Raw genomic sequence first — 71,552 nt, 5'->3', positions numbered from 1 at the left:
CGGTAAGACTCGTCATATCCCGTTAGAGCCGGGGTACGGTGATGAACTCCTCGAGGTTGTCAGGCTGGCGCTTGTGTCAGGCGGCCAGGTCGGCGCCTGTGTCAGTCGGCGGATCGGTGTCTGGGCCAGGTTGTCAGGTCGGCGCCTGTGTCAGTCGACGGGTCGGTGTCCGAGCCAGGTTGCCAGGTCGGCGCCTGTGTCAACCGACGGGTCGGTGTCTGGGCCAGGTTGTCAGGCAGGAGATCTTCCTGCGATACGCCAAACTACTCTTCTGTGCCGAGCTACCCTACAAGTGGCGAGAAGCCCGGGGGAGCTATGCCTAGCTGCCTGGCTCCTTGGTGGTGAGCTCCTTGGAGAGCTGCCTAGCTCCTTGGCGAGCTCTTTGGTGAGCTATCGAGCTCCTTGGCGAACTCCTTGGTGAGCTACCAAGCTCACGGGGTATGCCGTTAATGGTTCTCGGTGGGCGTCTTATATGTTGCCAGGTCGGATCATGTGCCGGCTGATCCGGCCAGGTCACGTAGGCCGCGCTAGGTCACGCGCAGGCCGTGCCAGGTCGCGCACAGGCCGTGCCAGGTCGCGCGCAGGTCGTGCCAGGTCGCGCGCAGGCCGCGCCAAGCCACGTACAGGCCGTTCTTAGGTCGCGTGCAGGTCGCGCCAGGCCAGCCAGACCGGTGCCCGGGTGAGACACCAACTTGGTAAGTTGTTTGCCTGGGTGTTTGCCTAGTTGTCACGAGGTGCCACATGTCGCAATTTCACTAGAGGGCCAAATCAGCCCACATCAATTGCCCCCCACTCCCGAGCTGAGAGTAACTCAGCAAAGGGAGTAGATTTCTTTTGGCCCGTAAGTCGACGAGCTAGTAGGTGCTGATCCAATTCCTTAGGCTTCAGGAGCTGCCTGTGTGTGGCGAGTTGCCACTAAGGCGAGGGGGTCTCCGCCAGTTCAGTAGTGTAGCCCTTAGGCTCTAGGGCAACTTATAGTTCACTTTTGCTGATTTTGCTCCTGCTGAGGAAGCGACTGGATATTTAGCAATAGTGTGGCCCGTAGGCTTTGGGAGTGACTCATAGTCTACTCTTTTTTTACTTTGCCTGCGCCGGAGAGGCGACCGGGTCTTGAGCAATAATGTGGCCCGTAGGCTTTGGGAGTGACTCGTAGTCTACTCGTTTTTGATTTTGCCCGTGTCGGAGAGGCGACCGGGTCTTGAGCATTAATGTGGCTCGTAGGCTTTGAGAGTGACTCGTAGTCTACTCTTTTTTTGACTTTGCCCGTGTCGGAGAGGACGATCGGGTCTTAAGCAGTAATGTGGCCCGTAGGCTTTGGGAGTGACTCGTAGTCTACTCTTTTTTTGACTTTGCCCGTGCCGGAGAGGCGACCAGGTCTTAAGCAGTAATGTGGCCCGTAGGCTTTGGGAGTGACTCGTAGTCTACTCTTTTTTTTACTTTGCCCGTGCCGGAGAGGCGGCTGGGTCCTAAGCAGTAATGTGGCCCGTAGGCTTTGCCTGTGAGGTGTCGAGCTATGATTGTGCTGCATCAGCTTCATAATGCCGGTCACCCACTCCTACAAGAAGCTACTAGGAGCTCGACCTTCGGGGGCAGCACTACTAACTTTAGGTCGCTAGCTCACACGGGAGCATTGGAAGGCTCGACCGGTAAGGGCGCCTATGTAGTCTGTTGGCCGTCAACTCCTACGGAAGCCACGAAGAGCTCATCTTTGTAGGGGGGACCTTGCGGAGAGGACTGATGAGGCATTATCTGAATTGAAAGTAAGGTTGGTAGAGCTACTTAGTCTGTTAGCTCCCTGCATAGTCTTTGAGTTCATAAAAAATGTAAACTATAAAGCGATAGCTTCAATTTCTAAAAAGTGAGGACTTAGCTTTGGTAAGATGAGAACTTAGCTTTTGTAGGATGAGAACTTAGCTTTTTGTAGCGTGTTCCCACAGACGACGCCAATTGATGTAACCGTTTCTGGTCACGTACCATTTTTTGTGATGTATAAATTTTTTGGCTAAGTACCTCGTTGTTTGACCCGGTGGTGACGTGCCTTGGTGATGAGCTACTTGGTGGCGAACTGCCCGGTGGCGAGCTCCCTGGTGGAGAGCTACTTGGTGATGAACTGCCTGGTGGCGAACTGCCTGGTGGCGAACTACCTGGTGGCGAACTGCCTGGTGGTGAACTCCCTGGTGGCGAACTACCTGGTGGCGAACTGCCTGGTGGCGAACTCCCTGGTAGCGAACTGCCTGGTGGACTCGTCACTTGACTTGCTCCTAGGCGGCCTGCAACTCAGAGGATGGTGGAGCTCCCTGGTGCAGCGCAACCCGACTACCCTCCGCGTAAGGTGATTTCCTCTCCTTTGTAGGCGGCGGGAGCTGAGGGACCTGCGAGAACTGAATCAGAGGACCCGGGGGTATTTTCCCGGCGGGGACTCACTGATGCCTAAGTTAGCATTCTGATTATAGAGAGCTTGGAGAGAAATGAGAGAGCTAGAGAGCAGGGGTTACCATCCTTTTTCCCTCCCCTTTGGCTTTGGGGATCGGAGTCCTTATATAGTGGTGTCCTCGCGGGTTAGGTGGGTGAAAAGCCTTCAAACGGTAAGACTTGTCATATCCCGTCAGAACCGGGGTACGGTGATGAACTCCTCGAGGTTGTCAGGCTGGCGCTTGTGTCAGGCGGCCAGGTCGGCGCCTGGGTCAGGTTGTCAGGTCGGCGCCTGTGTCAGTCGGCGGGTCGGTGTCCAGGCCAGGTTGCCAGGTCGGCACCTGTGTCAGTCGGCGGGTTGGTGTCTGGGCTAGGTTGTCAGGCATGAGATCTTCCTGCGATACGCCAAACTACACTTCTGTGCCGAGCTACCCTACAAGCGGCGAGAAGCCCGGGGGAGCTATGCCGAGCTGCCTGGCTCCTTGGTGGCGCGCTCCTTGGAGAGCTGCCTAGCTCCTTGGCGAAATCTTTGGTGAGCTACCGAGCTCCTTGGCGAAATCTTTGGTGAGCTACCGAGCTCCTTGGCGAGCTCCTTGGTGAGCTACCGAGCTCACGGGGTATGTCGTTAATGGTTCTCGGTGGGCGTCTTATAGGTTGCCAGGTCGGCCAAGTCGGATCATGTGCCAGGCTGATCCGGCCAGGTCGTGCAGGCCGCGCCAGGTCACGTGCAGGCCGTGCCAGGTCGCGCACAGGCCACGCCAGGTCACGCGCAGGCCGCGTGCAGGTTGCGCCAGGCCAGCCAAACCGGTGCCCGGGTGGGACACCAACTTGGTAAGTTGTTTGCCTGGGTGTTTGCCTAGTTGTCACAAGGTGCCACGTGTCGCAATTTCACTGGAGGGCCAAATCCGCCCTCATCAGTATCAGTATGCAGCCTTCTAGAAAATTAAACCAGGTGTGGCCTCCATCAACCGATGCTTGATGTTCATGTTCTGACACCCAAATAGGTTGGATAGTGATGGAGGGAGATTTGGCTCGACCCCTTGGCCACGCGACACGTGGAAGCAACCGAGAGTGACCTGGCAGAAGCGCCAGCTCGGCATGGCAGCGGGCCCACAACCCGAGTTCCGAGAAAAGGAGTCCCGAGCTCCCCCAAAAAAAAACCCACGACCTGAGCTCCCCAAGGAAGAACCCGAGCTCTCCCTTGGATGTCTTGAGCCTTACAAGGAGCGAAAAGGGAAAAAACCCGAGCTAACCCACCCCGGGGCAGTTCGGGCCATACTTCTATCCGAACTCAAGACTTCACCTCTTACACCACTTCGGCTCCAAGTCGCCTGACTGAACAACCGTACCTGACGCCCCAGAAAGCCCGTATACGGAGGCGGCGTGCCTGACTGATTAGGGGTCCGACACATGACAGCCGCCCTCCAACGGCCACCTACCACCGCAATCTCAGACGTTGCAGAGACAGCCCTGACGAGGAAGACAGTGGCGGTTATGACACCCGAACTGGCAACTGATAGAGGTTATGACACCCGAACTGGCGTCTGGCAGAGATAATGACACCCAATCTGCCGGAGGTGATGATGCCCGATCTGGCAGAGGTATGGGAGTGAGTGTACCAGGGTGATTATAAAAGGCCTCCTTCCCCCAAAGAAGGAGGTATGTGACTTTTGTGCTTTCTGGTCTTGAAGTTTCTCATTTCCCTTGCCTTCTCTAGAGCACTAACTTGAGTTTCGGAGTGTTCCAACCGGGTTCCTCCCCAGAAGTCTCCAATTTCTTCCTTATTTCAGGCACCCTCAGCTCCGTCAGAGGCGAGGTAACCGGCAGTTAGGACCAACCGGATTGCACATCATCATTTGGCGCCGTCTGTGGGAAGACTTCAAAAAGCCTCCCCTAACCTTTAACTATCTCTCTCAAAGAAACCTTAGCTTCCATGGCTTCCTCCAGCAGCAACAAGCACAACGCCGACTTGAATGCTGTAGGGGAACACCCTCAGCCCGCCACTGTATGCATCGGATAGTTCACCGTCCCCCTCTTGACGAACGGAATCCCTAGCCTCAATGCACCAAGCACGGTGGCCCCTATGAGTGTTCACCTTCCCCTCCCTATCGAGACAACCTTCACCGAACCGACCGCTGTCCCTCTGGCGACCAGCCAGTGAAGGGATGAGAGATCCATCCTATGGACGCCCAAAGATTGCGGAATAAGGGGGCAAATTTCAAAAATTTTTCTCTTCCTTCAACTGGGAATCGCATTCCCTATTTAGAAAATCATATTTTCAAGGATCATTCTTGAACCTTAAACTGAATCAGATCTGAATCAAAAGGAGTAGGAGAGAATTATACCTGATACGAAGAAGTAGTATCTCCCAACGGAGGTGTTCACGCCCAAGGAATGATCCAAAAACTGCTCCCACTGAAGATGGCGTAGTGCAGGATGGAGCAGAACCAACAATGTTCTTCTCCAAGAACTCTGTCCTTCGCAAGAATCAGCAGGATGGTACGTGAGCACAGCTTCCTTTCAATCCTTTCTTAAAGAACTGATGTCAAGATCCAATCTTGACTTCTCCCACAACTGGAGATCGAACTGGCAAACAGGGCGGCAAGAACAGGAAGGCGGCAAGAGAGTATTAACAGGGTGCAGAATTCTCTCTTCTTGTTTTCAGCACTAAAGGAAATCTGATGTGTGTCTCTTAGGCAGCCGCCCCCTTCTTTTGTTAACCTAAAAGATCAGCTCCTAATCCAATTAGGAGTAGCTTATCCAAATCATATTTGGATAAGACTTCTCTTTAGGTGATAGGGATAAACCCTTATCTTATCTGTAGATTAGATTAGCTTTCCCCTAATCTCATTAGGAGGTTTCTAGATCTGAATTATATTCAGATCTGGACTCTCTGAGTGAATAGGATTAAGACCCTATCCTATCTGCTAATCCATCGCAGAGTTCGCCCCTTTAATTAACTAAATGAATAGCCCAGTTCGAAATGGGCTTTAGGCCCATTAAGCTTATGTGCTCACTTATCCTTCCTAACTGCTGCCCAGTTGGGCTTCCTTGTATGGCGTGGGACCCAAGCATTGATCTACACATCAGCCACATGGGTTCGGCCCAGCCTTTGTTACAAGGCCTGGTCGAATACACTGTTAAAGACAGTGCACCCCCTGAAACCCATCGAATGGGCTCTATGGGCCCAACACTTACCCTAAGTGGTCCCTGGGCCAAGCCACCTTGTAACACCCAGGGACTGTGGGCAGATGCAAGATTAGCCCATCAGGTATTATCCTCAATGGTCTTACACTTAACCTCTCAGCCCATAATGATCATACACTGCCCGACAAGAGAGGACCTCTTCCTCGGCTGCAAGGAACAATGTTGCACTCTCTACTTATATGGATCCCGGGAATTAAAACCTTCTTGCAAACATTTTAGAAACCATAGTATATATATACTTTTATATCTCATATAAAATATATTTTGCAAAACAAATCTCAACGATTGAAATCGGTTGCCAGCAGTCCTGGTTTCCATCAGTGAGAGTGCATCCCCGATCATTACCTTTGTCCGACAAAGGGGCTGATCCTGTCACTATGATCACCCACTTAGATGAATTCTCAGACAGTCCCAACATACCCAGGTTTTGACCCCCGCTAAGGATCTCATTGATTGGTATATCAAAGACAGTCCAATCCGACACTTAGTGCAATATCATAATCGAGTCTAGGGGTCGGGTGTAACTTTCCAGTTTTGCCCATCAATCTCCAAGGTCCAGGGCAATACTGAAAATCTGGTCCAGTTCAAAGATTCAATTAATCCTACAATGTATGTGCCTGGGGTCTCACCCTGGTAGCTGAGACAGGCCGCCCAATCGACTTGGTGGCACCACAGTGTCAGCCTTGTCAGGATAGATCTCCCCAGATCGACCCACTGGCTGTGAACATTCTAAACTAACACGAGTCTCATTAAGTGTCCAGTTTAAGGGTATTACACAGAAAACATACCAAGGGAACATGAATTAAATATGCACTTTTATTCATTTACAATAAACTCATAAAGTACATCATTCTGATTGAAGCTAAGGGCATACAAAACTGTCTGACAGCTCCCACTTGCACTTAGGTCCAATCAGGTACTAGCCGGAGTCCCATGCTTTCCACGTGTTTCTCAAACACTTTCTATGATAGTGGCTTTGTCAATGGGTTTGCTACATTTTCCGCTGACGCTACCTTCTGAATCAGGACGTCCCCTCTACCAACAATTTTTCGCAGTACGTGGTACTTCCTCTCGATATGCTTTGACTTCGAGTGGGCTCGTGGCTCCTTAGCCTGAGCAATGGCCTTCTAAGTAGCAGCGACCGCATCCTGCCCGAGCTCCGAGGTAAAGAAGAAACAAGCTCGAATGAGGTAAAAGCTGCCCCTATTCTTTCAGTTCCTTCCCCCCTGTCATCAGAACTCTTTGAGGTTCCCATGCCCAAAGATTTCAAACTCCCTCCCCTAGACAAGTATGATGGGTCCTTTGACCCCCATGACCACGTCGATGCTTTCCAGTCCCAAATGCACCTGGCGAGGGCCAGCGAGTCCTACATGTGTGTGGCCCGCACCTGGTACAGGAACTTGGCCCCCGGGTCGGTAAGAAGCTGGACCTAGTTCGTGCAAGTCTTCACCGCGCACTTCGTTACTAGCAAGCGGTGCCCCCAAACCGAGGAGAGCCTCCTCGGAATAGTCCAGAGGGAAGGAGAGTCCATCTGGGGCTATGTCAAGTGGTTCAATGACGCGTGCTTGCAGATATCGCGCCTAGACCCCGTGGTACAGCTCGCGGCAGCCAAGAGGGGTGTGACACACAAGGAGTTCAGGTGGCACATGGTAGTCAACCAGCCCGCGACCATAGCTGAATTCCTCAAGCTCGCAGACAAATTCATAAGAACAGAGGAGGATATCAACCAAAGGACTGAAAGCGGGATCAAAAAAAGGAAGAGGGAAGGCGAACCCTCCAACCCAGATGACAGGAGGAAAAAAGACCCAGCTCGGGGGACAAAGTCAAGCCTGCCATTCTGAGCTCCCTTAGCAGGTCGGACGAACTACACGCCCTTAAACGCGAAGCGGGCCGAGATCTTAATGACAATCAAAGACGCCCCGTACGTGAAATGGCCACCTCGTCTGAAGGGAAACCCGAACGAGAGGAATAAAAACTTGTACTGCAATTTCCATAGAGACCACAGTCACAACACCGAACATTGTAATAATCTCCGCGACAAGATAGAAGAACTTTTCTATCGCGGGTACCTAAGAAATTTTGTACAACATAATAATAATAACGATAATAATAATAAGACAGGTCGACAGGGAGAGCGCGGCAGAGATGCTCCCAAGTCAGCAGCCTGCCAGCCGAACCGTAGAAACAGCCCTTGGAGGAAAGACCAATTCGGGGAACAATCCACGTGATCGTTGGAGGATTGATCGTAGCAGGATGCACCTCGGTAGCAGCTCGGGCATCAACCCAGGAAGCCGCCAGAGAAGAACAAAATCCCCCAAAGTGGCATAGGATGGAAGACCCCATATTCTTCACCGAAGACGATGCGCGCAGGGTCCACTACCCCCATGATGACGCACTTGTCATAAAGGTGAAGATCAACGACTTCGAAGTCCGGCGCGTACTCGTTGACTCCGGAAGACATCCTTTTTAAAGTGGCCTTCGACAAACTCCAGTTCCGAGAGAGTGATTTGAAGCCCGCGAACACCCCACTGGTCGGCTTCAGCGGAGAGGAGGTCAGACCCCTGGGAAAGGTCTCAGTACCTGTGGAAGTCGGCACGTGGCCTAGTATGGTAAGACTCAGGCACGACTTCTTGGTGGTTGCAACCCCCTCCCCCTACAATGCCATAGTAGGTCGGTCGATCACCCACGCTTTAAAGGCCATGGTGTCCACCTACTATTTAGCTATGAAGTTCCCCACGAACTTCGGCATTGGGGTAGTGCGGGGCGACCAGCTCGAGTCCCGCAAGTGCTACGTTGCTGCCCTCAAGGGAAAGGCCAAGGTAACCAGCGACCTCAAACTGGAGCGACCGGTGGAACAGAACGAGGAGCGAGCTGCACCCACGGAGGAAACCGTTCCCATCCTTGTCTCGGCAGAGGACCCAACCAGATCGCTTCAGGTCGGTGCTTCCCTGGAGGAGACCTTATGATTCAAACTGGTACGCTTCTTACTCAGCAATTTAGATGCTTTTGCATGGTCCGTGGCAGAGATGCCTGGTATAAACCCCGACCTTAATACTCACAAGCTGAATACTGACCCTGTAGTTAGGCCCATTAGACCGAAGAAACACAACCTAGCCCCGAAGCGCTGGAGGGCGGTCGATGAGGAGGTCGAGAAGCTCCTTGCAGCGGACTTCATAAGGGAAGTTCATTACCCGAGCTGGGTGGCCAACCCTGTTCTGGTAAAGAAGGCAAATAGCAAGTGGCGCATGTGAGTCGACTACACCGACCTAAACCGAGCTTGCTCGAAAGATTGCTTCCCCCTCCCCAGGATCGACCGCCTAGTGGACACGACCTCGAGACACGAGTTGCTAAGCTTCCTGGATGCCTACTCGGGCTACAACCAAATCAGGATGGACCATCCGACGAGGAAAAAACCGTCTTCATAACCGAGTTCGGCCTGTACTGCTACAGGGTTATGCCCTTCGGACTGAAAAATGCCGAGGCAACCTTTCAAAGACTTGTGAATAAGCTGTTTCGACCCTTAATTGGCACAAAGATAGAATGTTATGTAGATGACATGGTCATCAAGACACAGTTCTCACATGAATTAATACAAGACTTGCATTCTGTCTTTCAAATTCTGCGTCAATTTAGCATGAAACTAAACCCAAACAAGTGTGTCTTCGGTGTCACCTCGGGTAAGTTCCTGGGGTACATCGTCAACCGACGCGGTATTGAGGCCAACTCGGATAAAATAAAGGTCATCCTAGATATGAGACCACCCCGAAAAGTGAAAGAGATTCAGAGGCTAAACGGCAGAATAGCCGCACTGAGTCGTTTCATGTCTAAATCAGCAGATCGTTGCTTGCCCTTCTTCAAGGCAATGAAAAGCAAAGGGTTCGAGTGGAACCCATACTGCCAACTCGCGTTTGACGAGCTCAAAAGATACCTCGCTAGTATCCTAGTTTTGACTCGACTCGAAGAGGGCGATATTTTAGAACTGTACCTCTCAGCAAGCGACGAAGTGGTCAGTTCGGTACTGGTAAAGGAAGTAGATCGGGTCCAACGACCCATCTATTATGTTAGTAAAGTATTGCAGGGAGCAGAAACGAGATATCCAGAGATAGAAAAGCTAGCCTACGCGCTGGTCATTGCGGCCCGTAAACTCCGTCCGTACTTCCAAGCCCATACCGTTATCGTCCTCACCGACAAGCCCTTAAGGCAAGTATTGCTCAGGCCCGAGGTCTCTGGTCAATTGACGAAGTGGGCCATTGAACTCAGTGAGTACGACCTCTAGTACAAGCTACGAACTGCTATCAAAGCCCAAGCCTTGGCGGATTTTGTTGCAAAATGCACATTCAACTCTGAGGTCCTTAGCCCGGTTGAGCACGAGGCTCCCAGTTCGGGTGAGCTCGGTGCTTCCAAGCCGGTTGAGTCCGAGCACCGTGAGGTCGCATCCAGTTCGATATCTCTCCTGGTTAGGCCAAGCGTGAATTGGGATGAAGAGCCCTGGATCCTTCACGTAGATGGCTTCTCAAATCAGCAGGGCAACGGAGCTGATGTAGTTCTCCGCGGCCCGAGTGGCACGAAACTGGAGTACGCACTACGCTTCGAGTTCGCGGCATCAAATAATGAGGTGGAATATGAGGCGTTGATAGCCGGACTAGCCCTGGCGCAAGAAGTAAAAGCGAAACACATAGTTATCTGCAGCGATTCCTAGCTTGTGATCAACCAAGTTACAGGCGAATACGAAGCCCGAGAACCAACTATGATCGCCTACTTAGCAAAAGTAAATGAGACTCTGCTTAACTTCTAGTCACACTTCATCAGGCAAATCCCGAGATCAAAGAGCGCTGAGGCTGATGCCCTGTCCCGATTAGCCAACACCAGTGACAATACCATGAGAACCGTGTACATAGAGGATTTACCTCGGCCTAGCATTCTCGGGGGGGGGGGGGGGCAGAGAAGGTCGCTCCTATCGCCCAAGCAGAGCCGAGCTGGATCGATCCACTCGCGAGCTTCTTGCTACATGGAACCCTCCCCGTAGACCGCAACGCCGCCAGGAGGGTAGAGCTCCAGGCAGCCAAGTACGTCATAATAGACTGGTGGCTGTACCGGAGATCCTACACGCTCCCCTACCTGCGATGTTTGTGGCCTCCCGAAGCCGAGCTCATACTCCACGACATTCATGAAGGCCTGGGGGGCAAGGCCCTCGCCCAGAAAGCACTACGACAGGGGTACTATTGGCCAACAATGAAGCAGACGCCGTTGAGCTAGTCAGGAAGTGCGATAAGTGCCAAAAGCACGCCAATATTCACCACCAACCCGCTGCCGACCTCAAGTATCTCACCAGCCCATGGCCCTTCGCACAATGGGGTATTGACCTACTCGGGCTATTCCCCCCAGCAACAGGAGGAAGGAAGTTCCTAGTAGTGGTAGTAGACTACTTCACCAAGTGGGTTGAAGCTGAAACTCTCGTAACTATCACAGCTCGAAACGTCTAGAACTTCTTCTGGAAGAACATAGTGTGCCGCTTCGGGCTACCTTGGGTGCTGATCTCCGACAATGGCAAGCAGTTCGATGACATCAAATTCCAAGAGTGGTGCCAAGACATGGGGATCCGGAAAAACTTCATGTCGGTTGCACACCCACAAGCAAATGGTCAGGTAGAAGTCACAAACAGAGCTATCCTCCGCGGACTAAAAGCCAGGCTAGACCGAGCTAAAGGGTTATGGGCAAACGAGCTGCCCAGCATCCTATGGACATACCGAACTACAGAGAAGACCGCCACCGGAGAAACTCCTTCAACCTCACTTATGGCACAGAGACAGTCATCCCATCTGAAATCAAAATCCCCTCACTTCGGTTGGAAGCGTACAACGACAATACTAATAACGATGAGCTACGTACCAACCTCGACCTACTTGACGAGGTGAGGGACCTCGCATACATCAGGACCGCAGCGTACCAGCAAAGGGTAGCTCGGTACTACAACGCCAGAGTTAAGAAACGAAACTTTCGCATCGGCAACCTGGTTCTCTGCAAGATCATGGTACCTGAGCCCAGCGTTGGCAAACTCGGGCTGAACTGGGAAGGACCTTACCGAGTAAAGAGAGCACTTGGGGGAGCATACGAGCTCGAGACCCTGGAGGGTAAACAGATACCCCGGGCATGGAACATCGTCAACTTAAGACGATATTACATGTAAATTATCAAACTAAGCAGGCCATGAGCCACTACCTGAGCCTAAGGGCCAAAATGCCGATCTAACAAGGACCTCGGCACCCTAAGGGCCAGAATGCCAAGCTAACAAGGACCTCGGCACCCTAAGGGCCAGAATGCCGAGCTAACAAGGACCTCGACACCATAAGAGCCAGAATGCCGAGCTAACAAGGACCTCGGCACCGTAAGAGCCAGAATGTCGAGCTAAAGAGGACCTCGGCACCTCACCAACGAAGCAAGCTGCACGAGTATGGATCCCGAGGTGCATAGCCCAGGGCCCAATTCTAAGCCTATGTTAACTAACCCGGGCGGAGAACAGATCGGGCGTATAGCCTTACTATGTTAACTCGCCTTGGGGCCTAAGTCTAGTAGTTCGGTAACATAGTCAGCTCGGCGAAAAGAGAAAGTGACTGCCCAACACTTAACCAAAAAAGGGGACATTTCATTGCAAAATACTTTGTCTACATTTCATTCCAAAAAAAAAACAACAACAACAAGCTCACAGGCCCAGAGGAACATCTTCCTCGCCTTCGAAAGGGACTCCGACAATACTCGAAGGTCCTGCTTCGTCTTCGGAATCCGCGTTGTCATCAGTTGCGGCAGTCATTTCCTGAGTGATGCGCGAAGTAGTTATGGCACTAATGTCGAGCTCGAGGTACGTATTCCTTATCATTCATCGGCTCAACTTGAAACCCCTTCTGTACGAGCCCACCATCATGTCATCAAAGCGCGATGAAGCGATGTAATCGTCAATGGCCTTCACCTTCGCCTCCTCGATGGCATGAGAGAAGATCTCAGTCTTCTCCCTGATATCATCCTGAAGATACCCGACCTGATGTTCCAGGTCCAGCTTCAGGTCCGCCATGTGTTTCACCAGCAATTCTAAGGCCTCGTTGTCCCTCCGAGACCTCGTTAACTCAACTCGCGCAGTGCGGGAAGCCTCTTCGGCAGCTTGCGCTCGCTTCAAGCCCCTCTCCGCCTGGATTGCCAAAGCGTGGATAAAGGAGTTCACCTGCCAAAACGGGAACAAATCAGCCCGACGAAGAAAAAAAAAACTACTTCGACTTACCACCATGGCGTGAGATGCAGCACGCGCGCTTATGAGATTCATAGGAAGATCGGCCCACGCCGTGACCTCCTCAGGGCAAGTAGCCTTCTTACTTTTTCGGAGAGCGTATCTCGGTGTCAGCACGCTCCCAACCTCATCCTGACTTCCTGAGCCTGAAGGCATAGCTCGGGTATAAGCAGTATCGGCATAGGGGACCCTTGCCACTTCCTAAATTGGAGGGGCCACCTCGGGCTCCCCAGGAGGCTCCATTCTCGGTGCCTCGGGCTCCGCACTCCGGGAAGGATCGGCACGGACCCGCTTAGCAACTCGCTTCCTCCTTTTCATACCATCGAACAAATTCGCACCTCGAGTCTTCTCTACCTCCATAACACCTGCAAAAAGAGCTCGGCGTCAAAAGACGAGAATAAAAACAAAGCAAAAGCAAGCCTCTGAGCAAGAAACCTACCCAAACTTAGACCGGCCTGAATAAGCTTGGCCTTCGTCAGGTAGACTTTGCATTTGAGTCCAAGTCGGGCCTAGTCCTGGAGGCCCTTCACCGTTTCTTCATCTAACGTGGCACCAGGATCAGGAACGGCCAATCCTCACTCGGTAGGAAACGGCCATCCCATAGCACTTCGAACCACGAAGTAGTCCCGCTTCCATGCCGGGACCTTATTCGGAAGATCGTGCAAAAGCTTGAACCTCAGACGAGGAGACAGGTAGTAGACCCGCCTACACCCGGGTAGGGGACCCGCTTGCTTCTTGAGCATAAGAATGGCGGAAAAGATTTCCAGGTCCAATGGAAGGCAGTGTTCGCAACAAAGGGAGATGGTCCCAACAAGGTTACGAATGGAGTTCGGGTGGAGCTGACCGACAGTAACGCTGAAGTGATTCATGACCTCGACGATAAGAGGGTGGAAAGGAAGGCGCAACCCGGCAACAAGCTGCTCCCGGAATATCACGATCTCGTCCGAACCGTGCTCCCAAGGGAAGTCGCCCGAGGGTAAAATGTAAGTATACTCCCCGGGCAGGTTATACTGAGCGATAAGGGACCAAAGTCTCTCAGGCGTCATAGTTGAAGACCCGAACTTATCTGGCACCCGACCTCGACGGGAGGTGGATGCCAAGCTACCCGAGGTGACTCGGCCTACGGGCTCAAACTCGAGCTCTACTTCGGGCCCCGCCTCGGACTCACTAAGGCTGTCAGGGGCAACAACTCGGTTTGTAGAACCAGCATCTGACCCCCCCAGAAGACCATCTAAACTACCCGAGCTAGACATTGAATCAAAAAGAAGGCTGAGGACTCACCGGGGAAAAGCTACTAGACTACGAAGAATGATGCGAGCTCCAGGAACGAATGCTGAAGAATGGCGAAGGAAAGTGACCAGGGGCCCCCCACTATTTATAGCCACTGTACTTGTGCATCAACGACCAAGATCAAAACCATCCAATGGCTCCTCGCAAAACCGGCTGTGCGCCTCCCCGAGGAGAAGTCAGTTTAGCGCGCATTTTCGACGTTCAAAAATTTAAAATCGTTTGGCGTCCGCGCGTGAGCTGCGCGCAACCCGGGATTGACCCCTGGTCGAACCAAGCCGACTCTGATCGGGCCAAAAACACAAAGCAAGTCAGACTGGAGAAGCTCCAAACCAAGGCCAAAGCGTCACAAGGCAAATCCGCCCGTCATCTCGTGAACTCCCCACGCCAGGTCAGGACCTCGGGCACGGGGAGTGGGGGGCAATTGATGGAGGGAGATTTGGCCCGACCCCTTGGCCACGCGACACGTGGAAGCAGCCGAGAGTGACCTGACAGAAGCGCCAGTTCGGCACGACAGCGGGCCCACAACCCGAGCTCCCCAAGGAAGAACCCGAGCTCTCCCTTGGATGTCTTGAGCCTTACAAGGAGCGCAAAGGGCAAAAACCCAAGCTAACCCACCCTGAGGCAGTTCGGGCCATACTTCTATCCGAACTCAAGACTTCACATCGCACACCACTTCAGCTCCAAGTCGCCTGACTGAACAACCGTACCTGACGCCCAGGAAGCCTGTACACGGAAGCGACGCGCCTGGCTGATTAGGGGTCCGACACATGACAACCGCCCTCCAACGGCCACCTGCCACCGCCATCTCAGACGTGGCAGAGACGACCTTGACGAGGAAGACAGTGGCGGTTATGACACCCGAACTGGCAACTTGCAGAGGTTATGACACCCGAACTGGCAACTGACAGAGGTTATGACACCCGAACTGGCGTCTGGCAGAGATAATGACACCCGATCTGGCGGAGGTGATGATGCTCGATTTGGCAGAGGTATGGGAGTGAGTGTACTAGGGTGATTATAAAAGGCCCCCTTCCCCCAAAGAAGGAGGTATGTGATTTTTGTGCTTTCTGGTCTTGAAGTCTCTCATTTCCCTTGCCTTCTCTAGAGCACTAACTTGAGCTTCGGAGTGTTCCAACCGGGTTCCTCCCCGGAAGTCTCCAGTTTCTTCCTTATTTCAGGCACCCTCAGCTCCGTCAGAGGCGAGGTAACCGGCAGCTAGGACCGACCGGATTGCGCATCATCAGATAGTAATAAATACTACAAGAATTTAAAGAACTAGCTTGGGCTATTAACATCCGACCAACCTCTGTTGAGCAGTCAGTCACTCGACGACGGCAATGCTGGTGAAGAAAAGGAACAACGCCGAGCATCCTTCAGCCTGGACCTTCAAGTTTGCAGCGGCAATGGTGCACATGGGTTATATGGAAGTTGTTACTACCGAGTCGAGATCAGAAAGAGCTGCAGATCTAGTTGTCAATTGAACTTAATTTACAGCTAGCTAGAGGATCAAAGATGAGATACAAGAAGCTTTTTGTATGCTTTATTCCGTTTCTGTTTTAAGTGAAGTGTTTCGGTTTTTCTACTTCATAAATCATAACGAAGATGGCTTCTTGAAGTCGTAATTTCAAATGGTTGCTCTGCTTAATTCTACAAGAGAGAGAGCTTTGCTGTAACGGTCTTACCTAACAGAGAGGGTAAGTCCAGAGAAGTACAAGAATCCAAGTGTGGTTGACCCTGTCACAGGGAAAGGCACTAATCGGAAGTGTGTGCGCTTTTAGCACGTCAGATTGGAATCTCTTCCACAGCTATAAACTGCCTTATAAACGGCGATTGGCTATGATATGAACAAGATGCACCAGTACAATGCAATATCGACCGTTCAGCAAATCCTTGTCTACACTGGTTAGGGTCTAGTTGACTTGTACACATTATAAAATTCCGACTAGACTCTCTTTCTCTCTCTCTCTGCTCAACATCCATTGTGTGTGCATAGTCAAGGCCAAAATGGAGGGAAATTGAACGGCTGAAGCTTCAAAATATGGAAAAACAGACGTGCTTCGAGTGTCTGCAACGTCGAATCCAGTCTGACTTCTCAGACAAATTGGTCTTTTGCTATGGGATTTCCGATTCAGCTCTCCCCTTCGGCTCTAGGGCCGTTGTTCAAGTACAAAATTTGCAGTCTCTTTTTCGATTCTCTTCCTTTATTATTATTATCATTTTATTTCAGGACTTCGTTCCCTTTCTTTTCCCCTTCTTTCAATTCGCTTTGGATCCAATCCAAGTATCGAACACGCCGCTCCCTTGGCTTTAAATTTCTTTATCAGCACCAGAATTCTGTGATTTTGCCCCAAATTATGTTTTGTAAAATTGAATGATTCCTGATTAATATACTGGTTGGTTCTACTATTGTTTTACTCCGTGTTTAATGTCTTTTAAACTGTAATGCAGTGGACGAGTTCCGATGGAGAGCTTTCGACTCAGTTTTTACTGGTCTGTGTGCCGAGACAGGAGGACGAGTGCTTAGCAAAATATGTGTAAGGGCATCTTTTAGATTTCTTACCCTTTTTGCCTACAAATTTGAGATCTTAATGTGCTACACTGGAGAGTCTATAAATATTTCACATGTAGTAGCGTGAAGAATAAAAAAATCCTGGAAGTTGAAAATAGATCTAATCCACCTTACAAACTACAGAAATGTTTGGTAAGTGGTGATATTTTTGCGGTAAAATGTGGAAATGGTTCAGAATTGGGTATGATCTGCATGCCCTATTTGCAGTCGAATTGTTACACCAAGTTGTAATAAAGAAACCGATATAAGAGAATATGAAACCTAAATAATATTACAACTCCTACAATTGTCTACTGGAAAATATGGATGGTAGAGGAAGAACAAGAATAAAAATGCCTGCAGGGAGATAGGTAGAAAGGTTTTTGATACCATGTTGTGTTCCGGAGGAAGAGGGACATTGATATTGGCTTGGCTGATTTTAATTCGGTGCTTTTGGTAATTCAAAACATGCCTGAGCCAGGCGAATCTAGACACACACCTACTTTTAAAAAATTTTGATCATGTTCTGGACTCAATCCATCAAAAAATTACCATTGCTAGCCAATTTCCTACTCTGCAGATTTTGCTTTCTTTGAAAGAAAGAAAGAGAAAAAGAAGCCCCAAACCATTATGTAGGAGATGTAATCTAATTTAGAGTAAAAAGCTCAACATGTTGTTGCTCAAATTTTGAAAAAGAAAAATAAATTTAACAGAAGGGATAAATTTAGTCCGTATAACCACCTTCTTTTTATCTGAAAATGTGATGAACCTGCTCTTTACATTTGTAGACAACTATATTTAACAACTCTAGTTGTGGAATAACTTCACATTATTTTCCTGTTTGCAGGGATGGGTATTGTCTGGAAAATGTTGACACTTACAATAATGGGAACAATGACATGAAGTCATCTGAAATGGATCAAGATAAGGAGGTTATAGACTCCCTGAGGAATATATCCAAGTGTCCTCTGAATTGTGGCAGAACAGAACTAGATGGAATAGATTCAGAAGGCTCTAAGATTTGCTACTCTGGCAGGTTTTCATGCTTAAGGACTATTACTGCATTAACTCCAGTTGCGTATGTGGGTAGGGGTACTTACTCTATGATCGAAGACCTTGCTTGCGACTTCTTATCTGGTTCCATGGAAGATCATGTACTTTCCTCGCTTAATCTCCTTATCGAGGGAAAACCAACGGGACAGGATAGTGTAAATTTTCTTAGTTTAGTTGGGATGCCTTCATTTGATGAGAACAGCATTCCAGGTTGTGTGAGGCATCCAAACATAGCTCCTGTCCTGGGCTTGCTAACAACACCTGATTATATTAATTTATTTCTTCCAAAAAGTCTTTATACATTGGAAAATGTTTTGCACTATAGCCCCCATTTTTTAAAGACTGAGTGGCATATTAAGTTCTTAATCTATCAAATACTCTCAGCCTTATCTTACATTCACAGCCTAGGGGTTTCTCATGGTGATTTATGCCCTTCCAATGTAATGTTGACCAGTTCGTGTTGGTCTTGGTTGTGTATCTCTGATAAGCCTTGTTTGAAGGATAACCTAATCTCAAGAAATGAAACAAATCCACCTGTTATGTCTTCCCCAAGATTAGGTTGCTGCATTAAAGGTTGTCCTTGTGAAGGTCTTTATGCTGATTTGAAACTTTCTCCTTCTATAGATTGGTTCTCAGATTTCAAGCGGTGGTGGGAGGGTGAATTGAGTAACTATGAATACCTCCTTGTCTTAAATAGAATAGCTGGGAGAAGGTGGGGGGATCACACGTTCCACCCAGTAATGCCATGGGTAATAGATTTCAGTGTGAAACCTGATGAGAACTCTGAAGCTGGTTGGCGAGATCTAAGCAAGAGTAAGTGGAGGTTGGCAAAAGGTGATGAACAACTGGACTTCACATATTCTACATCAGAAATCCCTCATCATGTTTCAGATGAATGCCTTTCTGAGCTGGCTGTCTGCAGTTACAAAGCTAGAAGGTTACCCTTGAGCATATTACGTATGGCTGTTCGCTCAGTTTATGAGCCTAATGAGTATCCTTCAAATATGCAAAGGCTTTATCAGTGGACCCCTGATGAGTGCATCCCAGAGTTTTATTCTGATCCTCGAATTTTCTCTTCTCTTCATTCAGGTATGAGTGATCTGGCAGTGCCTTCCTGGGTTAGTAGTCCTGAGGAGTTCATCAAATTGCATCGAGATGCATTAGAAAGCAATAGGGTCTCACAGCAAATCCATCATTGGATTGATATCACCTTTGGCTACAAGATGTCAGGTCAAGCAGCTATTGCTGCCAAGAATGTCATGCTGCCCTCATCTGACCCCACAAAACCAAGGTCAATGGGACGTCGTCAGCTATTTACTCTACCGCACCCCATCCGCCAGGGTGCCGTTGCCCCACATCCATGTGATATCTCTAAAGAACCAGTGGCATCCAAGCATCAAGCAAATGAATCCAGTTCCGAACAATCTCTCCTTTCCCAAACTGCTTGCTTACAAGACTTAGAAGCAGCAACTTCATTTTGTGAACAAGCTTGGCATTTGAGTCATCTCTATCATTGTCATCAAGGGGATCTTATTGAGAGTTTTGCAGAAGAGCCACCGAGTGAGAATTTTGAAACTGTGATATCTGAAACACCTAGAAGTGCCAATAGTTTTGTAGAATCACCTGATATTGACTTAAGTAGTCTTCTTGAATATTTTGAGGTGGATGATAATGGTTCCATGGGATTTCATGAGTTATTGCTTTGGAGACAGAAATCATCTGTTATGGGAACCAATTCTGAAATTGTTGCAGAGGATTTATTTTCTTTTGGGTGTATTCTAGCAGAACTTTATTTGAACAGGCCACTTTTCAATCCAATCTCATTAGCTGCATACATGGAGAGTGGTGTTTTACCTGGATTGATGCAGGAACTTCCTCCTCAAGCTGCAGTACTTGTTGAAGCATGTATTGAGAGGGACTGGAGGAGGTAAAAGCTTCTGGTCCTAATGCATAACTGATATTTTGTTTCCTTGTCTTGTTAATTTTCTGAACTCCTTTATATGCCTAGTCTAATTTCTTTCTTTTAATTTTTTTTTCTTTATTAGGAGGCCTTCAGCAAAAAGTCTTTTAGAATCACCATACTTCCCAGAAACAGTCAGGTCATCTTATGTGTTTCTTGCGCCACTTCATCTTTTAGCAAAAGATGGATCCTGTCTTCAATATGCTGCAAAGTTGGCAAAACAAGGAGCTTTGAAAGCCATGGGAAAATTTGCAGCTGAAATGTGTGCTCCCTATTGCTTATCACTTCTTGCAACCCCTTCATCAGATACTGAAGCTGATTGGGCTTTTTTGCTACTTAAAGAATTGTTGAAATGCTTGAAGCCTCAAGCAATAAAGACATTGGTCCTGCCTTCTATCCAGAAGATTCTGCAGGTTGGTTAGAAACCTAGTATGTATTTCTGTAAATTGCATTTTTTATGTTTGCATACTAACTTTTCTACTTATCTAAATGTTTATTTCAGGCTACAAATTATACACATTTGAAGGTTTCTCTCCTCCAAGACTCATTTGTGCAGGACATTTGGAAACATCTTGGTAAACAATCATATTTGGGGGCAATACATCCGTTAGTCATCTCAAATTTATATGCTTCACCTCATAAAATTTCAGCTTCTTCTGCCTCTGTGCTGCTTATTGGTTCTAGTGAAGAGCTTGGCATACCTATTACAGTTCATCAGGTCAGTTTTGTTCTGTGGTTCCCCAAAGGTTGATTTGTAGGACTTAAAGGTTCTGGGGATGGTCCATTTAAAAGAAAGAATCTATAGGAGATTCTTATAATTGCAGTTTTGGTGCTTTTTTCCTTTTTTCTTTTTTTTTTTCTCATATCAGATGAACATATTGTTGTTTAGTGACCTTTCATCACAATGCAGACAATCTTACCTCTACTTCAGTGTTTTGGCAAAGGACTTTGTGCTGGTGGAATTGATGTCCTGGTTAGAATTGGTATTTTCAGTTCATTGAGATGTAGGAATCATTCCCTGGCTTGAAATGGCATATTCAATATGTAACCTAGCTTTTCTTTGACATTCCAGGTGGACTTTTGGGAGAGAGCTTTATTGTCAAGCAGCTTCTACCATTGTTGAAGAATGTTGTTCTTTCCTGTATTGATGTTTCACATGTAAATAAGCCAGAACCTATGCAGAGTTGGAATGCTTTAGCCCTTATTGATGGGCTTATGACATTGGATGGTCTTGTAGCAATCTTGCCAAAGGAGACAGTCGTCAAGGAGCTGATTCAAGTAAGGAATCAGTTTTCCTTTTCATGTACTGTACAAGTTATTGTACAGTAATTGATAATGCATATGCTGTAATTTTACAGGACCAAACTTGTCTTCATGTTAAGGTTCTTATGCAGACACATTTGGACCTTTCAGTGCTACAGGTATTTCACATATCTCTCTTGTTGAGTTATTTCCTTCTTTTTGTGAATGTCCTTGTTCTAGTTTTACAGGTCTTGTATATATTTGAAAACTTAAGAAACTATCCCAATAGAAATTAACTGAAGAATACCACCGTAGTTTTAGTTTATCAATTGATTCCAGAAAAAACTCTTTTTTTTTTTTAATTTTTCTATGGTAGTAAAAAATTTTATTAAATGTATAACTGTAATTTGTATGTAAGAATACATAAAGAAAAAGGTGCGTCACCTTCTTATCACCTAAACTCATTGAAAACAAGAATCCAATCCATCAAAAAACTACTAACATCCAAACAAAGGCACACTAAAAGTCTTTCCGAGCTTTGAAGGATTCCCACTTTCATTCTTTCCATGTAGACCAATAACTTGCAAATGGGACCATTGACTATAAGATGGCACTTCCATTCCAGATAACTTTCTTAAAATATTTAAGATAAGGTAGCTTTAGCTGGAAACACTGAAAAATGTAATTATCTGACTTTTAACTCAGGACTTTATTATCCGCTCCTTTGTCTGTCTAGTCTAATTGATTGAATGTAAAATACAGGTGATTCATTTTTTCCTCTCTTCACATGCCAACTAATTAGTTTTTCAATCATGAAATATGACCTCTTCTGGATAGGTTGCTGCTACTGCTCTTATCTCTGTTTGTCGACGGATTGGACCAGAATTCGCTGCTTTGCACATCCTGCCACAACTCAAAGAGCTATTTGATGAACTAGCCTTTTCTCAAGAAACAACCAGGGGATCCAGTTATTCTGGTAGAAGCTTAAAGATCTCCAAGTCAAAATTAAATGAAGATATTCAAATAGAAAGCCGCATGGACCTTGTGTATGTCTTACTTCTTCTCAATCTCATCTTCTTTCTGTTTTTTTTTTCATGGAACAAATTGATTTAATTGCAATTTACAATCATTTTTATCATATTGTTGTATGTGAATTCCCTAGGATTTATGCAGGTTGCTTCTATATCCTTCCTTTGCTTCTCTTCTTGGTATAGAGAAGCTTCGTCAGTGCTGTGCTACATGGTTACTTCTAGAGCAATTCCTCCAACGAGCCCATAGCTGGAAGGTATGCTTAATTCTTCCACACTGCCATGTATATGCTTGCAGTCATTAGTGGATAAAGATGGATGACATGTTTTGCCCTTCATTTTTCTGTTGTGGTTCAGTGGGAATTCACAGGGGAAGCATCTAGAAGTGGTACAGAAAATATAAATCCTCAAAGGCCCTTATTCAGCAAGATCTCAGCATCTGAGTACAATCCAGCTAAACTGTTGCTCAATGGTGTTGGGTGGTCAATACCACAGTCACAAGGATCTAGGAGTTCAAAGAACTTTATGTCTAATAAACAGTTTGATGTTGCTCATCCAATTTCAGATGCCATTCAAGTATCTAAATCAAATCCTGGACAATCTGAACCTTGGTTTTGGTTCCCTAGTCCTGCTACTAGTTGGGATGGCCCTGATTTTCTTGGTCGCATTGGGGGCATAAAAGATGAACTTCCATGGAAGATCAGAGCATCTATTATTTACTCCATCCGTTCACATCCTGGAGCACTGAGATCATTAGTTGTCTGTGATGATGAGCGTACAGTTTTCACTGGAGGTGCTGGTCCAGGATTCAAAGGAACTGTTCAGAAGTGGGAATTGTCAAGAATGGAATGTGTATCTGGTTACTATGGCCATGATGAGGTTTGTTTCCTGCACTTGAATTTTGGATAGATTTGAGAAATTTATGCTATCTGGTTCATAAAAGTTTGTTCATTTTTTGATGCAGGAAAGCTTGTTTTTCTCTTTCCTCATTCTTTCTCAAAAAATTTTATGATGGTGAAAACAGTAAATGAGTTTTAAATGTTGTCTTTACTGAAAGTAATTATAGGAAATTATAGCTTATTTCCCTCTAGAACTAAAAATTCGCATTCATGACACCGTTCACAATGAAAGATGTTTTCCTTTCAGAGACCGAATAACCTTGGTTGAATAATCAATTGGCATTCAAATGGAGATTCTGGACCAACTGTAAATCAACAAAAAAAACCTACCATGCTTTACTAATTGAGTGAAGGCTCAGTTAAATCTTATCGCTTTATAATTTCCAATTATTTTGTTAATAGGCTAATCCATGCAAATAGGAAAAAAGTTCCTAATGTCAGTATCCAATGTTCTGGTTGTACCTAAAAGTGTCATTTTCAGTTTATTTGGAGGGGGGGGGGGGGTAGAAAGAAGGGGAAAGTACTAGCAAAGCCTTGGGGTGTTCAAAATCTGAATCCTGTCCAAGTATGATCTAAATTTGATGGATAAGATTCAATTTGAATGTTAATGGATCAATCAGGATCTAGGTATATCTGATTTCATATTATCTGATAGACCCTTTATTAGGGTGGGGCTTTATGGAGTCTCTCTCTGACAGTCTGACCAAGGTTCAATAAGTGAGGGCTGAAATTGTGGTCATACAGGAAATAGTAAACATGTTGTGAATGCTGTAATTTCATGTCAAATATTGTAGAAAAAAGGAAGCAAGGATCAAAATTTTGCAACGTATTGGCCGAAATGTATTGTATTGATAGGTCACTGATATGCGAAATATGGTGTTTTGGAGCTTTGACCAATTTCATTGGGTAGGCAGGCCTAAGACTGATAAACCCCTTCTGGCGTATCAGGGTGTATCAATACTTTGAACCTTGCGTGGAAGCATTATGATGTAACCATAGATTTCTACTTGATAGGGTTGGTGGTATCATCTGATATGAGTAGCATAACAAAGGTGTAGAGAAGATGGGCCGAATGGCCCATAGGCTGTTTTTCTTTTTTTATCTTTTATGTTCTTTGCTGTAATGTGCTTTAATTTGGGCTTTATTCTTTCTTATGTAATGTCTTTTTAATTTTCTGCCCAACTAGGGGCTTCTCTGTAAATTACTAAGTTTAACTTAATGAAATAGAATTAAGGGAGTAAGAGAAAAGATTATGTTCGAAAATCTCTCTTTGAACCCAAGTTGCCGCTGCCTTATTGTTCTTCTTCTCTCCTCTTGAACTCTGATTTCTTCTACTTTCTTTTGAATTTTTGCAACTTTCTAAACAATCCTTTCTTCTCAAAAGGCTGTTTCTCTTCTTGGTATCAGAGTAGGCTCATTTTTCCCTTTTTTTTCACCTTTTTTTTCCCATACATAGTGTGTATGGAGAATTGAATTGTATGAATAGTTAAAGAAACCAATTTCAGCCCAGTTGTTAGTGGTTTCTGGAGAGAAGGGGATTGGTCGTCCTCTTGACAGATTCAAGTGTGTTTGCCCGAAACCCTAATTTTCTGGAGAAATCTGTTTGTGGGCCCCACAGGGAGTTTGACCTGGGCGCTCAGTGACTGAAGGCCTTCTCATTCTTCTTCTTGAAGATCGAATCAAGTGGATTGGTGTTTTGTGAAGTCTACAAGGAGTGGCTGAGTTTTCTCTGTTTCTCCCAACTTCCGGGTGTGACGCAAGTTACTGGTATGACTGCATAGAGGTTGGCTCACAACACAGTTTTTGTTTTGTTTTCATTTGTTGTTATTCGAAGTTGCTTGAAGTCATTTTTGAAGTATTTAAGAAGATGAACTCCTCAGACTTTGAAAACAAGCATGTTGCTGAATCCGAACAGGTTCCGGGAGCCTCTGTAGATTCTCTATTGGCTGTGACCACAGTCAAGCTGGATGGAACTAATTATCTGGCTTGGTCACAATCAGTAAAGATTCATATTTGTAGTAGAGGCAAATGGGGTTTTATCTCCGAGAGCAAAAAGGCTCCTCCGGAAGATGATCCATCATATGAAAAGTGGATGCAAGAAAATTATACTGTTATTGGATGGCTTGTGAACTCAATGCAACCACAGATTAGTCAGCACTATTTGTGGATGAATTCAACAAAGGAAATTTGGGATAGTGTTGCTAAAACCTATTCCCAAAAATTAAATATGGCCAGGGTTTACAAGTTGAGAAGTGATGTGAAGAATTTAAGACAGGGGGAAAAACCATTAGTTGTATACTTCTCAACACTGAAGTCTTTATGGCAAGAAATATATTTGATAGAAGCTGTAGCCTGGGACACCACTAATGATGTTGAGACCTACAGAAAACTGGTTGAGAGAAACAGGGTGTTTGAGTTCTTGACAGGGCTAAATCCAGAGTACGACATTACAAAGCAAAATATTTTATCCAAGGATAGTATTTCACTGTCTCAAGCATATGCCTTGGTAAGTAGTGAAGAAGGCAGAAGACTTGTCCAGGTCCAAGGGGTTGGTCTAAATGATCACTTTGCTAATATGGGAGTGAAACCCAAGGGGGTTGCAGGGACTCCAAATAGCTCAGGGAAGAAAGAGATTATCTGTGAGTACTGTAAAAAGCCAAAACACACTAAAGACAAGTGCTGGAAATCGCATCCTGAGCTCCTATCACTTCGATTTCAGAAAAAGTCTGATAATATAAAGGCAGGGAGTGCCAATGTTGCTACTGGTCCAGATAGTGACAGATACCAAACTGAAGAGATGACGGCTAGTGAGCAGTTAGCAGCTATGAAGGCAAAATATGAAAAGTTTGGGAGGATGATCAATCACCTAGAGGGTGTGACTTCTTCTTCCAACCCTCCAGGAAATTCAACCTCTTCTGCATTTGCTCATTCAGGTATACGGGCTTCTGCTAAACATGCAACCATTTCAGGTAATCGTAGGATCCCTTGGAGTATTGATTTTGGTGCTTCTAATCATATGACCAACCTTTCTACTTTGTTTGTTTCATATGATTTTCTTCCTGGACGTGACAAAATCACCCTAGTCGATGGCTCTCTTGCCCCTATCTTCGGCAAGGGAACCGTCAAGGCTACAGACTCCTTGGTTCTTCCTTCTGCTCTTCATGTACCCATACTAAATACGAACTTGTTATCTGTAAATAGCCTAACTAAGTCATTAAACTGTTGTGTAACCTTCTTCCCTTCCTATTGTGTTTTTCAGGATCTGGAGTCTCAGAAGGTGATTGGGAGTGGTCGTGAGGCGAATGGAATATATCTGCTGGATACTCCTGGACAATGCCATGAACAACGTGGAAAAGTTGCTTTTGGGTCTACATCTACAGAGTCCATCAGTTGAGTCATGTTATGTCATTTTCGTTTGGGTCATCTTTCTTTTTCTACATTAAGTCATTTATTCCCAGAATTGTTTAAGGGAATTAGTTTGTCCAATCTTCATTGTGAGTCTTGTGAACTGTCAAAACATTGTAGAAACAATTATCCTCTGAGTAATAAAAGATCTTCTTCTTTTAATATTGTGCACTTTGATGTGTGGGGGCCTTACCACTTACCTTCTATGGGTGGCTACAAATATTTTATCTTGTTCATTGATGACTTTTCTCGGTTCACTTGGATATTTTTGATGAAGTCCCGTGATGAAGTTCCCAGACTTGTGAGGCAATTCCATGAATTTGTCTTAACCCAGTTTGATACCAGAATTAAAATTATCAGATCTGACAATGCAAAAGAATATTTTGAGAAAAATCTGACCTGCTATCTCACTGATTTAGGGGTTATTCATCAAAGCTTCTGTGTTAGGACCCCAGAACAGAATGGAGTTGCTGAAGGAAAAAATAGACATATTGTTGAAGTTGCAAGAAGTATTCTATTTGCCTCACATGTCCCTACAAAATTTTGGGGTGATGTTGTTCTCACTGCTACTTACCTTATAAACCGTATGCCATTCAGGGTTTTAGGGTTTAAGTTTCCCTTCAGTCTTCTTCATCCGGACACGGATCTTTTTCTTATTCCTCTTCGTGTCTTTGGCTGCACTTGTTATGTACATATACCAAGTGTCCAGAGACATAAATTTGAACCAAAAGCCCATAAGTGTATCTTTCTTGGTTATTCCCCCACATAGAAGGGTTACTGTTGTTTTGATCCGAAGACTGGCACATGGTATGTCTCAATGGATATCACCTTTGATGAGCTTTCTTCCTTTTATGGTTCTTCTCTGGAGAGACATTGTCCAAAGGGGGAGGATTTGTCATAGGTGTTTGCTCTTCCTCTTCCTGTCCCAGTTGAGTCTTTTGCTGAGTCTCTTCCTCATTCAAATGAGTCAAGGGAGGATTAGTCACTTCACTCTCATTCCAGTGTTCCTATTCCTCCTCCTTTACCTCCTCGCCCTCTTTTTAATCCCAGGTTGTACCAAAGGCAGAGAACCAGAAATGAGCAGATTGTTTCCCCTACAACACATGAGCCTCATGCACTTCCAGTTACAGATGAGACAATAGGTACTGTTACAACCCCTTTGGAGCCATCCTTCCCAGACCTTGATATCCCCATTACTATTAGGAAAGGAAAAATGAAGTGTACTGCACATTGCATTTCCAAACACCTTTCTTATAGTTTGCTCTATCCTTCATATTTTGCCTACCTTTCTTCTGTTGCTTCTAACCCAATTCCCAGGTCTGTGTTAGAAGCTCTTAATATTCTAGAATAGAGGGATGTTATGAGAATAGAAATTGATGCCCTGCACAAGAATGGCACTTGGGAAGTGGTTGATTTGCCTGAAGGGAAGGATCCAGTGGGCTGTAAGTGGGTTTTTACTATCAAATATCATGCTGATGGCACCATTGAAAGGTACAAGGCTAGGCTGGTTGCAAAAGGCTATACACAGACATATGGGATTGATTAAATAATGCATTTCTGAATGGAGAATTACATGAGGAGGTCTATATGTCTCTTCCTCCAGGGATGTATGAAACAAATATAAAAGGAAAGGTCTGTAGGCTGAAGAAATCTCTTTATGGACTCAAACAGTCCCCTAGAGCATTGTTTGAAAGGTTTAGGGCTGCCCTTGTTAGCTTTGGCTATGTACAGACACAGTCTGATCGTACTCCCTTTGTGAAGAGGAGAGGATCCTTGGCCGTTTACCTGATTGTGTATGTTGATGATATTGTTGTGATTGGTAATGATGTCTCATGGATTAATGATCTCAAATTTTTCCTTCATACAGAGTTTGAGATTAAAGATCTGGGGGAATTGAGATACTTTCTTGGCATAGAAGTTGCTAGATCCAAGGATGGGATCCTTATCTCTCAGAGAAAGTATGTTCTTAATTTGCTCTCTGAAACAAGGAAGATGGGTGCTAGACCAGTTGCTACTCCTATCGATATGAGCCATAAACTCTCTGCTTCAGATGGAATATTGTTAGAAGATAAGGGAGTCTTCCAGACACTACTTGGAAAACTTCTTTATCTATGCATGACTTGGCCAGACATTGCATATGCTGTCAGTTGCATCAGTCAGTTCATGCATGCTCCCAGGGATACTCACATGGCAGCAGCAGAGCGGATTCTGTGTTATTTGAAGGGCTCCCTTGGAAAGGGAATTCTATTTGCTAAGCATGGCTATATGAAACTTGAAGCCTACACAGATGCTGACTGGGCTGGAAACATTGATGACAAAAGATCTACCTCTGGGTACTGTAACTTGGTGGCAGGTAATATTGTTTCTTGGAGAAGCAAGAAACAATTAGTTGTTGCTCGATCTTCAGCCGAAGTAGAATACAGAGCCATGACTCATGGAGTTTCTGAACTATTGTGGCTTAGATCCTTGATGGAGCAACTGGGTATTGAGCATGATAAGCCAATGATGTTATATTGTGATAATCAAGCCACCATCAACATTGCTCACAACCCAGTGCAACATGACAGAACTAAGCATATTGAAGTTGACAGACACTTCATTCAGGAAAGAGTGGCTTCTAGAGAAGTGTGTCTACCTTTCATCACCTCTGAAGGACAATTAGCTGATTTCCTCACCAAGGGCATTCCCAAGGCTAAACTTCAGCATGATACTGGCAAGCTTGGCATGATTGACATCTATGCTCAGTTTGAGGGGGAGTGTAGAGAAGATGGGCCGAATGGCCCATAGGCTGTTTATCCTTTTTTATCTTTTATGTTCTTTGTTGTAATGGGCCTTAATATGGGCTTTATTCTTTCTTATGTTATTTCTTTTTAATTTTCTGCCCAACTAGGAGCTTTTTTGTAAATTACTAAAGTTTAACTTAATGAAATAGAATTAAGGGAGTAAGAGAAGAGATTATGTTCGAAAATCTCTCTCTCTGAACCCAAGTTGCCGCCACCTTCTTCTTCTTCTCTCCTATTGAACTCTGATTTCTACTACTTTCTTTTGAATTTTTGCAACTTTCTAGACAGTTTTTTCTTCTCAAAAGGCTGTTTTTCTTCTAAAGGTTCTTTTTCTCATTCAAGTCATATTACAGAGATGAATTCCAATGAAGCAGAGATTATGACCTCTCATATTTTCTGAGGATAATTCCATTCATTACCATCTTGTCTTTGAAAATCGATCTGTTTGATGTCATTAAGTAGGCTTCTAGTGAGTATTCCTACCTGTTAGTGAAGTAATGGTTGGGTATTGTTTTCTTTCAAACTCTAAGAGTTATGATATTATTTTTAAGATCTTTAACAAAATGCTGCATACATGGACCTTTCCTGTTCAAAGGATATGTACACTACTTAGAACCTGAAAGCTGGAATGTAGAGTGGAACAATATCAAACAGCATTGACTCCAAGGGGTTACCCAGAAATGTTGGATCCTGTTCTGAAGTGATAAGCCAAGATCTAAAATGAATGGTGAATAAATAAAACAGAGCAACTCAAGAGCACACATATATTGGTCCTCTGTCTAGACTTCTAGACTGTATCCCTAAAATAAGCAGACCTTGGAGTCCATTCAACAAGTTATTTGTTAGCGGATGACTTTTTGGGGGGTATTTCAGCCTTTACATTATGATTTAATGTTATGTAATTAGACCTTTATGTCCTGTCTTTGGTAAGTGCCCCATACTTAACCAGGGGCATGCTGGTCATTGTGATCTCTTTTGAGTAATCTATAAAATATCATCTGACTTGGACAGGAGAAATCAATCAGTCCAAATCAGCCTTTGGTTCTTCCTCATCTTTCTCTCCTTTCTCTTCTTATCTTTTCTTATCGCTCTTATTTCTCCTGTTTTCCTGCTGGTTTCTCTATTGTCTGGGCATGATAGCATTATTTAATCTGAAACAAGGCTTTTCCTCAATAAAATGTCTGACACTATGGACCTTCTGCCCTATTGCAGAGTCAGCCAGGAGTATGGAGTCTCCTTCCAACCTTAACTCTAAACCAAGTAATTGCATATAGCCTGAAGGTTGGTTACTTAGAGAACACCCATCAAAGTTAAGCTCTGATGGGCTCAAAGTGGACTTCCACTCTGACAGTCAAGTGCAAAGAAATTTTTGCTAACTTCATTGTCAGACATTTTTTATTTGCATCATTATGTCTTGTTTGGACCATTTCTCAATTTCTGTGTGCTCAGAGGCCATGTTATGCTTGGGTCATAAAGCATTAAACTATATGTTTATGCATGGAGTTTTGCTTGTCTTTCTGGTTTTGTGTTTGATAAGTTGCCTGTACTTATGCTATTCATTTGTTGTTGGTGGTGTGACTTTCAGGTGGTGAACGGCATTTGCATCTTGTCTTCTACTGGAAGGGTGGCTTCTTGCGATGGAACAATACATGTATGGAATAGCAAAACTGGAAAGCTGATATCAGCATATGCTGAACCATCAGAAAATTCCTCACATCTTATGAGTTCTGGATCCTCTGTATCAAGAATGAACTCAGACCAGGCCAACATACTTAATTCCAATGTGTTATCTGGTGGAATATTGACAAGTGCATTTGGTGGGTGCTTGTACACCTGTATGCATTACTTGGATTCTTTTGATAAACTTGTAGCTGGCATGGGAAATGGTTCTTTGAGGTAACTGGTTTTTATTGGAGCAAGTGTTGCATTTATAATTGAAGTCAAAGATATTCACTATGTAGCACAAATCTTCAAGCTGTAATTTCTTTGTGTAGATTCATTGATGTTGCTCAAGATCAGCAACTTCACTTGTGGAAAAGTGAATTACTGGAATCCTCTTTCTCTTCTCTTATCTCTGCTTTGTGCTCATGTGGTTCTGACAACATGCAATCAAACACAACAACTTCTTCATCCTGGATTGCAGCTGGATTAAGTTCTGGTCATTGCAGGCTGCTTGATGCAAGGAGTGGAAGTGTTATTGCTTTTTGGAGGGCTCATGATGCGTATATCACAAAGGTAAGTATAATTTGTTAAAGAAAATCCATATTCTAAGTTGTAGGAAAGTTTCATCACCCCTTTCATATGTGCAGTTGGCTGCACCAGAGGATCATTTGCTTATTTCCAGCTCTCTTGATAAGACTTTGCGAGTTTGGGACCTCAGAAGGTAATCCGAGTTCATAGATGCTTTTTACTGTTTTATTTTTGTGGCATGCTTAAATATTCAATTATGGAATTCAAAACCGTCGAGTCAAACCAACATATTGGATTCTTGTCCAGGTAATGTGATAACTGCATTTCCAATCTTGAGTGATTAATCTAAAAGATATAGGACAATATTAGGTTGTAGTATCTACTTGATTGATGCTTGATGTCTTGAAGAACAAGCTTCTTGAACATGAAGACCCCCCTCCACAGGAATGCGATTCCCATTCCCCCTCTCTATTTTTTTTTGACAAAAAAGCCCCCATTTCCTATTTGACCAAAGGCCTGAAGGTTTCACAGGCCTTCCTCTATCCGATGCTGGCTGGCGCCAACCACCATCTCGGTGGGGTAAGACCAGTTGCCGGCTGGATTTCCTTCCCCTGTATCTCCTCTCTTCTTCCTTTTCTTCCTCTTCTTTTTCCCCTCTTCTCTCTTCTTCCACCCCTTCTTCTTTCTCTCCCTCTTCCTTCTCCCCTTTGTCGCCGCCATCACTGCAAATACCGCCAACAGTATTAGCAGTGGCAGCTTCTTCCTCCCCTCTCCTTTTTTTTCCCTCGTCTTCCGTTCCCTCTTCTTTCTCTCCCTCTTCCTCCTCCCCTCTATCGCTGCCAGCGGTATTAGTAGCAGCAGCTTCTTCCTCCCCTCTCTTCTTTCTTCTTCTTTTGAATGATCCCGGTTCTGGCTTCTAGTTGAACCTAATAATAACAATCAGAATCCGATTTCGATTCCGATTCCCGACTGAACCAAACAGGCATCAGGAATAGGTGATTCTGATTCCAGTCCTGGACGCGAACCAAACGGACCCTTAGTTTAGAATGTTCTTTGCACAAGAATGGTAGTACTTAGGTGGTGTTTGTAAGTCTTAAGTCTGAAGTGTGATGTCTCTGAAGTCTGATTAGATCTTATTGAATAAGAGCTAATTTTTATGTCAAAGCAGTTTGCATTTGAAGTCTCATTAGACCATCATATTGAAGTTATTAATCAGAGTGGTTATTGTAATTTATGCTCTTTGAACATGGGTACGAGGGGCATTATCATCATCATGAAAGTTTTAAAAAGGTTAAAAGTAAGAAAAACACTCACATGGAACAGTGTTGTCAAGTTCAGACCAGACTGGATGGTTGAACCAGTGAGCTTCTGGGTCCTGGTTATTTGATGATTCTTATGGGCTGAATGGTCCAACAGTCCAGTTAAATGGTGAAACTGTGATCCAGTGAGCTTACTGGCTTTCTTTTGGTCAAGTCTGACAACTTTGATATGGCCAATTAATAAGTGATAAGTTGTGATTCAATTGCTTGCTAATCCGAACGAAGTGTCAGATATAAGTGGAGTTCAAATCAGCCCCCCACAAGATTGCCCCCACAACGTCCCACGACACATCCCCACCGTGTATTGAGAACATCTCCCGGTGATAATACCAGAAATGATGATGTCATCATCGGGAGATGTTCTCAATACACGGCGGGAATGTTCTGTGGGATGTTGTGGGGGGCAATCTTGTGGGGGGCTGATTTGATCTCATATAAGTGGGCCACTTGGAAGTGTAACCAAACAGACTAAAAGGGGATAACCACTTATCTGATTAGTTTCAGACGTAGGTTGGCTATTTTTCAGACATCGAAACACTATCTTAGAGTTATTATTTGTATACACTGAATTTTTTATTTATGTTTCACTTAGTCCGAGATACTAATATCTTGTAACAAAAATCATATAAACTGAGAACATTTCTGGAAGGCATCCTACACTTATGAGCCCTTGGTTTTTAGAAGACAGTTAATGACTCTTGTTACATATTAGCTTTTGTTTTAGTAATGTTATTGAATATTCTTCATTGGATAATAAAATAATAATTGCTAGTACTAGAGCTGAGAATGAGAAAAGTGAAACATTTCTCTTTTAATAATTCTAAACAAGTCATTATCCTTCCATCTGCTAATGGTTCTAAACATGCTATTTATGTTCACTGTATTGCAGGAACTGGTTGTCAAATTCAAATGTTTTCAGAGGCCATTCAGATGGTATATCTGACTTCTCCGTCTGGGGTCAAGATGTAATTTCAATTTCCAGAAACAAGATTGGCCTTTCCTCATTATCCAGATATGGAAATGAAGTAAGTCAAGGCGAATTGCCTTTCTATGAATTATTCTTGCAAGCAATACTTGCATCAAGGGGGAGGGAATTCTTCTGTGTGTATGTTGCATGTCTATGGGTCTGGATATTTGTAAGGCTCACAAGGGGAGTGCAGCTTCTGATGATTTATCCCACTGGAATGCTAATGTTCCTTCTGTTCCAATAATTTTGCAATTTTGCATTTCCTTCTGTGTGTGTTTGTGTATTTATGTGTGTATCATATTTGTTCATTCTCTCTTGGTTCCCTCTTGACTGTGTTATGCTTGTAGACATGTCAAATGTAATTGCATTTTGGTCATATTGGCAGGATGGACAGCAGCATATTTCACCCCAGAAACTGTACACGGCAGATCGTGGGATGAGAAGCTTGTCTTTCCTGTCTAGTATATCTATTCTTCCCTTCTCACGACTCTTTCTTGTTGGAACAGAAGATGGTTATCTGAAGATCTGTTGCTAGATTTGTCTTTGTTTTCCATACTCATCTAGTTTTGCTGTTATGCATTAAGGTCATGTATATCCTTAATCCTTCATTAATGGATATCTCCCAGTTCAAGCAGTACAGATTGTTGAAATTCTGTCTTTAACCTGGGGATGTCTGGAAAATGGCAAAAACTGCTTCTCTAAAGACATCTGGCAAAATTTATTTATTTTTTCTTCAAAAATTAGTTGTAAAAAGAATTTTTATGTTATGTAAATGTATATTCTTTGTGAATTATGATGGCTCATCAAATTTTTAACTTTGGCTTCCCATGGTACAAAGTTACCTTCCACATTTATCTAAGTCAACTTCTAAATTAAGAACTCGCTTGGCCAGTTGTGCTTTCACTGACCATTTTATCTGCTGTTCATATAGCGCTCCTCTCAGCCACGTCCCACTATGTATTAGGAACATCTCATGAAAAATAACATGCAAGTATGGGAGATGTTCCTGACGTGCAGTTGGTACATGCTGTGAGGTTGGTGTGAGGAGCGCTCTGAGGAGCAGATCCGGACTCCATTCTTGGCTCATTGGGCATGCACAATTTTCAATGAATTAGATGATTGGTCATCCAATCTGTAAATGAGTCAAAACCTGACAACACTGTTCCATGTGAGTGTGTTGGTTGTTTGTAACTGATGAGGTCTAGACATGTTTTAGCAAAGAAGAAACCAAAGAAGAAAAAAGAAAAGAACAAAAGTGGAAGAGAAGAAAAGAAGAGAGCAGAAAATAAAGAATAGAAGAAAGGGGTGCAGAAAATCTATTATGATATGCTACCACAGGTAAAGTGTACAAAAGCCAATAACAATAGTAAGGCAAATGCTAACAACATAGTAGCAATATAACATCACAAAATAATAAAGATGTGGGACCACAAACTGATCAACCCTTTTCGCTGCAGTCTCTCCCAAGTTGGGAAAAGATATTTGTCATTCCCAATTTGCATAAATGTCTCAAGCTTGACTTTGGTGACTACCTTGGTGAAGAGATTAGCAAGCTGCATATTAGAGGGTACATAAGACATTTCTTGAGAGAATTCTCTTTCGGATGAAATGTGATGGTAGAGTGGCCATAGGCCCTCGTTTCATCCTCAACATGTTGGAATATCCAATGGCCATGTGACAAGCCACATGTTGATGGAAGATGATTATGGTTATCTCTATAAAACACTCACACACAATCATTCATTTTTAAATTATTACCTATTTATTTATTTTGTATAAAAATAAATTTATTTGATTGGTTATTTGAAAATGTTTTTATGCATGGAGATACCAATATTGTTGGATTATTCTAGATTCAAGTTCCAGGTCTTATTGGGGTAATGGATATCCATTTGACCTAGTCTAGACTGGATGACCATGTGGTTAGATCCTTGGTCAGTATGAGACATTTGTCTCAATCTAGAGAGGCCTTAACTTGGTCTTCCCTCCAAACGTTCAAGTTGGTTGAGTTCCCTCCTCAAAACAAGGGAACATTGGGGAAAGACCTATATATATGGCTATCACAAAGATAGCAAAGTGTGCAAATAAAGTTAACTTGGAAGGTCAAGCAACCTTCAAATTTTGGCCCTATCCAGATTTGACAGTTCCCTCTTGCATTTTGTTTGAGAGATAGTGTCTTGGATCCTATATTGTGTAGCTGTTCTTTTCCTCTCTGTATGCAGGTTTGGTGCGCCCATCGTCCATCTTTGTATCTGCTCAATTCTTCAAAATGTTGGTCCACTTCAATATATTTTGTTCTATCATGTTGTATTGGGTTATGAGCAATGTTAATGGTTGCCTTATTATCACAATACAACATCAAGGGTCTTTCATACCCAATTCCTAATTCTTCAAGAAGTGATATCAGCTATAACACTTCATCTACACCCAAATAGGGGTGAGCAAAAAAAACTGAAAAACCGAACCGACCGAAATTGAACCGAAAACTTGGTTAACTGAATCGGTCAGTTCGGTTTCGGTTAACCTTTAAAAAAACTGGCGGTTAACCAAACCGGCCGGTATATGTATACTAATATATATTATATAATATTATATTTTTATATTTTTTAAAATCGAATACCCTTTTCTAAATTCTAATCTTCCTCTCTTAGAATCAAATTAACCTAAACACCTTTCCCTTTCTCTCTCACTCCCAGTTCTCAATCTCTTATCTCTCTAGTCTTCCTCTTCCCCAAACTGACCGATGGCCTTCGAGTCTCTGACAGATAACCTCTGGGCTCTGACCGACGGCATCCGAGTTCTTAGTTTCTCATCTCTTAGTTCTCTCACTCATCTCTCTTCTTCTTCCCCAATGGGAAAAAAATCCCAAATCGATTGACGACCTTTCCCCTTTTTTTTTATTTTGAGTGCATAAAAAACTGAAAAACCAAACTGCAGTTAACCGGTTGCATCAGTTCGGTTTTGGTTCGAATACTCAAAAAACCGATTAGGTCGGTTCGGTTTAAAAAATAACCCCACGATTCGGTTAACCGAACCGTGAGCACCCTTACACCCAGATCATTTACTTCAAACTCTTGATTAAGCAACTATTTAAGATTATTAATTTCATCAAAATCACTCCCTGTCACAACAATGTCATTAACATACACAACTAGGAGAGTCAAAGTAGAGCTTTACTTCTTAATAAAAGGAGTATGATCAGACTAGGCTTGAACATAGCCAAATCTTTCTAAAGCAAATTTGAATCTATCAAACCATGCGGATGGATATTGTTTCAGACCATACAAAGCTTTCTTCAATTTACAGACTTTCTTACCAACATTTACATCATAAAAACCAAGAGGTAACTCCATATACACTTCCTCCTGTAAGTTATCGTTTAGAAAAACATTCTTAACATCCATATAAAACAATGTTCATGAGAAGTTAGCAACAAGAGACAACAAAACCTTGGTGGTGTTCATTTTAGCAATTAGTGCAAAGGTTTCCAAATAGTCAATACTATAAGTTTGTGTGTATCTCTTAGCAACCAATTTGGCCTTATATCTTTTAGTTGTACCATTGGCATTATACTTTGAATATTCATTTACACCCAATAGGTTTCTCCCCTCTTGGCTGATCCACCAGTTCCCAAATATTACTTTTCACAAGGACATCTATTTCAACTTTCATTGCTTCTTTCCACTAAGGTGCATTGCAACAATGAAAGCCAAAAATGACTTATATGATGATGAAAGGTGGTCATAAGAAAGGAAATGGGAGATACAATGGGCATTAAATGAAGTACAATGACACTTTCCCTTGCGTAATGCACTAGGGAGGTTGAGATCATCTGAGGGAGGTTGAGGCTCAGTAGAGGTAGTGGGTATGTCATCTGTAGTAAGAATGGGTAAAGGAGAGGTAATACTTGAATCTGGTGCCATAAAGGAGATTGGAACTAGCTTGGACTTCCCATTATTGGAATTGACATGCCTTCACCATCATCTGTGAAACAACTTCAGTTCTCTACACTTTTGACAATTCCCCTTATTACACTCCCCTTCATTTACAGGAATAGGCAAAAGACCTTCCTGAGCAAAAATGCCCTACTCACACTCTCCCCCTGAGATGAAACTCTAGGATAATAGACAACATCTTCAAAGAAGGTAACATCCATAGATACTATTGAGTTTTGGGCTGATATCATTTTTTTTATTACATAGCATAGTTAGAGAGTTATTGGGCCCAAGGCCCATTAGTTTATGTTTAAGTTAAGAGTGTTTACTTAGTTTTACAAGTAGCCAACATTTTAAGGGCATACTTGTCTTTGTATTCAACTTTTATTGTAAGTATATAAGCTAATGAAAGGGGCGACCAAACCTATTTTTGGTTGGAAATCCTAGGGAAAGCAAATTTTGGTACCTAGTTATTGAGAAATTTGAAAGAAAGTTGGCAGCTTGGAAAAAGAATTATATCACTATGGAAGGGTAACTTTGATTAAGGCTACACTTGCCAATTTACCAGTCTATTATCTCTCTGTATTTAGGATCTCTTGTAGGGAGGCTAGAAATTTAGAAAAATTGATGAGGGATTTTCTTTGGGAACCAAGGGAGGAGAAAAATGATCATTTAGTTAATTGGGATAGTTTGTTGGAGTAAAGAGTCAGGGGGTCTGGGATTAGGAAATTTGGCCCTAAAAATGAAGTTTTATTCGGAAAGTGGCTATGAAGATGGCCTTTGGAAAGAGAAAGTTTGTAATACAGGGTTGTACTTAGTATTCACGGTTGTTCTGTCTCTGGTTAGGATGCTAGGATATCTCATCGGGCTATCCAAACAACATCGTGGAAGGCAATACATGGCGTCCTCCCCAAGTTCCTTCAATTTTTAAGGTATGATACTTGCTCCTGAATTTTGGTTCTTTTTTGGGAAGACACTTGGGTGGGTAATCAACCTCTAAAAGACCTATTTCCTTCTCTATATGCCCTTTACCTTTATAAAAATGAGGCTATCTCTGTCTTTCTTCCCCCTCTAGTTTTACCTTTATCTTTGAGCTGGGACTTTGGTTTTCATAGGGGCTTAAGGGGGGAGGAACTTGCTTGTGTTACAGAACTTTTATCCAATCTAGAGAGTGTTTGTTGGACCCCTCTTCTCTTGATAAAAGGGTGTGGACTCCTATCCCAAAAGGTTCTTTCACTTGTGCATCTCTATTCAAATCCCTTTTCTTGAGTACTTCTTTTGAGCCTTTCCCAATGAAAGAAGTTTGGACAAAGCTTGTGCCCCCCAAAATTGCTATTTTCTGTTGGGAAGTGTATCATGGCAAGATTAATACTTTAGAGAACTTACAAAAGAAAAAGCCTTTTATTTGTTCGTCCCCAAACTGGTGTGTACTGTGCAATTCTCATAGTGAGAACTATTACTACTTACTGGTTTCTTGTTCCTTTGCTGTAGCTCTTTGGGATTGGATGCTTGTTTTGTTTGGATGTAGGTGGAATCAACTAGTAAAGGTAAAATCATTATTCTCACCAACTACCTTTGCTTGCCTAACAAAAAGAGGGAGGAGTATGTGGAGATGTTTCAAAGTAGCCACCTTGTGGACAATTTGGGTAGAAGAAATGTTAGAAATTTTCAAGATAAAGAGAGGTCCTTTATAGAAGTGAATGAATGTATCTTAACCAAAACTATCCATTGGCTGAAATCTTTGGCTTCTTTCAGCTCTTTTTCATTTGATGACATCTGGAGGAATTGGGACATAGTTGCACACACTTCGGTTAGAAAAACCAGAGCCACTACAGTTTGGGTAACTCCCCCAAAAGGTTTTCTTAAACTGAATTTTGATGGAAGCAACTAGGGTAACCCAGGACCGTTTGACATTGGAGGAGTATTGAGGAATGAAAATGGTAACATCATATCCTTATTCTCAGGCCCGATAGGGATTGGGGACTCTACATGATTTGAGATATTGGCTACAGTATAGGGAATTTAGATTGCTAGTCAAATAAGAGTGGAGAACCTATGATTGAAGAGGATTCTAAGGTGATTGTGGGTTGGTTGTCAAATCTAGACTCAGTTGTTTAGAGTTATAGGGGTTTCATAAAAAAAGTTAAATGTTTAACAAGGCACATAATTTAGATATAGTGGCTGGGTAGGGAGGCAAATGCCTTGGCTAATCATCCTGCTAAATAAGGGTCTACTAGGAACCATTTATTCTGGGCAGCATTGTAATTTTATTTCTGATCTTTTGTAACGGTTAGGGGAGGCTGCATCTCGTGCCTCTCCAAGGGATTCTTGTAAAATCTTATTCCTCTTGTTTAATGAAATCATTTTCAATTATAAAAAAAAATCTCATCTTTTCTTTTCAACACAAACCTTTTCTTTTCTTTCTTTTTCTCTTTCTTATACAAATATTATATCAAAACATATCTTATGCACTTTTCTACTTGGTATTAAAGCAAGTTTAAGATTTTTGAGCCATTCCATCATATAGCCCTAGACCAGCCAACTACATGATGAGGTAAAGTGTTGATCAAGGATTTCAGGCAAGCACAGTTTTTGGATTTTTTTTTGGTGGATTTCCAATCCCTTGTAGCTGGTCTGGGGTTTAGCACCAAAATCAGGAATAACTAGAGAAAGGAGAAGAGTCTTGATTTAGTACTCTTCAATTTTGACTTAGGAAGTGGCACTTTGGTTTTTTACAATTTCTTGAGGTTTTCTAAAGAGGACAATTCAAGTTCCAAACTTTTTGAAGGCCTCTGGAGGGAGCGATAGCCTCTTTTCTTTCTTCTTTTGCTTCCACAGAGAAGGGAATCTTTGGAGGAAGGGACTTTTAAGGTACTAAGAAGGTGCTTGAGGATTATGGAGTTGAAACAATTTTGCAGGTGAAATGAGACTAGTTGGAGGAGGTGTTGGTGACCTTTTTGGGGTCTGAGACCATCACTATAGTCAAGTTGGATGGTACAAACTACATAGAATGGTCATAATCTACAAAGATGGCCATTGGAGCTCGTAGAAAATTGGAGTATGTCACCGGTTAAAAAAAGAAACATAAGACTAACTACTCTCAATGGGTACAAGAGAACTACATGGTGATGACTTGGTTATGTAATTCTATGTTATATCATATAAGTAAGAACTTTCTATGGGCTAATACAACCAAGGAAATTTAGGATGGAATAGTAGAAACTTATTCACAGAATGAGAATGTTTCTAGAGCCTACTAGTTGAGGAATCAGGTGATTACTACTAGGCAGTGAGATAAATCTGTAGTAATTTATTTTTTTGTCCTTAAAACCTTATACAAGGAGGTAGATCATTTGGAAACTGTGGTTTGAGAAAGTTACAAAGATGTAGCAACTTATTAGAAGCTGGTAGAGAATAATAGGGTATTTTAGTTTCTAGCAGGACTTAACCCTGAATATGACATTGGATGACAATATATTCTTTTCCGAGACAATGTAACTCTCTCTCAAGCATATACCTTTGTGTTTGGAGAGGAGAGTAAGAGGAATGTAATGATGAGGAACCCATGCCTTGAGAAGTTAGCTATGGTTAACACAGTGAAACCTAAGATGAATGGGGATAAGGGTGGAAATGAACCAAGGAAGGAGGACAAGAAGGATTTGATTTGTGATTAATGTAAGAAACCTAAACATACTAGAGATACATGTTAGAAGCTTCTCTGGAGTCTGTTGTAGTAGCTGTAGTGAGGGCCAAACTAGAGAGATATGGGTAGTTTCTGAATCAAAGGGATATAGCTAGTTCAAGCTCATTATTAGGTGGACAACAAGGTGTAGGTGGATCAGGAAGTAGCCATTTTACTTCGTTTGCACATATAGTTAGTTCACATGCCACTATAAATTATGCATCCACTACAGGTAAGGGGGACCTCCTTGGATTATAGACTTAGGAGCCTTAGAACATATGACCAATTTTTACACCATCTTCTCCTCATACCACTTCTTCTTTGGCAGAGATAGAGTTTCCATAGATGATGGATCATATATTCCCATTGTTGGGAAGGGTTTGTTAAGATAACCATAGGGGCCATATCATATTTCTTTTATGGATGGCCATCGGTATTTTTTCTGTTTGTGGATGATTGTTCTCAATACTCTTGGATATATTTGATGAGATCCCATGATGAGGTACATTCTTTGGTTCAATAGTTCCATTAGATGGTATTGACACGATTGGGGTACGAGTGAAAGTGTTTAGATTAGATAATGTTAGGGAATAATTTGAAAAAAAAACCTAGAATCATACCTATTGGAGCATGGAGTAGTCCAACAGAGTAGTTGTGCATATACTCCATGGCAAAATGGTGTAGCAGAAAGGAAGAACAAACATATTGTGGAATTAGCAAGAAGCATGATGTTGATCTCTGTAGTTCCAATTCATTTTTGGGGTGATGCAGTTCTTACATCAATCTTTTTGATTAATCGGGTGCCTTATCGTGTTCTTGGATATAGCACTCCGTTCAGCCTTGTTTTTCTTAAGGGGGGATGTTCCATATTCCTTTAAGGGTTTTTGGATGCGTATGCTTTGTCCATGTTTTTGGTCTTCACAATCAGAAGGGGCATTGTTATTATGATCCAGTTTCCAAGAGTCGATATGTTACTATGGATGTCACCCTTTTTGAGTCCCCATTTTTTTTTTCTTGGGGGGTTCTTTTTAGGGGGAGTGTTTTGGGGAAGGAAGTGAGCAATCTATACCATTTCCTTTTCCAACTCCTTTGTCCACTCTAGTGTCTGACCCACCTACTCCACCCACTTCGCTACCTTCATTGCATCATGCCTCTCAGTATTTTACACGACAACATAGGGAGGTTGATTCTATAGCAGAGGAACCTACATCACTCCCTATTGGCTCATAAGAGATTCCAGGTTCAACTGATATAGATCCAGGTATGCCCATTGTTTCTTCTTATGGTTTAGTTCTTATTGATACCATTACCCCTTGTTTCCTTATTGCACTCCAAAAAGGGAAAATGAAGTGTATTGCTTACAGTGGATTATTTCCTTCCTACCGGGCCTTCCTTTCTTCCCTTGACTCTATGTCTATACTTAGGATTGTTAGTTAGATTCTCTCCAAACCTGAGTGGAAGACAACTATGCAGGAGGAAATGAAAGCATTAATTAAAAATCAAACATGGGAGATTGTGGATTTATCTTATGGCAATGAGACAGTTGGATGTAGATGGGTTTATACAGTGAAGTATAAGGCTGATGGAAGTACAGACAAATATAAGGCAATGCTAGTTGCAAAAGGGTACATTAAGACTTATGGCATAGATTACTTAGAGACTTTTGCCCCAATGGCGAAGATTAGCTCAGTTTGGATTCTTCTCTCACTAGTAGTTACATATCCTTGGCCTCCCTTCCAACTTGATGTGAAGAATGCTTTTCTTAGTGGGGACTTGCAAGAAAAGGTATACGTGGATCTTTCAGCTGGTTTTTACAGTGATGTGGCTAAAGGAAATGTGTTTATATTAAAGAAGTTTCTATATGGTTTGAAGCAATCACCCAGAACTTGGTTTGATAAGTTTAGAAGTGCATTGGTTGAATTTGGCTATACGCAAACTCAATCTAACCAATAGTCTTTTTGGGAAAAGGAGGGGATCACTAGTGCTAGTTTTGACAATGTATGTGGATGACATTGTAGTTATAGGAAATAATCTAAATGTTATTGATACCTTGAAGAAGAACCTATACAAAGAGTTTGTGATTAAGAATCTTGAGGAGTTGAAGTACTTTCTAGGCATTGAGGTGGCAAGGTCCAAGCATGGGATCTTCATTTCATAGAGGAAGTATGTTTTGGAGTTACTACAAGAGACAAGAAAGGTTGGGGCAAAGGCATCTGATACGCCTATCAATCAGAACCACATAATAAATGTTTTAGAAGGTGAGCTAGTGAAGGATGTTAGGAGGTATTAAAGATTAGTGGGTCGGTTGCTATACTATGTATGACAATCAAAGATCTCTTATGCAATGAGTGTGGTGAGTCAATACATGCATGGAGGCCATTGATAGGATACTTTCCTATTTGAAGGGACATGCAAGTAGAGGCATGCTGTTTACTGACCATGGATATTTGAAGTTAGAGGTTTACATAGATGTTAATTAGATAGGGTGCCTAGATGACAGGAAATCTACATCAGGAATTTGCACTCTTGTTGGAGGTAATCTAGTTTCATGAAAAAGTAAAAAATAATTAGTTGTAGCAATGTCAAGTGTAAAAGCTCAATACAAAGCCATGGAACATGGTGTTTCGGAGCTCCTCTAGGTTTGATCATTGTTAGGGGAGATTGGAGTTGAGGCCAAAGAATCTATAATGCTACAGTGTGGCAATCAAGCAGCAATTGACATTGCCCACAACTAAGTTTAGCATGATAGGAAAAAGCATATAGAAGTGGATAAACACTTTATAAGGGAAATGGTGACATGTAGAGAAGTTTACTTACCATATGTTGCATCTGACTTGCAGCTTGTTTATGTTCTTACAAAAGGTGTTGCAAGAAACAAGCTGGAGCATGATCTACACAAGTTGGGAATGTCTGATTTCTATTTCCAACTTGAGGGGTGGTGTTGAGTTTTGGGCTGATATCATTTGTTTTTATTTACATAGCATAGTTAGAGAATTATTAGGCCCAAGGCCTATTAGTTTATGTTTAAGTTAAGAATGCTTACTTAGTTTTTACAAGTAGCCGACTTATTAAGGACATGTCTTTTATTCAGCTTTTATTTGTGAGTATATAAGCTAATTAAAGGGGTGGCCAGACTTATTTTTGGCTTCTCTCATTCTTTTCAATTTCTCTCCTCTTTTCTTTTCAACACAAACATTCTCTTTTCTTTCTTTTTCTATTCTTAAACAGATTTTATATCAAAACAGATCTTCTACACTTTTCCATTAGGTTCTTGAGATAGGATTATAATAGTAATACTACTTTTGATTTTGTTTTCACCCAAGAAAAATACATTTGACTGCCTTAGGATCAAATTTAGAATAGTTAGGCCAAAGTATTTGGACAAAACAGGTGCATCCAAAAGTTTTGAAAGGAATACAAAGTTAGTCTTTATCAGGATACAAGTTAAAATGAGCTTTCATGTTAAAGACTCGTGAAAGAATCCTATTAATGATATAAATTGTAGTGAGAATGGCATCCCCCAACACATAGGAAAATTAGAATTCAACATAATGCTTTTTGCAACTTTCAAAATGTGTCTATTTTTTTCTCTTAACTACTCCATTCTACTAGGGTGTATAGGGACAAGTGCTTTGATAAATAACCTCATGCTCAAGGAGATATGAAGCCAAGGGTTTTGCAAAATACTCTTTGGCATTTTCAAATATGAGATTTTTTATTCTAATCCTATTAATGATGTAAATTGTAGTGAGAATGGCATCCCCCAACACATAGGAAAATTAGAGTTCAATATAATGCTTTTTGCAACTTTCAAGATGTGTCTATTTTTTTCTCTCAGCTACTCCATTTTGCTAGGGTGTATAGGGACAAGTGCTTTGATAAATAACCTCATGCTCAATGAGATATGAAGCCAAGGGTTTTGCAAAATACTCTTTGGCATTTTCAAATATGAGATTTTTTTTCTAATCCTATTAATGATATAAATTGTAGTGAGAATGGCATCCCCCAATACATAGGAAAATTAGAGTTCAACATAATGCTTTTTGCAACTTTCAAGATGTGTATTTTTTTTCTCAGCTACTCCATTCTGCTAGGGTGTATAGGGACAAGTATTTTGATAAATAACCCCATACTCAAAGAGATATGAAGCCAAGGGTTTTGCAAAATACTCTTTGGCATTTTTAAATATGGGATTTTTTATTCTAATCCCAAAATGAGTCAGAACCATATGATGAAAAGCATAGGTCAAAGTGTAAACCTCATCTCAAGAGTGCTTAAGGTAAACCAACAAAAAATGAGAGTAGTAATCAACAAACAATAGAAAGTATTTGTATGTTTCCATAATAGTAATATGATAAGGTCCTCAAACATCAAAATGCACAATTTCAAAATGAATAATACTTCTTTTATTACTCTATGAATAAGTCGATGTACAATTCTTTGCGAATACACTTCAAACTAGGCACTTGCATTGACTCAAACAAAATAGGAAACAAACTCTTTAAAGAACCAAAAGATAGATGACCCAATGGGTTATGTTAGAAATAATCTAACTCACATACTTTAGCACAAAAGACTTCCCAACTTCTTTATTCTTCCTATGTGGATATTCAAGTAAGTAGATACTATTTGTTTCACAGCTAGTCCCAATCACCTTCATTGTCACCAGATCCTAGAAAACACAATAATTAGGGAAAAAGTTTAGTGAACAGTTTTGATATTTAGTGATAGTATTGATTGGAACTAGACTAGTACTTAGCTTAGGAATATGTAGAGTTGAGATTAAAAAAATGGTAGTAGAGACTCTGATGTCTCCCTTTCTAGAAATAGGGACAAAAGAGCTATCAACAATAGACACTTTATCTTTACTAGAGGACAAGCAATAAGTGTGAAATAAAAAAGATAAACTGGTCATATGATTAGAGGCTCCTAAATTTACAATGAAAATCATTACCTGGGATTGGAGGATGATAGGCCATAGCCCACATACTTGGTTGAGCAAAAGCTAAAGTGGAAGGTTTAGGAGTAGAATGAAACTATCCAGAGATGCCCACTTTACTCTCTAATTGAGTCAAAGCAGATTTAACCACAACCAATGCATCTAGAGCATTGGATCTGGTGTTGGGTGTGGATGCAACTCTTATAGTTACAAATGTATTGTCATTCACTTTCTTACTCTTAAGTCTTTTTGGAACCATTTGAGAATAAACCTTGCAACAAGTGTCCTTAGTATGTTTTGGCTTCTTATAGTAGTCACAAAACACATCCCCTTTCCTTCCTTCTCATCACCTCCAGGTTTTGGCTTTATAGTTATTAAAATTGATTCCATATATGGAATTTGTTATATAACCTTCCTCTTACTTTTCTTGCTATTTACTCTCCCACTCAATTGTTTCAAGATGATTAGTCTCATGCCATAAAGATTTTAGGGTGGAAAAATAAACTAACATAGATTTTTCCCCCTATTTAAGATTATTCATTTCATTTTTTAGTTCATAGGCTTTAACAACATTAAGGGTTAAGATTATGTTTCTTTCATATTGTTCCAAATCTCCTTAGTTGTCTTTGCCCAAAGATAATTTCTATTGATATGGGGTTGCATGGAATTGCATAACCAAGTCATAATCAGATAATTCTCTTTGACCCATTTAGCAAGAGAAGGATCCTCCTCTGCTAGTTTCTTTGTGTCTCCCGTCACATACCCCAAATTTCCCCATCCTCCAATGGCCATCATGGCCAATTGGGCCTATTCCAAATAGTTTGTTCTATCAAACTTTACTATAGTAATTTGAAACGAATTGTTGTCAATAGCATTTCTAGCTCCCACAAGTCCATTCCCAATTTCCCATATGATTGACTCATTTCTAGTAATCTCCATACTAAAAGTTCAATGAAGAGTCACAAAATGGAAGAAAACCGCACTATTCATCAACTCATTTTTTTCACAAAAAGTCACTTCAAGTTCTATCCAACAACACCCAAAACAAAAAATAATTCACAGACCTCTCTACGAACGTCAAGAAAAGAGAAATTGAAGTAAAAACAGTTTGCCACTTAGCCTATAAACACAGTCCAAGGAAAAACCCTAAACTCATCCCTAAAGAAGTCAAAAAATTGACAATCAATCCTCCTAATGACTCTAGAAAATTGTCATCCAAAAAGAAGTATGAAATCAACCCAGGAAAAACTGGGTGCCACTTTCAATCACTGATTTAAGCCCTAAATCATAAACTGACTCGTTTTCTCTGATTCTTCCTAGTCACCAAGCAACTCTCGAAGATTTCTATACCTTGGACACCTCTTGCAATCTCTAATGACTCCAAGAACTAGGAGATTCAAGTTGAAGCTTCTTGCCCGAGAAAAATCTCATGTAGTCAGATGTAACCGATGAGGTTCAAACCTGTTTTAGCAAAGAATAAACTAGAAAAGAAAAGAAATAACAAAAGTGGAAAAGACGAGAACATAGTAGCAATAACAATAGTAAGGCAAGTGCTAACAACAACATAGTAGCAATCTAACATAAAAAAAAATAATAAGGGTAAAATACAAAACCTCCCCTAAAGTTTCTAAAGTCATAAAAACCTCCCCTATAGTTTTATTTTAGCAGAAACCTCCCCTCTATTTTTGAAAAGTTCAACAAATACCTCCCTTCCGTCAATGATCAAGACGGAAAATGTTAAAGAGATTATATTTTTTTAAAATACCCATTTTACCCTTTTACGAATTATTGTGCATCTGTTTTTACTAAAATAACCCTGTCTCAATGCTCAAACATTGTTCATCTTCTTCCTCAAGATGCACATTGTTCATCAACTACTTCGCCATTAAAGTGTTCATGGAGTTTCACACGAGAAATCTATATGTAGTAGAAAAAGGTCATCCCTTCCTCTTTGAAACCGTTACAAACCCTTCTCGCCAAACTAGAGTTCCTTGCCTCCTTGGGTTTCTCTTATCTCTTCTCACTTTGTTTCTTTTCAGGAGATGGAGATGATGAAGAGCTTCGGTTGACTTGCAGTCTTTGCTCTCTGTCTTTTAGTTTTGTTGTGCATTCCTTTCAGCGCATTTTCCATGTTACACTCTCTCTCGATTCTGTTGTTCTTTTCAGGGCTTTCACAGAAATGGGCTCTGGGTTATTTGTTTCCTTTCTAGTTCTCAAACTCTTCTTTAAACCTTCAGTTTCTCAAAATTCCAATACAGATAGGTTCCTTGTCTCTGATTTCTTCAACAAAATGAGTGTAAACTCTTCATCCATTTTCAACTTATCTGCTCTAGTTTGTTCATGGAAATGTGTCTTATGTGACAAAGAAGATAATGTTATTGGATTGTTGGCTTTTCGATTAGGTCTCACTGGTTTCATCCCTGAAACCACCATTGGAAAACTCAACAAGCTTCAAACTTTGGATCTGAGCAAGAACAATATCACCGGTTTGTTGTTTGATTTTGGGAATAGTCTCAGGGTCCTTAACCTCTCGTATAATCAGTTTTCTGGGATTATTCCTAGTAACATCGACAACTTCGGTGTACTGGAAAGTCTCGACCTTTTTGCCAACAACTTCTCTAGTGAGATTCCTTCAGCAATTCTTAATTGTAGATCTCTAGTCTCCATAGACCTTTCATACAATCAACTCAACGGAATTGTTCCAAATGGTTTTGGTACCACATTTCCCAAGCTCCGAAGCTTGAACCTTTCTGAAAATGAGATTCGTGGAAGGACCTTTGATTTTCTGGGGTTGCAGTCGATCACTCATCTTAATATTTCTAGGAACTTATTCCAGGGTTCCGTGGTGGCTGTGTTTCAGGAGCCACTGGAAGTTATTGACCTTAGTCGCAACCAGTTTCAAGGCCACATATCCCAGGTACATTTGAATTCTAGTTTCAATTGGTCTCGTTTGGTTTACCTTGATCTTTCTGCAAAATGAATTCAGTGAAGTGTTCTTCCATAATTTGAAGTTTTGAACCAAGCCCAGAATCTCAAACACCTTAATCTCGTCGGAAGTAGATTTTTTGAGTAGGAATTCCCCTAATTTGAAAAACTCTCAGCTCTAGAATACCTCAACTTGTCCAAAACTCATCTCGGAGGAAGAATTCCAAATGCAATCTCGCAATTGGGTAGCTTAACAGTGCTAGGCCTTTCCAAGAACCATCTCACTGGCCGAATTCCATTTCTGCATACTAACAATCTCCAAGTTATAGACGTTTCAAAGAACAATCTGATCGGGGAGATCCCATTATCTGTGATTGAAAAACTACACCGGATGAAGAACTTCAACTTCTCTTATAACAACTTAACCCTCTGTGCTTCAAGCATTCTCTCGTCTTCGTCTCTACCTCTGTCGCTCCAGTACCTGGCAATGTCATACAACCATCTCATAGGACCAGTCGACTGGCTACTCTCTTCAAGCATCCCGAGCAATCTCTTCTCATTTCCCATCACAAACCTTCAGCTACACATGAACCTGTTCAGCGGTCCTGTTCGACCGTGGAACCAGGTCAGATTTTGGACGGTGATCTTAAAGGACTGAGAAAGGAGAGAGGGCTACTTTAGTAAAAATCGGGAAGGGTAGAGGGGGGAGTGCACAGTCATTCTGCTGTTGTGTGCCGTGAGGAAGAAGATGAACAATGTTCAACATATTATGGTGTTGTTGAGATGACTATTTTACTAAAAACGTATGCACAATAATTCGTAAAAGGGTAAAATGGGTATTTTGAAAAAAATATCATCTCTTTAACGTTTTCTGTCTTGGTCATTCACGGAAGGGAGGTATTTGATGAATTTTTTAAAAATAGTTGGAAGGTTTTTGGTAAAGTAAAACTATAAAGAAGGTTTTTATGATTGTTAGAAATTTCAGGGGAGGTTTTTGTATTTTACCCAAATAATAAACATGTAGGAGGACAAAAAAGCTCTCAATAGCATTCCCAAAAAATCTATTCTCATGATAACGTGGCATTCCCAAAAAAGCTCTCGATGGCATAGGCTGTTGGCCCCCAACAGCCAAAGTTTTTCCTTTAGAACCTATAAACCCAATTTAATTTAAAATAAATAGCTTCTAGTTTTTAAAATGCATTGTTAAATAATTATTATTGAAGGAACGCATGTTGGATTGTGTCAATATTAGGTTGAACCCTATCAGACTTGATTGACAGGAACATTGGAGGGTCGGGTTAGGGTTGAGGCAAACCCATATTCCTAAAAAAACGTTTGAATGGAATGGAATCCATCCTGCCATTCCATCTTGAAAAACACTCTGGATCTCCTCCCAACAAGTCCATCTCATTATCCCTACCTCCGTCCTATAAGTGACGCATCACATGAAGCCACAACGTTTTTGAACCGCCGTTGACTCAGACGGTCGAATTATTCAGGCTTGGGAATTGTTCAGGCAATGAAAAAGTCAATAAATTGTTGATTCGAGCGGTTGAATCGTCAATCCGTCGACCTATTCAATGGATTTTAACCGTTTTTTTTTTATTTTTTTAATTTTGCTATCAGAATGGGCCGTCCGTTTGAGTTGAAGAGTCGGACCATCAACCTAAAAATTGGTGGCTAAAACAATTCCGTTTCCGAGTCGTTTTTTAAAACGTTGTGAAGCCATAAAAAATGGAGGATACATTAGTATGTAGATGGTTCTTCTCAGTCCTTATAACCCTGTCATTGAATCCTTCTACTTGTTTTTGTAGGGAATACCACTACAACTAATTTCAACTAGAGACTTATCAGTGGTGGGAACAGGGCTCATGCGATCACATGGGCATGCATGGGTGGGCATATCACAGTACCTACTCTTTCATGGTCATCCTTATTCCACCATCGACGATTAAGGTGGTGTTTGGCAATTGGCATGTTATGGACACACCGCCTGGCAGCGCACTGCGGCGCAGGCATAGGCAGCAGCACGCACCGCCCGGCAGCGCGCACAGCAGCACGCACTGCCCGGTAGTGCGCAGCACGCACCATGCACTGCACGGAAGCAGCACTAGGCAGCAGCACGCACCACACGACAGTAGCATGCTCCTCACGGCAGCAGCACTGCAAGACATGCGCACCGCTTGACAATAGCAGTAGGGTGGGGCCCACATGATAGCTCATCAGGGTGGGCCCACACTTATCTTAATACATCAGCTCTGCCCACCAACTCGCTGCCAGCTACACCATTCCTTATCCCTTATCCTTATCTTATCTTATCTTAAGTAAGAGTTGTGTACTATTAGGAGTAGGTAATTAGGAGTTTGAGTTGGTGTTGGATTACCCTAGCCTAGCCGAATCCAACAAGGAATTCCCTTCTGTAATCTCCTATTTAAGGAGCTACGAGTTGAAATAAAGCATTCAGTTTTCTAGTCAAGAAAAGAGTGAGGAGAGTTCGGGTGGTCTCTTGGACAAATCACCCATTCAGTTTCCGCAATAGGGTCTGCACGCAAGGGAAGGCGCAAGGGAAAGCAGGGCTTTCTCACCGTGGACTGACCCGTGACGAGATCCTACGCGCGGGCCCATAACATCTGGTATCAGAGCCAAACATCACGGGCGATATGGAGCAGCTATCATTCAAGGTCAACGAACTAGAATATAGACTAGTAGAAACCAGCATGGAGGTTCGTGAAGTCAAGGAAGATGTCCGGGAGATGCGACGCCTGCTGGAAGCATTCCTCTCCAACAAAGAAAGGAGTTTTGAGGGAATCGCCAACACAAACAGTCGCCGTCCGGATTGGGCGGAGGCATCCAGCGAATAGCAGATCGCTGCCCCGACAGCCGCAGTTATTTCCAAGGATTGCCATTTGGAGTCTTCCTCATACTGCGGCAGCGGCGACCCACTGAGAGGGCTGTACCACTACGAGCAACTCTTTTGTAATCAACGCACAGGGGATGAAACTGTAAAGTCTCCTCTTTTGGCCGGGGACAATGTCATGAACATTATGTTGGTACCTGCAGAATGTGCTCCTTGGTCGAGGACAGGTGGACTTGGCGATGTTGTTGGGACTTTACCGAAGGCCTTGGCTCGGCGTGAACATAGAGTTATGGTTGTGCCACCACAGTATGGTAACTATGCAGAAGTCTAAGAAATAGGAGTGCGCAAGAGATATAAGGTGGATGGGCAGGATATGGAGACTTCTCTTGAGGTTCTCTTCTGTAAGTATACCCAGTGCATTCCTGTGATCCACAACATAGCACACCGGGGTTGTGGTCCAGTACGCGATTTTCGTTATGTGGACCTTCCACAAAACTACTTCAAACTACATGACCCAGGAGGTGGGGAACACTTCAAGGTCCTTGCAGCTGGCCTGAAAGCAGCAGATCGTGTAGTCACTGTAAGCCATGGTTACGCCTGGGGGCTGAAAAGTAAAGGAGGCTGGGGTCGCATCAAATAATAAATGAGTGTGATTGGAAGCTGAAGGGCATCGTGAATGGGATTGATGCAAAAGAATGGAACCAACTTTATGCACTGAGCTATGGGACAGCCCCTATTGTTCATACTATTGGTGGACTGAGAAATAGTGTGCAGCCGTTTGATCCATTCGTAGAATTCCAAGCCACGTATTCGGAATTCGAGCTTGAGGACAAACTCGTAGTCCAGGAGGGGTGTGATGTTATGGACACACTGCCCGGCAGCGCACTGCGGCGCAGGCATAGGCAGCAACACACACAGCGGGCCGCACAACAGCCCGGCAGTGCACTGCGGCGTAGGCATAGGCAGCAACACACACAGCGGGCCGCCCAGTAGCACGCACCGCCCGGCAGCGCCGCACAGCAGCCCGACAGCGCATCGCCTGGCAGCGCGCACAGCAGCACGCTCCGCCTGGCAACGCGCAGCACGCAACACGCACCGCCTGGCAGCACGCAGCACGCACCGCCCGGCAGCGCGCAGCACGCACCGCCCGGCAGCGCGCAGCACGCACCACACGGAAGCAGCACTAGGCAGTAGCACGCACCGCACGACAGCAGCACGCTCCTCACGGCAGTAGCACTACGAGACACGTGCACCGCCTGACAGCAACAGTAGGGCGGGGCCCACATGACAGCTCATCAGGGTGGGCCCACACTTATCTTATCACATCAGCTCTGCCCGCCAACTCGCCGCCAGCTACACCATTCCTTATTCCTTATTCCTTATCCCTTATCTTATCTTATCCTTATCTTAAGTAAGAGTTGTGTTACTATTAGGAGTAGGTAATTAGGAGTTTGAGTTGGAGTTGGATTACCCTAGCCTAGCCGAATCCAACAAGGAATTCCCTTCTGTAATCTCCTATTTAAGGAGCTACGAGTTGAAATAAAGCATTCAGTTTTCTAGTCAAGAAAAGAGTGAGGAGAGTTCGGGTGGTCTCTTGAATAAATCACCCATTATGAGAGTTCGGGTGGTCTCTTGGACAAATCACCCATTCAGTTTCTGCAATAGGGTCTGCACGCAAGGGAAGGTGCAAGGGAAAGTAAGGCTTTCTCACCGTGGACCGACCCGTGATGAGATCTTACGCACGGGCCCATAACATGGCATGGCTTCCATTTTAGCCATGACTATTGCATGAAATAGCCACATCAGCATTCTCTGAGAATCTGCAGACGAAAAACTGTGTTTCTAATTAATGGCAACACAACAGTCACCTATCACTTGTTATTAGAACACCACCACACTAGTGTTGCAACACTCTTCTAGCCAGTAGCCATCTAGAAAGCTACATTCAGTAGAGTTGGTTGGGCACCAGGAATCCTCATAACTTCATCTTTATTATATATTAATTGTTGGTCATGAACAAAATTAAAAAGATATCCAGAACTCCAACCACCCATCAGGAAATGGATAATGGATTCAGACACATACTAATCTGTTCCTTGTACACTTCAGTATATATATATATTTACACGTGAATGTACATACCAAGCATAGTAAACATATTTATGAGCATTTGTAGCGGTTTACAGGTTGCCAGTGGAGAGAGAGAGAGACAGTCTATAAATAACGCCCAGATGTAACAACTTATTCTGAGTTGTGATGTAGCACTAGCACACCCAAAATGGCAGTGGCTTGTTGTAGTAAACTGGTTGTCCTACTGGTCATGGTGATCATACTAAAAACGTTTAGTGTTCAAGCCCAAGAAGCATCCAGAAAGGCGGAGCATCCCAAACAACCTCAGAAGTCAGAACGACGGAGGATTATCTGCAGGCCTAATACCGGGCTTCGACGACGACGACGGCCATCTACCTAGCTTTGGGGGTATTAGTGGGCGCCAGCTGCAAGATGATCCGCCGGGTTATGGACCAGGCTTTCGCCCTAGAGGCCCAGGTGAGCCAGGCCATGGACCCTGGAGCGATGGTCATGGTGGACCAGACCACGGCCCGGGGCATGGACCAGATGGTCCTGGTCCTGGAAATGGTGGCGGCCCAGGGTTTGGACCGGGTTTTGGAAGAGATGGACCATTCCCTGTCGGCCCTGGTGGTGGTTATATTTCACCTTAATGCTGTGTTTGGTATGAAGGAAAAGGTAGGAAAACCTTTACAAACCTTCTATAGGTTTCCCTATCTTTCCCTTCCTTTCCCTGCCTTTTTCTTCAAAACAAACATAACCTAAGTGCATGATTCTCCTTGGGACAGTTGGCTCTTGGCTGATATTTCCTCGATCATTCATTTAGTACTGGTGATGATAATTAGCTGTTTATGTACTTAGGTGCTAAGAAGTAAGAACAATTCCCCTTCCTCCGATCTGTGATTTCAATCTTTCAGATGGGGAGTTGGGAATTTGGATGATAGTATATATATTATATTGATGCGCTATGTATGTGGATTAATTGGGCTTCTATAGCTAGTAATGACTTACAAGTTTATGTCTGAGATATGCAGTTTTATGTCATTTTGTTTTAATTTCAAACTGAGGAAAACACAGGCTCAGCAGGCTAGATTGAACATCTCACAATATGGTATGGGAGTAGGAGGTACCATTCACTCAAAGGTGAAACTTGAAAGGAATTGTTTTACGTTTATTCATTCACTCAAAGTGAAGGGCACAATCCATGGTTAATAGTAGTTTTAATTTGGTCAAGGTTTTAGAAATCGATTCAGAATCGGAACCGCTTTGGTTATCAGTTTCTGGGTTAGCAGTTCAATCATCTGGTTTAAAAGGATGGTTCGTTCCAGTTTAAAAAAAAAATAATAATTAGAATAAAAAATGGACAAAAACTATTGTATGAGTCCAATGAATTAACAGTTCGACTGTCTGGGTTAATGGATCACTGACCAAACCAATGATTTTTGGCCAAGGGGGGACCCAGGGGAGCCATGGTGCCCCCTATGGCCCAAAAATCGCCACTATTTCATGTAAATTTTCCCCTCCTCCATTCTTCACTCCAATGGGTTGGCCTCCTCATGACCATTCATATTTGTCCCCCCCCCTCCACCTTAGGTTTTGGTCTTCCCTCATGAAAATTTCCTAGCTCCACCTATGCAATCAAAGATGGTTCAAAAACACTGGTCTTGATACTTGAATTGGAAGATTGAAGCTAAGTCGTTATACAATATAAATACCAACTCAAAACCCCATCTGGGTTTTCTTCAACTTCATGTATATATATATATATAGGTAGTAGTCTAGCCTCCACTAGAAATATCCCATGAGAACCGGTTCAGATCTGAATAGGAAAACCGGTATGGAATTATCTGTTGGAGTAAATCCATATTCCATCTAGTTACAGATTTGGATTTTGGATTGGTTTCTTTTAAAGGAGACAATTAATACATGTCAAAACAGTTAAAATTATATATCCAGTGAGCAGCACTAAACAGATATATGAGAGAAAAAGATACACAAGATAGGATTGCGGAGGGGCACTGTGACTCATCAAATTAGCAGATAGCAGTCAGTTTTACAAAATTCAGCAAATTGAAGTCCCGGCCCCATCAAGGATTGGTAGGGTACGTAACCAGTGGTCCAGTCTTCCTTTAATTTTTTTGGTAGTGGTAGTTGTTAATTTATTGGGTTCAGTGTGGTAACTGGTAAGGTAATATGAAACAACGGTACGGTACACAAGTATACATAATGAGCAATTCATTAAAGCCCATTCACGCAAAATATCTTTTCTAAGTAACGATGACTAACTGAAAATATATACAAATTTGCTAGTTAGGTTAGGTCATAGGTGGGTGTTCATAAATTTCACAGCAGGCAAATTACTAGCTTTTTATTCAAAGCAAAAACCGGGTGTGCTTTAATTAATTGCTTAACTGTTGTTTAATTACTACTAGATAATATTTCCAAGAAAGGTAGGATGTTGGGCTTGTGAAGATGGACCCATCTGATTAACCACTTGTGGCACATCAGATGGAAGCCAGTGAAGAATCAATGAATCATCCATCTGTTGTGTCTGTGAAAGAATTAATGCTGCGATCCAATGTTATATTGCATACCAGCTGTTCCCTAAACATTGATTCGGGGCTCAAATCATCTTGCATGTGGGGGTGGGGACTGGGGACTGGGTAGTGGTGTCAATTGAATTGGATTTGGTCCATTCGATAGTCTAATGTGAATTTATTATGAATGGATCAGGTCCAATCTAATTCAATGAATATTTTGAATCATTTTAGATTGGTCTAATTTAATGTCTGTACTGTAGATTTAATTCTAGTCCAAACCAAGTCCAGTGACATATATATATATATTTATCTTTTATCAGTAGATCAGATATTGGTTCAATCAAACTCAATTCAATATAGATTTGTTATAGATGGACTAGGTCCAATCCAATTCAATAAATAATTTGGACCATTAAATCTGGACTGATCCAATTCAATATATTTTGTTGGTCTATCCAATCCAAAACTGGTCCTTTGACACCCACTGAAAGTCGTCATGGCCATGTCTAAATTGAATCAAGATCTGCCCGGACCATAGCCAATTGTTCAACTTTGGGCCCTAATTCGGGCTGGGGTTGGGCTCAGGGTAGCCTTGGTCTAGATCTTCTGCATGGGGAGAAGTAGAACTGCCCCATTAAATAAGATAAGCCCTTAAACAAATGGGGCAGTGATTGGAGTTGGAAGGCATTCACAATTGATTGGACGCCATTTTATGGTTTCATTCCAAAATGGGTTGATGGATGCTTGTAACTGCCGGGCTTAGGCCCATTTAAGTATTTTTCCCATTACATGCAGTGTCCCTCATGCAGATACTAATTAAAATCACTTCCCAACAGAGCAAAACCAACCACGATCTGTAAGTCTCTAATCTTAATCATGGAACGCTGCTTGCCTATAAGATATGGGAGAGGGTAGCGCGTAGCACTTCTCCATGCAACAACAACAACAACCAGAAAGATTAAAGAGAGAGAGAGAGAGCGCGAGCGAAAGGAGCGCGCTTACGATGGAGATCAAACTAATTACTAATAAAGTTTTGCTGCTGTGTACCATTTTCCTTGTGGCCTTCAGTCTGGATTCACATGCAGGAAGGGATATTCCAAGCGCCGATGATGCTTATCATCCTCAGAATCTCTTCAATGGTTTTGGTGGTGGCGGTGGGTTTGGTTTTGGAGGTCCATTGTCTGGTTTTGGCGGTTCAGGTTTTGATCTTGGTCCAGGTTTTGGTGGTCCGGGTGTTGGTCCTCTAGGTCCAGGGGATGGCTTTGGTGGCCCTGGAGGTCCAGGGGGTGGCTTTGGTGGCCCCGGGGGTGGAGGTCCAGGAGATGGTTTTGGGGGTCCTGGTGGTCCAGGGAATGGCATTGGTGGCCCAGGGGGCGGAGGTCCAGGAGATGGTTTTGGGGGTCCGGGAGGTGGTTCTGGAGGTCCAGGGGATGGTGCTGGTGGTCCAGGGGGTGGTCCTGGAGGTCCAGGAGATGGTGCTGGTGGTCCTGGAGGTCCAGGGAATGGTTGTGGTGGAGGTGCAAGGGATGGATTGGGTCCAGGCTTCCCTGGTAAGTCATCATCAGTATCAGGAAAGAAAGGTGAGGGTGATGGTGGACTTGCTGGTAGGAAAACTCCATGATAAAATTGCACTTGGTTAATTTAGTGTTTGGGTTCCCTTAGTTTTCTTCTGGGTTGTCGTGTTTTAATTTCTAGTATTAATGTGATGAAGTCTTTTATCCGTCAATGTGTTGTAGAGGTGGTGGTTAATGCAGTATGTTTGGTAAGTGGTAATTGGTTTGTACTTCAATCATATCACGAATTATTATATTATATAATATGTATAAGTCGGTTTCATATTTATTTTCGATTTTACTGACATTTTATTTTCAATGAAAATCGATATAAACTCCACCAAAAATTATATCGATTTTATCAATCTAATTTCTTTCACTACACTACAAACAAACATTAACCTTAATGATTTTGTGGGCTATATATACTTTATGAGCAGGGATGTGTTGCAACAATAACTATACACGTGGCAAATAAAAAATTGTAGAAATAGATGAAGATTGCAATCAAAAGGAATTAAGGCTTAATTTATATAAGTAGTAGTGAACAATATATTGAACATTGTTAAAATTTCATCAAGCAAATGTAAGGAACAGTAGCCGGTAGCTGGCAATTTATTGGTAAGAGATCCAAGAACAGTGACGCGTGCTTCAATGATGCAAGTATCGTTCCGCAGGTAACACTTTGTTGGGTCGCTGAATTTGCCAAGTGTCATGAACTTGGCCCAACCCCAATCCACCACTGAGGGACTGAACAAATGGCATACTGCAATAATAATAATAATACATCCCAACCAAATCATTATTATATATTCTTCTTTTAAATTAACCTGAAATGCTGAAATACTAAAATAATAATACATCTCAGCTGCTCTCTGAAGATATATTTTGTCAGCAGAAACCCAAGGCCAAAATATATATGAATTAATTTCCTTTATTTTATGGGTTCACTGATCACAATTATGTGTCTGATATGCTTTATTTGATGATAAACCAAAATATTAATTAATGTGAGTGATAAGTGATGCATGAGCATGACCAGGCCAGATTCTGAAATTAATTGTATAAAGGAACCCTAGAAATTAAAATTGTTAAATCATGATCATGCTTTTTGTGTTTAATTAACTACATATGTACATACACGAGTACTACTTACTATATATTCATCATTAAAATCCTCTAGCTAAATGTAATTAATGAAGACTACCTTGGCGTTCATAATGTGCATCACTGGCTTGGTCCTTCACACACAAAGCCAATTTTACGTAGAGTTTGGTGTCGGGAGGAAGGGTCGTAGAATCAGCCAACGCTATAAACAGAGAAATACTATTGCCTTTACCATCACGATTTCCTTTTGGATATATCTTAATCCTCCTGCATGCATGCATATAATACAAGTTTCTTAAAACTGAATTGGACAATAAACCGGTCAGGAGTCCGGTTCTCGGGTCAAACAGTACAATAGTTCGAACCGAAAGGATGGCCCATTCTGATAAAAATTATTAAAAAAATAAAAAAATGGCCAATATTGCTGAACAGTTTGATCGCCTGGATCAAAGGTTTACTGATCAAATCAATGTTTTTTGGCAAATTAATGATTTTGGAATAAAACGGAACCAATCACTTAACCGATTCCCAGTATTTCCAGTTCAACCATCTGATCTGATCCGATTTTGAAAACCATATATATATATATATATATATATATATATATATATATATATATATATATATAATTCAGTCGTCTATATATGTTGATCGATGATGAAGATGAATATAATGCATGCATGCATGCATATTGGTAGTACGTACGTACCATTTGTAATCCCCAGCTGCGAAGGCATCAGATTCCAATCGTTCGCTGGTTGCCACCCCTGAAAATTTTTCAATCTTCCAGATGTGGGTACAAATAACAGCTTCCTCATCAGACATGGACAAACACTCGCGCTTTGCCTCATTTTTTAGGACGAAAACCTCAGCTCCAAACACACAAGAGTCATTCACAAGGTATCCATTGTTTTGGTCCTTGAAGGATTTGAGGTCAACGAACTTGGCCATACCCCATTCTGTCTTCATTGCATGAAACCGCTTTACTCTCCTATCTGCATGTTCATGGCAGTAGACTATCTAGTTATGTCATTAATTCATCAACAATGTATTTTGTTCCTAGTGTCATTTTGGTCTCCGAGCTTTAAAACGTGATAATTTAGTACTTAAATTTTTAAAACGTGCCAATATTACAGTATCATTAATTAATCATTAAGTAACATATATGCGAAAAGATACTTGTCTTTCGAGTGTTATTTAATTTTTTTTATCAACCATCCAAATGCCCAAATCTGGTGATGAATAATCTTCTCTTGAATGTTGAGCATCATTTTACCAACTTCAAGAGGAAGTTGGGAAGAATTATGCTATTGGCCTATAGGTGAGACCACCATCAAACCAGTGTTTTGCATCTCTGTTTCATCTTCTTGAGGAAGTTCGATATTTTCAAAAGTTTTAAATTGCATATGGTGTCATGTGATACACATAATTGATGGTCTAATGACAGATACTAGATATATTAAAATTCAAAACCAAAGTGACATTAAATCCAAAGTACAGGATACTAATTAAGGTTATATATGTACCTTGGAACGTCAAATATTTGTCCTGAAATTGTTCAAACAGAAACAAATTGAAGATCACGTTCACCTCCCAACCCAGAGGAAGTGAACTGGTCTCTGCCAGTACCAAGTATAAAGAGATATGATCGTTTCCATTTCCAATCTTGTTCCCATCTGGATACACAGACAACTTCCTGCAGCAACAGATGAAACAACCCAAGAGAAAAAAAAAATAATAATAATGAAGAGTTTCAGTTCTGAATCTATTCAATTGATACACATGTGTGATTATGTATTCCACTAAGTTTGGTGGCAATCTCTCTCTCTCTGTTAACTCACAGTAGTAGAGAGGCAATAGAGAATCCAGATTAAACTCACCATTTGTAACCTCCTACTTCAAAAACGTCGGAGTCGAATCTCTCAATTGAAGCCTTTGAAAGTAATGAGAATGACTGGACCTTTAATGTATAGTGCGTTGGTGGAGCATCTCTAACTGTTCCATAATTAAACACCCAGGAAATGTTACAAAGTTTAGTCATAATTGAACACCCAGTTACAGATTATTAGTCATTAATTATTTTACTCAAATAAGAATAAAAAAAAAAAGAACTTGTCTGCAACTTCTCAAACTCCTGGCCGGAAAACCTTAATTAATTTAGAGGTCAACATCGTGTAAGAAATGAAACCCATTAAAAAAAATCAAATCAAAAGGTGAAAAAGAAGTTAAAAACGAGAGATATATATCCAAGGTGTGATGTAAGTAGTAATTAAAATAACATACAATTGGAGGGGTCGAAGTGAAGGGAACGGTCCTTTTGAGATTGAGAGAGCGCCATCTTCTACTCGTCTGATAAGGTTGATCGTAAGCAGCTCATTTTGGAGCCTTAGTAGTTAATAAAGAAGTTGGACGACGGACAGACATGAGACATACAGAGAGAGAATACAGAGAGAGAGAGAGAGTCACTGCAAGATACCAAGGGTGTGCGTATATATGAAGAAAAGAAAGCATATTGAAGCATAAAGCAAGAGATTGGAACACCTTGTCCCTACGGTCAGGCCACCTCATTGTGATGGTATAACTAATTAACTAACCAAGGCATCACCGCATCACTACTTAGGGTGCTCACGGTTCGGTTAGAGCGTGGGATAATTTTTGAATCTCAACCAGGGTTATTGGTTTTTGAAAAATCAGTAATTGAAATCGAATCGAAACCAATCGATTAATTGGTTGATCAGTTTGGTTAATCGTTGGTGTAATTTGCCGATTTTTTGGTTTTTTATTATTTACAATATTTATTATATAAAAATATATAATAAAATATTAGAAATATATATAATATTATATTTTAAATAATAAATAATATATTATATCTTATATATATGTATATATTTATATATACAATGCATATTTATTAATTTATAATGTATAGAAAATATAAAAAAAATATATATATATATATATATATATATATATATATATATATATACTGGTCGGTTTAATTAATCGCCATTTTTCTATTTTAGTTAACCAAAACTGAACCACTACCTTTGTTTTTCTTAAATACTGAATCAAAACTGAACCAACTAGTTTGTTTAACCAAAATTTCGGTTCACTTTCGGTAGATTTAGTTTTCGGTTTTTTTTTCTCACCCCTAGGCATCACGCTACAGGAGGCGACAATACAATATATGTTGAGTAATGTGGTAGATAGGGGGTGGAAAAGCTCAATTCGGCTCGTTTAAATTGAGTAGTGTGGAACCTGAACTCCTTAAAACTATTAATTTAGTACCCGCCGTTAGCATTCCATCAATTATGTGATACACGTCATATTGAGTGTAATTTGTAACATTTCAAAATTCTAGAATTACCCTTTGAGACTAAACTAGAGCAACTAACTAACCCCAAAGCACACGATGAAAGACTAAACCAAGACCATGTAATTGAGAATCTCTGAATATTTGTGAGAAAGACCAAGGCAATGTGGTTGGATCAGAGGACTTATGGCTTTTGCCCACAATTTCTCAACGAAAAGGCAAGTCTAGAACATAAAAACAACACTTCCAAGAGCCAGTTATGGACATCACAGGAGATTTCTATAGGGGACCCATCAACCAAGATGGTTTATTTGGTTACCCCAGAACTTCCATCTAAGGTGCTTCACCTGCATCACTATCTTACTATTTACGTGGATCAAGAGTAAGGATCGTTGAGGCTAACAGTATCGCACTTAATGGTAACATCATGGATCTGCCAATTGTCACAAAACTAAGTTTTGGTGCCATAAAGTCTCTTCCCGAAATTTACTCTCTCATTCTTGTATCTAGGGGTGTTCACGGTTCGGTTAATCAAATTATAGGCATATTTTGTAAACCGAATTGGTAGTATCGGTTTTTTCATTTCTTCAAACCGAAACCGAATTGGTACCATCGGTTAACCGGTCCATCGGTTTTAGTTTTTGACCGATTCGATTTCTTTGGTTTTTTATATTTATAATATATATTATATAAATATATGTATAATATTATGTTATAAATAGTAAATGATATATAACATATTATAAATATAATATAAGTATATATTTATATATATATATATATAATGAATATATTTATATATAATATATAGAAAATATGTAACATATATTAAAAATATATATATAAATATATATACTGGTCAGTTTGATTAACCTCCGGTTTTTTTATAGGTTAACTAAAAATTGAACCAACCCTTCAATTTTTCAAAAATTCCAAACCAAAACGAACCGATCAATTCGATTAACCGCATTTTATAGTTCGATTCGATTTTTCAATTTTTCATGGACACCATCATCTCCCGATCAAAGATGACAGCCAAATAGAATTTAGCCGACGAGAGGTCCCAGTATATATCAACCTTACTGGAGTCTGCCTCTAAACTCTTGGACCTTTTTCTCTTGAAGGACAACCAGGATTTTATATCAACTTTATAGAGGAATTGATTGGTTGAATCATCAATCCCAACACTAAGGCATTGACCCATCAGATTCTTGCTCCAGTAATCATGCAAGAACAACCATGTAATGTACTTTGATAAACACGTGTAACCAAGTTTTGAGAATTTATTTTGGCATTGAAGATAATCCACAACTTGAACCCCATTTTCGCCTAAACAAGAAGGAAAATATCTCATTTTGATACTAGTAACCTCAATTTTTCCTACTCTTTTGTACACTAATTTGTGGGGTAACAATCTAATATTCTTTTGAGGCAAGGAAGAAGACAACGAACAATCCCCTTCTTACACAAAGTTATCGGTTTTCTGGTAGCTGTTACATTTAATTCAGTAAAAGGAAGGGGACAATGAAGAGTCCCCCTTACCTAATGTAAGATAGTTATTACCTTTAATTAATTCAATGAATAGTCCCCTTCCTTTGATTGTCTTCATTGTCTACATTTGATTTTTCCATTCTTATTCTGCAATTCTAGTCCAGAAGTGAAAACATAAAAGTTATCTGTTTTCTGGTAGTTGAAAGGTTAAGTATGCGTGTTTCAGTGTGGAGAAATCTCTTCTGGGCCCAGGTTAGTTTAAAGTAGGGATGCAAAGGGATAGGATTGGATTCGAATTAGGGTATATTCAAATCCGATTCGACACTATTCATGTCGGATCCGATCGGATCGGATCTGATAGGACTCGATCTGAATTCGAATCCTATCGGATCCTTGGATCTGATTTGATCCGACTTGTTTTCTTTAAAAATTAATAAATTATTAAAAGAAAAATAAAATATACCGGTTTAAATAAAGAAAAACAAAAAAATATAAGTATTTTTTAATTATTTTCATCATATATGTTTTTATAAAAAAATAAATAATATAACAAATTTATAAAAATATAATATAAATAATATATTTATAAATAAATAAAAAACATATATATATATATGTATTATATATATATATATTTATAAATATATAACACATCGGATCAGATCTTCTCGGATCGGTTAGGGGTGATCCGAATTCGATCCGATTCCTGATCGGACCATAGAATCATAGGATCCGATCCAAAGATCTGACCAGGGTGATCCGAATTTGACCAAATAGGATCGGATCTCGGATCAAATCGAATCATGATCTGATCCATTTGTATCCCTAGTTTAAGGATTTATTGTAATATAGATGGAGATGCTTGAGAATGTGGGAATAACCAAATAAGAGGCACTGTTCAATATGATTGGTTGATAATAAAAATTAGATGATACTTGAAAGGGAATTTTTGTCCCTTCACATGCCACTTAATACCCATAAACTATTTGGACTAAAATGACAATTTTCGGGAGTTCAAATAATGTAGTGGCATTTTTTAAAGTTCAGGTACTAAAATAAACTAACCCCAAAGTACATGGAGGCTCTGTACTTTTGTCTATGCCCCTCCAAATCGATTTGAATAAAGAATTGTTTGGTCTTGGCTAAAGAATATATCTAAAAATGTTGACCAATTTTGGTGTGTTTTGGGAAACTTTAATGCCCTTATAAGCAATGAAAATAAGTGGGGTGGTAGTGTAGTCTCGAACAGTCAAACAAAAGACTTTAATGAATTTATTGATTTCTATAACTTAATTGAGATGAATATGCAAGATTTTCAATTTACATGGAGAAACCATAATGTTAAAGAGATGCTCGATTGGGTCTTTACTAATGATTCTTGGAGGAAGGACCACCTGGATGCCTCTCTTACAAATTTCTTCTTTCTTGCCTCATATTACTCTCCTTTTCTTCTTCAGACTGAACAAGTCTCAAACTTAGGCCCTAGGCCCTTCAGGTTTGAGGCTATGCGGTGCCTCGACTCAAGCCTTAAGAAAGTTATTCAGAAAGCGTGGAGAAATCAGTTTGGGGGACCCAAAACCACTCAATTTATTAAAAAAAGAAATATCCTAGTTCAAAATCTGAGAGACCGGAACAAACTAAAATTTGGCCATATTTTTCGATTATAAGAGAAAATTATGAAGCAGTTGGGAGAAGTTCAACTGAGCTCAATGAATGATCTGCATAATGTTTCCATAATAAATCTGGAAACTACTCTTTAGAGACATCTTAATTCAATCCTAGCTAGAGAGGAGACGTATTGGGCCCAAAAAGCAAGAGTAAATTAGATGAAATTGGGAGATATAAACAAAAATTTCTTCCATACTACAATTACTATAAGAAAAAGTAAGAATAAATTTTCAAAAATTAAAAATGATGTTGGAGAATGGTTATGTGATCAGAGGAATATTGCTGAAATTTTAGGTGAAAACTTTGAGAGTAGGTTTAAATCCAAGGTTACATAAGATGTTGAGGATTTTTTTAGAGGTAATTAGCCCTTGTATTTCAAATGGGCAAAACATGCCCATCATTGGAGGAGTGACCAATGAAGAGATTAAGAACACTATTTTTGCTATGAAGGATCTCAAGACTCCGGGTCCTGATGGACTTAATGTACTATTTTTCAAAAAAATATTGGTCTATAATTGGAAATTCCATTTATAGTGTGGTAAAATCCTTCTTCCAGGGAAATGAACAAAATTGTTAAAAAACTTTCATCACCCTTATCCCAAAAAAATGCCATCCCTGAAATGACTAATAATTATAAACACATTAGTTTGTGCAATGCCATCTATAAAATAATTTCTAAAATTCTTGTTAATAGAATAAAGCCATTTCTTGATGATGTTATCTCCCCTTTTCAGAGTGCATTTATTCCAAAATGGAAAATTACTATGAGGAAGAAGAAGGAATAAGTAGGGGATAATGGCTTGTAAAATTGATATGGGACTTGAATGGGACTTTATTGAGAAGGTACATAGAAAATTTGGGTTCCATAGTACCTAGGTTAATTGGGTTATGGAGTGCATTATAATTGTGACATATCAGATCTTGGTAAATGGAGTGCATTATAATTGTGACATATCAGATCTTGGTAAATGGAGTGCCTATGAGAGAAATCATTAATATTCAAAGAACTAGACAGGGCATAGAACCAGAGAGGGGAGAGGTTCAACCGAGGTTAAACCATGATGAATATATATATATATATATATTTGTATGTATGTATGTATGTATGTATGTATGTATATATATAGTGTATTGATGCCAAGTTCCTTAATTCTTAAAGCAAATGATTAGGGTTCAACTCTCTTAATTTACATGTTCTTTAAAATACATGCTTAATAATGTAATATGTACAATAAAGAATCATTAATTAACTCAAGTTAAGAGGTAGACTAATGGTAATTAATAAATATATGAAAATAAGAGGTCATGGATTCAAGTCTTGCTAAGCACATTTTAAAATTTTTATTACTTAAGGACTCGGGGTGGTTTCACAAAACCGGGACCGGGTCACCGATTTTCTAGTTGAATCAAATGGTCAATCGGTTTTTCACCCATTTTTTAACAAAAGTGGTTATTGGGGTATGAGACCTTGGGCCACGATTCAACTGGTCCTTACCAGCCCGTCTAGTCCAGTTTTCTCAACACTGGAAATCACTCATTCTCAGGGTATTAGGCAAGGTGGTTCTTTTTCTCCATATATTTTTGTTTTGTGGCCTCTATTCCTAGGAGTCCTAATGGCTGTAGAGTTTCTAGACAAGGCCCGTCCATCCCAATTTTATAATTTGCAAATGATTGTATTATATTTGCTAAAGAAAACATTCAAGCTTGCCTTATAATTAAAGATGCCTTGAACAAATTTGCTAAAGCCTCAGGACAATCTCCAAACATTACTAAATTGACTTTACTATTCTTAAAAATATTCACCCAAGGTTAAAGAAAATCATGGAAGGAATGCTCAAAATTCCTTTAGAAACAAAAATAATCATTGCTTAGGTACGCCAGTTTTTAGTAGTAGATACATAAAGGATACTTTTAAATTTTTGACTGAGAAAATGGAAGAAAAATTGCTTGTCCCTTGCAGTAAAGATAGGAAGCCCCTTCCTATAATGAGGTCCTTCAAATTTCCGAAAGGAGTACTTTAAGACTTAGATAAAAAGCAAAAATATTTCTTATGGACCAACAGTGAAGATAGGAATCCTCTTCACTTAGCCAATTGGGATTGGGTTTGCACCTCCAAACACTGGGGTGGGCTGGTCCTAAAGAATTTAAGTTGGATGAATGAAACCTCAAAGTTAGGTTGGAAAATATTGAATGAAAAAGAAAACTTATGGGTGCAAGTTGTAAGCAAGAAATATTTGTTGAGAAAAAACTTTTGGGATACTAAACCAAAGAAGAATCATCCGTGGGCCTAAAAAGGTATTCTCTCCTCAAGAGATTTGATTAAGAGAGGTTTAGGATGGATAATTGGCAGTGGTAACTCCACAAAGTTTTGGACTAATAGATGGACTGACGAGTAACCCTTTTACAAATCAGTTGATAATGTTGTGTTTAATAATATTGATCTCGGGTAAGTGAAGTTATTGACCCAGATAACAAAATTTAGAAGGAAGATTTAATTAAAAGTTTAGTTCCTCTCTTATCTAGGGAGAAAATAAATATTCTATTTATTCCTTCTTGTGAGCAAGAGTAGGTCTTTGACCCTCCCTGGAGATTAAGAATGATCATTGAAGGTTGTAGGTCTTTGATCGATAAGATTGATGGAAAAGTAGTTTATTACCACACCTATTGGGAAGGTAATTGTATAGCTGATTAGCTTGCTAATTTTGCTCATTCAAATCTTTTCCCTCAATTCCCAATTGTTTAAGAGTTATTTCTGTTTGGAATTTTTGTTCTCGATGCAAGCAAAGCGCCTAATTAGCGGCTTTTGCTCCTGGTGAAGTGGACATCACCCTTTCATCTTCTAGCTTACTGAACTGTTCTATTTTTTTTTTCAGTAGAGCTCCAACCTCCTTGTGCTCAAGCGTCTTTCAATGACTGAACCCGATAGTTCTAATCATAAGGAGGACAAAAAGAAAAGAGCTAAGCTATCATGTAAATGTGGTGTCTATGGAGTGGTTTTAACTAACAAGGCAATGAATGCTTTTGGTGTTCTTCAGAAGGTTAGAAACCCGTGGATTAAAGGGTAAAATATTTTGTGGATTGTTTTTAACGATGTTGATGGTATAAAGTTTATTATGAAAAAGGGTCCTTGGTTGATCAATGGGTTTCCTTTGTTGTTAAAAAAGTGGAGTAAAAATATAATCCCCAGAGGATTATATAGTGATCATCATCTTTATGTTTGGATAAGAATCCAAGGTGTCCAGGTGGAATTACGGTATCATAGATTTGTTGAAGAGCTATGTAGAAGCATTAATCTGGTGACGGTTGATCATTTGAATATCAATCTGTATAAGGATAGAGATAAGCTGATCTAGGGGAAACCCTTAAGAATCTAGGTAAATCTTAACATTTGGAAACTCATCCCTTTAAGTGCAAGTGGTTTAAATGAAATAGACAAAAATATGTGGTTTTCCTTAATTAATTAAAGGTTACCCATATTTTGTGAAAAGCATGGTTTCTTAGGTCATGATGCAAAATCCTAAGATTTTAAGAAGGGTGATGATATTGAAGAACTAATCATAAAACCAAAGAAACAAGTAATGAAAGAGAAAATGGGTCAAGGGGATACGAACCATGGTTGTGGTTCCCAAATGAAATGCTAGATGCAAAGTTATTCAATGGAAAGGACAAGAACAAAAGAGGCAAAGTTGATCTAGATGCAAAGTTCCCAACTTTTAGTAGCAGACATAGAAAGTTAGGTTGAAAAATATTGAATGAAAAGAAAAACTTATGGGTCCAAGTCATAAGCATGAAATATTTGTTGAGAGAAAACTTTTGGATACTAAACCAAAGAAGAATCTTTCATGGGCCTAGAAAGGTATTCTCTCTTCAAGAGATTTGATTAAGAGATGTTAAGGATGGATAATTGGCAATGGTAACTCCACAAAATTTTGGACCGATAGATGGACTGACGAGGAACCCTTTTACAAATTAGTTGATAATGTTGTGCTTAATAATATTGATCTCTGAGTAAGTAAAGTTATTGACCTATATAACAAAATTTGGAAGGAAGATTTAATTAAAAGTTTAGTTCCTTTGTCAGCTTAGGAGAAAATAAAAACTCTGTTTATTCCTTCTTGTGAGCAAGAGGATAAACTCATTTGGAGACCTAATCCAAATGGGAATTTCTCAATTAAATTCACCTATAATGAGGCTTGTTTGATGCATGAGAATCCTACTAGAGTGACAAAGGAGATAAACAACGTATGGAGTTTGAATACTGCTCCTAAGATTAAAATTTTCTTGTACCTTCTTCTTAAGGATAAACTTCTTTCCTAGAAATCTCTTCGGGATAGAGGATTTGATATTGATGACAATTATAGTTATTGTGGCGAAGAGAAGGACATTAGTCATACATTTACAAAATGCCACTTAACTAAACAAACATGGCTTATCACAAGAGACTCCTTTCTTGTTCCTTTGGAGAATAACAGTTTGGTTCTTGAACAGTGATCTCTAGATAGTATCATTAGAAGAGGTCCGATAGAGATTATTAAAAGAAAAGTTGCTATTTTACTATAGCACATTTGGAAGAATCGCAATGATAAGGTTTTTAACAACAAGGATATCTCCCCCCCCCCCCCATTATCATTGATAGAGCTCAGAGCTCTTTTCTTGATTTAGTTTCTAGCTTTAAATCTGATCCAAAGATTGAAAATAACAAGCTATGTATCTCAATCAAATGGATAAGTCCAAATATGGATGAAATCAAAATAAACATTGATGCTTCATGCATCAACAGTCATTGCTCTATTGCTTGTGTGGATAGAAATCATCTTGGCTAGATTTTGAACTTCAAAGCTTATAAAATTGGTTGCACAACTATTAATCTTGCTAAAGCTTGGGCCGCTTGGGAAGCTCACAATCTTTCCCAAAACTTCAATAACAAAATCATCATCATAGAAGGGGATTTTAAATTGGTTATCAATAGCTTGAAGAATCGCATGGACCCTCCCTTGAGATTAAGAATGATCATTAAGGTTGCAAGTCTTTGATCGACAACATTGATGGTGATGTACTTTATTGCCATACCTATCAGGAAGGTAATTGTGTAGCTAATTAGCTTGCTAATTTCACTCATTCAGATGCTATATCTTTTTCCTCCATTCCCAGTTGTTTAAGAGTTATTTATTGTTTGGGTTTTGCTCTCGATGCAAGCAGAGCGCCTAGTAAGCAACTTTTGCTCCTAGTGAAGTAGATGTCATCCTTTCGTCTTCTAGCTTACTGAATTGTTCTATTTTTTCAATAGAGCTCCAACCTCCTTGTGCTCAAGCATGTCTTAATGACTAAATCTGATAGTTCTGATCGTGAGGAGGACAAAAAGAAGAAAGCTTGGCTATCCTACGAATGTGGTATCTATGGAATGGTTTTAACTGACAAGGTAATGAATGCTTTTGGTGTTTTTCAAAAGGTCAAAAACCTGTGGAGCACAATGAAATATGATGTTGATCGGATTGAAGGATCAAATATTTTGTGGATTGTTTTTAATGATGTTGATGATATAAAGCGCATTACGAAAAAGGGTCTTTGGCTGATCAATGGGCTTCCATTGCTGCTAAAAAAATGGAGTAAAAATATAATCCCAAGAGGATTGTTTATTGATCATCTTGATATTTGAATGAGAATCCAAGATGTCCCGATGGAGTTACAGTCTCATAGATTTGTTGAAGAGCTATACAGAAGCATTAATCTGGCGACGGTTGATCATTTGAATGTCAAGCTATATAAGGACAAAGATAAGCTAAGTTAGGGGAAACCCTTAAGATACCGGATAAGTCTTAACATCTGGAAACTCATCCCTTTAAGTGCAAGTGGTTTAAATGAAATAGACAAAAATATGTGATTTTCCTTGATT

At 41.2% G+C, this 71,552-nt stretch overlaps 3 protein-coding genes and 1 pseudogene across 5 annotated transcripts; 3 read left to right on the top strand and 1 right to left on the bottom strand.

The window, feature by feature from the left end:
* The first annotated feature begins 16,132 nt into the window (after window positions 1–16,132).
* Window positions 16,133–34,394, top strand: LOC104611253 (protein serine/threonine kinase). Of its 2 annotated transcripts, none has more exons than XM_088886430.1 (16): window positions 16,133–16,349; window positions 16,634–16,719; window positions 17,581–19,713; window positions 19,832–20,159; window positions 20,249–20,464; window positions 20,657–20,729; window positions 20,819–21,024; window positions 21,105–21,167; window positions 21,826–22,034; window positions 22,162–22,273; window positions 22,374–22,895; window positions 30,689–30,999; window positions 31,272–31,338; window positions 31,413–31,486; window positions 33,502–33,637; window positions 33,965–34,394. In XM_088886430.1, the coding sequence occupies exons 1-16, from the start codon at window positions 16,224–16,226 to the stop codon at window positions 34,112–34,114; spliced, it is 4,812 nt and encodes a 1,603-aa protein (XP_088742556.1). In that variant the 5' UTR covers window positions 16,133–16,223; the 3' UTR covers window positions 34,115–34,394. The 2 variants fall into 2 exon arrangements, with proteins under 2 accessions (XP_088742556.1, XP_010276538.1); XM_010278236.3 differs by having other exon boundaries at window positions 31,098–31,338.
* On the top strand, window positions 24,636–26,342 carry LOC148800716 (uncharacterized). Of its 2 annotated transcripts, none has more exons than XM_088886432.1 (2): window positions 24,636–25,848; window positions 26,175–26,342. In XM_088886432.1, exons 1-2 carry the CDS (start codon window positions 24,783–24,785, stop codon window positions 26,210–26,212), a joined length of 1,104 nt encoding a protein of 367 aa, XP_088742558.1. In that variant the 5' UTR covers window positions 24,636–24,782; the 3' UTR covers window positions 26,213–26,342. The 2 variants fall into 2 exon arrangements, with proteins under 2 accessions (XP_088742558.1, XP_088742557.1); XM_088886431.1 differs by having other exon boundaries at window positions 24,636–25,884.
* A 13,920-nt stretch (window positions 34,395–48,314) lies between the features above and the next one.
* On the top strand, window positions 48,315–49,718 carry LOC104611279 (putative LRR receptor-like serine/threonine-protein kinase At2g24230 pseudogene; annotated as a pseudogene).
* Window positions 49,719–58,578: 8,860 nt separating this feature from the next.
* Window positions 58,579–61,620, bottom strand: LOC104611282 (MATH domain and coiled-coil domain-containing protein At2g01790-like). Its single transcript, XM_010278265.3, has 6 exons — window positions 61,468–61,620; window positions 61,065–61,179; window positions 60,711–60,880; window positions 59,894–60,179; window positions 59,285–59,451; window positions 58,579–58,843 (listed from the first exon to the last, which is right to left on the bottom strand). The coding sequence occupies exons 1-6, from the start codon at window positions 61,520–61,522 to the stop codon at window positions 58,602–58,604; spliced, it is 1,035 nt and encodes a 344-aa protein (XP_010276567.1). The 5' UTR covers window positions 61,523–61,620; the 3' UTR covers window positions 58,579–58,601.
* Between the last annotated feature and the right edge of the window lie 9,932 nt (window positions 61,621–71,552).

The sequence above is a fragment of the Nelumbo nucifera genome, chromosome 4, assembly GCF_055504915.1.
Source record: "Nelumbo nucifera cultivar China Antique chromosome 4, China Antique-T2T, whole genome shotgun sequence".
NCBI classification, from domain to species: domain Eukaryota; kingdom Viridiplantae; phylum Streptophyta; class Magnoliopsida; order Proteales; family Nelumbonaceae; genus Nelumbo; species Nelumbo nucifera.
This window is presented reverse-complemented; position numbering and strand designations above follow the sequence as displayed.

What these genes read in the sequence shown, in the direction of transcription:
- LOC104611282 (XM_010278265.3), bottom strand. Translation starts at nt 61,522, where the DNA reads ATGGCGCTCTCTCAATCTCAAAAGGACCGTTCCCTTCACTTCGACCCC. An exon ending in CAAATATTTGACGTTCCAAG is followed by an intron (nt 60,180 to 60,710) that starts GTACATATATAA and finishes ATGAACATGCAG; the next exon opens with ATAGGAGAGTAAAGCGGTTT. An exon ending in GCAGCTGGGGATTACAAATG is followed by an intron (nt 59,452 to 59,893) that starts GTACGTACGTAC and finishes GCATGCATGCAG; the next exon opens with GAGGATTAAGATATATCCAA.
- LOC104611253 (XM_010278236.3), top strand. Translation starts at nt 16,224, where the DNA reads ATGGAAAAACAGACGTGCTTCGAGTGTCTGCAACGTCGAATCCAGTCT. An exon ending in TCGTCAAGGAGCTGATTCAA is followed by an intron (nt 21,025 to 21,104) that starts GTAAGGAATCAG and finishes GTAATTTTACAG; the next exon opens with GACCAAACTTGTCTTCATGT. An exon ending in AACGAGCCCATAGCTGGAAG is followed by an intron (nt 22,274 to 22,373) that starts GTATGCTTAATT and finishes GTTGTGGTTCAG; the next exon opens with TGGGAATTCACAGGGGAAGC.
- LOC148800716 (XM_088886431.1), top strand. Translation starts at nt 24,783, where the DNA reads ATGAACTCCTCAGACTTTGAAAACAAGCATGTTGCTGAATCCGAACAG. An exon ending in TAAACATGCAACCATTTCAG is followed by an intron (nt 25,885 to 26,174) that starts GTAATCGTAGGA and finishes TGTGTTTTTCAG; the next exon opens with GATCTGGAGTCTCAGAAGGT.